Source organism: Lonchura striata, chromosome 5 (assembly GCF_046129695.1).
Source record: "Lonchura striata isolate bLonStr1 chromosome 5, bLonStr1.mat, whole genome shotgun sequence".
NCBI classification, from domain to species: domain Eukaryota; kingdom Metazoa; phylum Chordata; class Aves; order Passeriformes; family Estrildidae; genus Lonchura; species Lonchura striata.
In genome coordinates this window covers 50,496,605-50,568,693 of record NC_134607.1, presented here as the reverse complement: position 1 = coordinate 50,568,693, position 72,089 = coordinate 50,496,605, and the positions used below count along the sequence as shown (strand labels likewise).

At 36.7% G+C, this 72,089-nt stretch overlaps 1 protein-coding gene across 3 annotated transcripts; it reads left to right on the top strand.

Annotated features, from left to right (window-relative positions):
• The first annotated feature begins 31,073 nt into the window (after window positions 1–31,073).
• On the top strand, window positions 31,074–68,243 carry SLC6A15 (solute carrier family 6 member 15). 3 transcript variants are annotated; one of them, XM_021528040.3, is made up of 12 exons: window positions 31,074–31,095; window positions 42,065–42,535; window positions 51,098–51,255; window positions 51,731–51,857; window positions 53,361–53,542; window positions 54,790–54,900; window positions 58,168–58,409; window positions 58,515–58,707; window positions 59,927–60,119; window positions 62,610–62,769; window positions 65,356–65,518; window positions 66,877–68,243. In XM_021528040.3, the coding sequence occupies exons 2-12, from the start codon at window positions 42,247–42,249 to the stop codon at window positions 67,246–67,248; spliced, it is 2,190 nt and encodes a 729-aa protein (XP_021383715.1). In that variant the 5' UTR covers window positions 31,074–31,095; window positions 42,065–42,246; the 3' UTR covers window positions 67,249–68,243. The 3 variants fall into 3 exon arrangements, with proteins under 3 accessions (XP_021383715.1, XP_021383712.1, XP_021383714.1); XM_021528037.3 differs by lacking the exon at window positions 31,074–31,095 and adding an exon at window positions 31,304–31,475; XM_021528039.2 differs by lacking the exon at window positions 31,074–31,095 and adding an exon at window positions 39,200–39,271.
• Window positions 68,244–72,089: the final 3,846 nt, after the last annotated feature.

The window sequence follows — 72,089 nt, the reverse complement described above, 5'->3', positions numbered from 1 at the left end:
AACACAGTTTCAAAGACTACATTTTTTTGTCACAGTTTCAAAGACTATACTTTTTTTGTTACTTGTTCTCCAAGACTGCTAAAGTATCACATATATTCAACCTTCATGTATGACTATACAAGAGAAACACTTTAAAATTGCACAGAGGAGCAAATGAGAGAGATTAAATTGTGGTCTCTCAGAGGAATGTTGAACATCATGTGAATATCCACACTGTGGATGAAGAATTATTAAGATGACCTTAGGAGAGCACTTAAAAAAAAAAAATCTGCTAAAGAATGATAGTTTTCTCTGGACACACTCTCTGAAAATGTTTAACTCATTGTGTTGCAGGGGAAATGATGAAAAAAATTTAGTCCAGCACGACAGAAATACTCAGCTTAAAATACCCAAAAAGGAACAAACAATTTATGTCCAACTTATGAACCCAAATGGCTGAAAGAAGTAATAAGCACCTTTGAATTACAGATGTCCCCTAAAAAGAGAGAGATATTGGAAACACAGATCATAGCATAATTCACCACATATGCTGCAAATGCATTTTTAGTTCATCATATTATTGAAAGATGAAAACATTTTTGACAGTAAATAGCACTATTGAAACATAAAAATTGGAGTCTTTAAAATGACATTGTGTGTTTACTAAAGAATACTGTATACAGAACCACAAAATATGAGAAAGCCATCTGTAAAACAGAAGTTCAATAATTTCTATTGCAAAGTGGTGGACATGCCTGCTTTTACATGACTTCATCATGACCTGCATCATATATTTCAAACTAACAGCACAGAGGAGCACTCTAAGTGTGTCTGGTCTCAGGTTGAGACTTGCTGGCCGAGGCCCTGCTGGCAGTGCACTCATGAGCAGCTCATGAGCACAATGGCAGGATATTCACTTTGCTTCTTGGGAGATTTTCCCAATTTGACTATCGTACAGATGATGAATGAAAGGTCTGGGAATTAGGATGGCATTTCAGTACTGAGAAACTTGCTCTTGTTGTTGCTTATTTGGGGAACATCACCCTCAATTCTCAAGCTGTGTAGTGCATCAAGCCCCACAGCATCCATACCAAAGATATTTAATGAGCTACCAGTCATCTGCCAGGGGGAAGATGTAGCTTGACCTGTAGGTTCTGTGATATCTACAAGCCAGGCCTCTCACTTCCCAAGAAAGTGCTGTAACTTCTTCCCTGCTCAGCTATAAGGTAGTTATAGTAACCATGTCTTTATTTCCTGGCAAAAGTGGCTAGAGGTTCCTACATCAGCAAAGGCTTCTTTAGGGTAAAAAGAGTGTCCAGCTTTGTAAGATTTCTGCCTCCAGTGAACTTCACAGGGTTTGTATTTTCTCATCTAATGTGCGTGAGTTTTTCAGACTACTACTTCAGTAGGAGGCTGGCCACTGAATCTGAAGGAAATAGTACTTCACTGAAGTAACCTACCTGGAAAGGTGCTCAAAGTATATTCTTGACTTTATAATTTTATACCTGCACAACACTTCAGAATACAGTGATGTCTGGAGTGGATATGAGAGCTGTATACTGTAACATTAAAATCTGCACATACTACAGCAAAAAACAAACCAAAAAAACCCCTCACAAACAAGCCATTTTCTGCTGTTTTTAGAACAGCTCCCTCAACAAAATGAATTTTGTGATGGCACATGGATCAATTCTAACATTTTTGTAAAAGTCATCCTCTCCTCCCTCCAAAAAATCAACTAACTTTTCTGCTGCAGCTTGTGTCATAAACACAGCTTGAGACAATAACATTTGTATCATCTTTCTGAGCAGAGGAAAAAAGAAAGAATGTTATAGAATGGAGATTGTTAATGGACTGTCAGTATAATAGAAAACATTTCTGCCCCTGAAAGCTGGGTGCTCTTCTCTGCCAGCTCAAAAAAACAAAAATTATTTTTTACGTTTGTGACAAGACAATCAGGTTTTTTCTGCATTTAATTATTTTAGCATTTGCATCGATATAATTTTTTAAGAGGAAGCAGGATGAAAGAGATTTATCTGTAAGATTTCTTTAAAGTACTCAGAGTTTTTAAGGGTGTAAAAAGTTTATCTTCTTGCTGGCTTGATGTCAAGCAATGGAATAAAATTTATATCATAATGATGAGATAGTTTTAAAATAGTATCTTTTTTTATATGTACAAGTATAGCGGCAACTTTTCAAGAACTGTAGCTGTATTAAGATGCTGAAAATTGTGTTCAATTAGAAATTAATAAAAGAAGAAACATTCAATTATTTTGGCAGGCAAATTTACCTGAACATGTATCTTCATGCAGCAAGAATGTATTGTAATTAATCACAATTATCTTTTGTACATTTAATCCACATGTTAGATCATAGATCTGTGTAAATATTTAGTCAGTTAGCAGAGTGACTGGCTTTCCATTTACTATGGAAAGTGAGTGAGTGACACATGAATATTATAGTTAGGACATTTCATGAAAAAGAGTAACAAAGTCAGAGAAAATGATATAAATACTGCTCCCCAGCAATACTGAATAGGACTACAAATCAGCAATGGAAAATCAAAAAACAAACCAAACATCACACAAGACCATCTTCTCCCCTCCCTAACATTACACCACTTAACTAACAGCCTCTAGCATGCCCTTTCCAAAGTTTAACTAAAAGTGAATAAAATGCCTGTAGGAGTGCAGTGGTATTCTTTCTGAAACAGGTCAACCAAGTAGCCTCATGTGTGTCAAGCCTTCATTACAAATTTTAGTCAATCTGCACAAAAAGTTTCCTGGTGGTTCTAAAAACTTCTCCAACAAATATCTGGATGAAGTCTCATCCAGAATCTCTGTTCAAAGGATCTCTTGATAAAATAATTAGATTTTCTGGATTCTTCAACACAAACTAAACTGAAGTGCTTTTGAATCAATTTCAACTTGTTGAGTAAAGAAAAACCTAGGTGATCCTTAAACATGTAGAGGGCAAACAGAACAGCCTGGCAGTTTTTACAGTTATGTGTATCTACTTGCATACATGCATGCATGAACAGAGCCCTGGAAACACCAAAAGAACTATTAAGACAGGTAACTAAGAGTGAATTCTGGCCTGGTTCTTGCCAGGTCACTGTACTTCATAGCTTGTAAATGACATCCATTTTGGTACAAACATTAAGAAAATAAGAAGTTCAGACATTTCAAAATATTTTATGCATCTTTAAATTGCTTCTTTCTGCAAGGTGCCAAAGGGTTGCAATAGAACTCATTGAGGGGTAATATACAATTCAGCATGAGTCATAAAGACATAATAAAGGAATAAACCCTTTGTGGGTGAATGATGACAACCTGTATTCTGTTCTCATTCAAAATACTCATATGCACTTTTATGTAATATGAAAATTAAAATGATATCTCCACGTGAATATTGAGTAAATTTTGCCTAAATATGAGTGTAATGTAATTAAAATCTTACAGATAAAAATATTGCAGATAGGTATTTAATGGGTCCTAATCAGGCTAATACATTACTAAATCTAAAAAAAGTGTTGTCATGGTGTGTAAACACTTCTGTCTCAGAACAGCAGTCAGTGTGTGATATAAAGATGACACCTTTTGTATGAACTTACATATCTGCAAAGTCCAAGAGAACTGGATTAGGGTGAGGAATAGAGAAGCAATTTTTCTGTCAGGTGAAGATGACCTTTAAAGGATAGTGCTGAAACAGATCCTAGTCATCTTTCTGTTCAGTTTCTGTATAGTGATCATTTAGTTAATTTCATTTCTGGAAAATTTACATTCTCATACAAGTTTAAAGATAAAATTACAGATTTCTTTCCCCCTGAATAGATCAGTTTGATATATTTGTTTTTGCTTTTTTTTTCCCCTCAATATTTTCAATGTAATTGTTTTATGTAATTTTTAATTTATGGTCATATGGGGTTTAGTGAGTGTCATTCCTGGCCGTTTTTTGTCAGCCATAGAAAACAACTTATGCAAATCCTAGCAGTTCTTAATTCTTTTTAGTTTAGTACAGCAGAGGAGCACACTCCTGAAAGCTCTTTTAGGGTCAGGGTTTTTATCACAGGAAGGTGATGGAAACAAGTTACATCTTGCAATGCACTTGTCTGGAAACTAAAAGCAAATCTGAAATTAAACACAACACAACACTTATGATATACTAAATACAATACTTAGATATATTAAAAACATATGAGACCACAGTGTATATTGCATATATAGGTATTTTTTCTGCATATCAGTTACGAATCAGGACTGTTTATATTCCCATAAACAGAAATATTTTCATTGCAAAAATGATAGAAACATCTCTAAATATTTGCAAACAAATAACTATCCCCAAAAATTTACAATTCATTTTAAAGTGCATCTTCTATTTTTTGTTTCAGTATCTGCTTTTAAGCTTTTTTTGGTCCTTTCAGCACACATGGGTCATCTTTTTAAACCTTTCTCTAGCAAAAAAGCTAGAAAATTTCGATGGGATTTTGGACAACACTTAAATTTTCTACAAAATCTAGTATTTTTTATAAAAAATAGGATTAAAATTATAAGTTGTCATATATGATTTACCTTCATCTAATACTACAAGAAAAGAACAAAAGATCAAACTCCATATACACTATTACATACCAACCTTCCCACCATTTCCTATGGTAATAAGTAATTGAAGCACTGTGATGAATCTGGGCCTTAAATAATTTTCTGTGTACAATTTCAAATTGTAATACAGAAAATATAATATTCATTTCAATATTTTAATATAATGAGTTATCATAATTAGAAAAAATGTGAAACCATATTTATATGAATGCAATTATTCCAAATTTTACAGCAAAGGGACTTCCTTTTTAAAGGACTGATGGTTCATGAACTGATAGAAAAGATAAGTCTTTCTTCAGGAAATGGCAACATGCAAATATACATACAGTAAATGAAGATTTCAATTTGTGCATTGCTAATTTTTCTACCGGTGAGAAACATTTTTGTTTCAACAAAAGGAGTTGTTTTTTTTTTTGCTCTATCTGTCTGTCCGTCTTACTATCCATCATCTGTGTGTATCTATGCATATAGGATGGCATTAAAACACTTCAGCCCCTGTTTTGATTGTAAGGAGAGTGATGAATTCAAAGAAGAATCATGTGTGTACAAGCCATTCATTATGGCTGACACGCTGGCTTTCTGCAGAGGAAGGATATAGCAGTATCAACAGATAAATCTCTATAGGCATGGACAATCTGCTTTTTAGTTTGTTCAGTTTAGGAGCAAAGTCACATGCAGTTGATATCATGAGTAGGTTGTCAAGGGATATATACCCTTCTGAATATTATAATTGCAGAAATCCAGTCACTTTCAGAAATAAGGCTATCACAAGTAAAATTCAAAAAGCCCAGCAACATAATACCCTAATCTGAAAGATATTTCCTGATTGAGAAAGAGCTTAAATAGTCTTCAAGGACCCAATTGTACTTGAATATAATTTCAGAGACCATGTGCACCATCTGTGGTGTTCACAGAACACGGCATCCTTTCTTATGAAGGCTGCAGGCTTGAGTAAAGGGGAAAATAACAGGAAAAAAGATGTCTCCATTCAATAGGCAATTCAGTTAATCAGTGTACGAAATCACTGGCATAACATAAGTTAGCACAAAGAAATCACAGTGTGCAGAGAAGCAGAACAGAGTTAGCAGAGACTGAATTATTAGAGAGCCATGTGACTTGTTATGGTCAGAATGAAAGCAAAAATTAGAAAGATTGCAATTAAAACACCAAGGTCTCCAGGTCATGGAAACAATAATTTCCTACAGTTTTCAGTTCCCAAGAATCAAGTTTAATGTTAAGCCTATGCCTGCAGTACTTAGTGGGAGTATTGTTACAGTTCCCTAATTATACTTGAAAGAGTAGGTAACAGAAGAGTAAGTAACATCCCTGCAATAGTAGCCAAAAGTGGCTATCTAGTGAATGGTGAAAGGACACAGGAAATAAATATTTCCACAGGAGAGTGTGGCAGTCCCAGACATCCTCCCAGCTTCTGGTCTTTGTTCCCTGTGTTGGAAGCTTTGGGCTTGACCTGCCTCTCTCTGCTCCTGTCAGGTACCAGACAGGTTCTGGGGCTGAAATTCAACTGCTTCTGAAATCGTAGAACCACAGGATGGTTTGGGTTTGAAGGGACCTTAAAGATTGCCTACTCTCACCCCTTGCTGTGGGGGAAAGACTTCCACTAGACAAGATTGCTCAAAGCCCCATCCAACCTGGCCTTGAATGCTTCCTGTGGTGGGACATTCACAATATCTCTAGGCAACCTGTTCCAGTGCCTCACCATCCTCAGTAAAGAATCTAAACCTAGTTTCTTTCAGTTTAAAGCCATAATGACCACAGCAGATTACAGTCTGACATCTTAAGGTAGAGCACCATCAATTTCAGTTTTCTGTAATATGTCAGATTGTCTTTTGTGGCAATTTAATAGCAGCTGTCTGAGCAATGCCCATGGTTTAGTGTTAAGTGGCAGCATGCCACTAGCTATCCATGTGTCCTAGCAGGGAACTTCTTGGCTTCTTTAGGAGTATTGATATGTTGATATGTGATGCCTGAAAAACCCACAATTCACAATACCTAAGAGCACTGATTTGCTGCATCATTTTTAATGAAATATTTAGTAGTTGATAATGGTTGATAAGTGTGGTAGTTCAGTAATCTCAATTCCCTGTGACAGACATAAGAATTAATATTTTATCAGCTACAAGCTGACAAAAAGCTGAAATATTGCTGCTGGTTACTGCTATTAATTTTGCCTCACACTAAGGTGTTTTTGTAGACTTTAGTATATATTTCTGTGAAAAGGACATTATTTACTGTATATGATTCCAGTAAGGTTTTATAAAATAATTTAATACCAAATAAAAATTCATATTTCTTTGCCTTGAAAATGTGATATATTTAAAACAACCCCTCAGACTTCCTTTTACTTAGACTTTGGATAAACTGCATAGCTAAATATTCTCCTCCTGTTGTCTTTAAAGTATGATGTGCTTTATAGAATTCAATTACTTCTGAAGCAAGTTCCATATAAGCCTATAGCACAAAGACAGCAGAATCATAAATAAAAATGTTGACAAATTCATAACGAATTTCCCATTAAAATATAGTTTCTCTTATTCCTCAAGAAAATACATACAAGAAAAAGCAATATATATACATACCTATATATTTTACCAACAAAATAAAAGACAATTAGTAACACAGTCAAATCTACTAAAACATAGGGAGAAGTTAATAGCTTATGTAAAAGAAATGAGGGACTGGAATTTAATTGTATGCTTGTTTAACTGTATGTTGAATCTCTGCTTAAGATCTTTTAAGATCAGTGAATCATTCCAAACTAGATCTATACTGACTTGGAAATTAGGAGTTGATGTGTGAAATGGTATATGGTAATCTTATTTTCTGTTGAGACCATCATCTGATATATTTAAATAATTATGTTTGGAACAGTATTTAAAAGCAAACTCTGTAAGCCAAGACTGAGAAGAAATTACAGGCAAGTTTATTCTTGTATCATTATTTTCTTCTCTTAGTGTTTCAGCTCACTTCTTTAGTTCCTGATTTTCCTTTCCTTCTATCCCTTCTACATATTTTATTTTTTCTCTTCTCATACCATTCTAACAGATATTTTTTGGTCAGATTTTCTGATATTTATTTACTTTATGATTTTTATCCTGTTTTTCTGGTAATGGGAGCAAAATCTTGAAAAAAAATTAGTCTTGAAGGTTGTAATTATTTATGAACTACACAAATCTTTGTGTCTTCACTCTGGCTATATTCAAAAGTAAAAAACATTAAATGAAGCAAAGAGCATAATTTCTTTATAGGTCTCCTGTGGGTGTAGTTTATGCTATTCAGTATATTATAGGGTAACTTGTGTCTTATATTTCTGTACAATCCTTTCATTACCAAGGTTAGTTAAAGAAATATAAGACATCAAATTATTTTTTCAAAATTTCTTTGTCTCAACAGCTTGAATTTTAATCAGGTTTGGGGCTTCTGGGAAACAAAAAGGAAAAAACCCTCAAACCAACCAAAAGAAAGAAATGCAATCAGAAAAAAAATGCAGACAGCTTCCACCCTTTCAGAATAATTTTGAAAATTGTTAGACATTTTCTTTTCTCTTGTGATGAGAAAGAAGTTATCTTTCATGTTACCTGAGAAGTGATGCTTGAAATGTGTTAAATAGAGAACTGAAGTTGAAAAATTCTGTTTCCAGAAGTTTTTAAATTAGCAACCAACTACAAGATGGCCTGACTGGCAAATCAAAGATTATTGATCAGATCAGAGAAAAGAAAGAAAAGAAAAAGTGAAGACGTTTCAAAATGCAACCAGAAAATTTGTTTCCTATAAAATTCATTATTAGATGGGATTACATTTTTCCTCTTGCCTATGAAAGAACCACAAAAGCAGCGAGTCCTCTGAGATGTAGATAAATTATTGTACCAAAATGATTGTAAATTATTGTGCAATATATTATAACTATCATGATCACAATGTAAGACAGAGGAGCTTAAATTATCTCTACATGACTGGTTGAGGGAAGGGAAGAACTTCAGTGGCAGCACCTGGGCTTGGACAGAGCTCACTTAGCAAACAGCAGTTGCCCCAGATGTGTGTGCCTCTGCCTCTGTCGGAAGTTCTCACATCCATAACCCAGGATGAAGTGTTTGCTCCCTAATTAAGTTTTTGAAAAGTCAGGTGGCCAAATTGAACAGCTGACAGACAATTTTCAGTAGAAATAAATAAATCAATAAGCTGCATGGCAGAAGAAAAAAATCAATGAAGAATCAGTTTGATAAATACAACAGAATCTCTAAACATTGCTTACAATGCTAAACAAGACTCAAATAAATTCTGAACATCCCAGCCTTTACACTGGAATATAAACCTAAAATTAAAGATTTATCTTCAAAGGAAAATTGTCTAGATGTTGTTACCATACAAAAATTCATCTTTTTTATTAGGTGAATAAACAGAAATATAACATAACATAAACATATAAACATTTTTTCTGTTAGCTTCTTTCCTTTGCAAATTTTGCCAAAATTCTATAAGTGGCAAATTAATGTCAATGATAATTATAATGGACATAAGTTGCTGGCTTCCCCTAATGAAAAAATTATGGGAATATATTAAAAGAAAGGTAAAAGGTTTCAAATATATTATGCATTTAGTTATTTTAAGCAAAAGTTGCTTAGATTTATCTTTGCTAGATGGTACCATTTAAAACACTTTTTCTTCCTCTGAAAAGTTAAACAGAAAAGAAAACTCTTCCTTCTTTACACTTTGATTTGGTTTATTTACATCTATTTCATGAATTGAAACTGATTTTAAACCTCTTATGGCTGAATCCTAATCCTGCACAGCTCTTGACTTTGGTGGGATTACACACAGAAAGGCTGAAAGACTGAGAAGTACTTCTTTGGCTTGCCTGTTATTAGAATTACCAGTTTTGTTGACAGTCTAGGGCAGCAAAGAATCACATTGATGCTTACTGCATTTATTTTCCTTTGGAATAATTGTGAAGCCAAAACCTCTTAAGCTTTGTATTCACTTGTATTCCTTTCACTTATGTCCCCCAGAGAGGCATCTTTTTAACAGAATGGTTTACTAAATTAAGCAGTAACAGGGGAAATGGTATCTCTCAGTCTGTTATCAGTCAGAACCAGATGGAAAAATTGTGGCTGTGATGCAGAATGCATTAAAGATTGTTGGGGTTTTTTTGAGCATGTTTTCCCTCAGTTTTGTCCAATTGATTTGATTGTTCCATCTGCTATTTATGTCCTATCCTTCAGACTGCAAGCTTTTAGGGACACAGGCTATCTCATCGGTTATGTTCATGAAGTGTTTAGCACAATGAGACCAAGACTTGTTTTTAAGTGGTAACAAAGTAAAAATTACTGGCAAATACAGATAATCATCAGCAGCAGCAACATCATCATCATCATCATTAATAACAATGCAAAACATTGGCTTGTCTTGAAGAGGCATTATTTATAGTTGACAAGATGAGATGAGGTGGGATGTCTGGAGGGATGTTGCATCTTTCCTGTGGAAACTACTGAGGGAAAACAGCAACAGTAAGAGCTGCTCAGTCCCACTTAGACACTAAAGAGAGTGCAGTGGGCAGCACGGACAGACAGTCTTCAACCGTGCAAGACTGTGCTTCCAGGGACCAGCCAGAGGTGGTGTCACTGAGAAAGTCACTGGCATTCAATAAAAAACACTGAAGGATCAAGAGCAAGGTCTAACCTTCAAGAACACAGATGGCAGAAAGAGAGGAGTGTGAAAGCCCCTAATTTCAATTGTCTCCAATTGAAAGCGGCACACCTACTTTCAAAATGGAATTTCTATTGTCACTTTAGCCAAATAAAACTGATCTCAGAAATTCTTACGTCCTTGTGGAGAAAGTTAAGTACCTCTAGATCTAGCTTTATGAGCCTATTGGAAAATACATAACATTTTTAAAAATATGAATCTGTTATTAAGACTACATGAAATGTATAAATACCAAATTTAAAATGTTATAGGACAAATTTCTTACAGGGAAAACAACATAGAACTAGTCAAATCTTCACTCTGTCATGCACCTTAATTACCATCAAGACTACAGCTTGCACTTACTTGGTTTAAGAAATACAAGCTGGCTCATGTGCACTCTGGCTGTGAATAGTCTAAGAATGAACAGAGAAACCATTGTTTTCCCCTTAGAACATTAGTAATTAGTAGTAATAAAAATATTTTAACAGGACAAGAACCTGCATGATACTGTTATTTAAATAACCCATCTTCTCTTTGCTTGAACACTTTGAAAGACAGTCCTTTTTCTTCAACTCTGTGTAGAAGGTCATATTAATTTGAACAACTTGATGCCACATTGTGCTGCTTATTGCTAATTTTATATGGCTAGGGGAAAAACTGACTTTAGTCTGTGTAGTCAAGATAAACATCTGCGGCCATTTTATAAAATGTCCTGCAATTTGTGCTCATGCTGCTATATCTGTTGAAGAGCATAGTGCTTTACCATGGTCCTTTCCTCACTATGGGTCTCCAAATTTCCATTCCCATTTTATGCACATGCTACCATTGCACAAATTGGAGAGGAAGCTGTGAACTGAAAAGCACTTTGATAAAAGGATAACAGGGCTGCTGAGAAAATGCATGGATTGTGTTGACTGCCCTTTGTAGTAGTGGCTCTGAACAAAGAACGGGAAATATGGGTTAGCCTTCTTCAGATGCTAATGTGGATATTATCCTGGACTTTGCAAGATTTAGTATTTTTGCAGTCCTGAGGTCCAGACGGACCTGATCAGCAGCTTCCTGAAAGAGGTCAAGAAGGTGTTTGGAGCTATGGTGCTGTCCTCCCAGCTGCCCAGGGTCTTCTGACCAAGCAAATAACACGTAGCAGAGTGTATAGTGCCTCATGATTTAGTAAAAGAGAAAGTTAAGGGGCATGGACTACACTGAAGAAATCTGCATTAAAAGGTGCTTATGTATCACATTCCAATACTAAACCCTGACTCAAAATGTGTCTTACTCTAATATTATTGTAATGTTCAGGTCAGAGTAAGTTTTCGCAGTCACATAAGGAAGTCAAATGAGATTGGAGGAGTGAACAAAGAGGATCACCATAACTTTTAAACAAAGTCAGCACCAGCATAATTGCTGATCTTCACAGAGGAAAAAATGTGTAAGTTACAGATGAATATTTATGTGCATTCAATTGTGGAATAGTTTTAACAGTTAAAAAAATAGCCTATAGTCATATATTCAAATCAAAATGGGCCTCTTTAACCTGTCAACAAGATTCTGAAATCTCTGTAGCTGACCAGAAAAAACACTGAAATATTGAAAGCTTCTTCTATTTCTGCGAACTTCCCATTTTTTCCAAGCACTTACCTGGTTCCACAATCTCTACCTTCCCCTCACAAAAGAGGCTGTAGCAAGCTTCTGCACTGAAAGAGAAATTTGGATGGTGGATCTGAAGCTACATTCATGAGCAACACAGCACAGAGGCAGAAAGTTAAGTTCGTGTCATTGTTTCTGACAAAATTTCTGTCTCAGACCTAAGGCTTTTAGCATGAAATGAAAATTACGTTGGAGAAGTGATATTGCCTCTGATTGGATTTTGCTCATTCCTTTCTCTTAATAATTTTTTCCTTTAAGAGCAGAATTCTAAAAATAAGTTGATCTCAAATCAGAATTCTTCTCTGCCTTTCTTGCTGTATTTATTGGGGCACATGATATAAGCCTTAGCTGCACAACAGAAAAACAGATTCTTTGGAATGTGTCAGGCTATTGTGTCAGGCTATTGTCTGAAATCTGTGTCGATTTTGATATTTCTGCACCCCTTCAAATTACTATTTTGTAGTTTGGCCTTTTATTTTTTTTTTTTTGCATGATCAATATCTGTTCATGTTTCTTTAGCAATAGGATGCTAATGGGATATTAAATGTTCAAGAAATTACATGACAAAGCCACCTATAATACCCATAGTAGGAAGTCAATAACATTAGTTTGAGTGTCTGACCATGTAGAGTGAAATACTTCCTTATTTGCATTTTCAGCATAGGAATTAAGAATAGATTATACTTTGAACAATGAAACCTTTAGCTCTGATTCTCATACCTAGATTGAGATAAGTCTCTCTGATTGCTGGAAACTCATATTTGCTCATTGGAACAATAAGATAATATTGTTTTGACTCAAAAAAATAAAACTGCAGAATTTCTTAACATATTTCATGATCAAAATTAGATTACAATTTTGATATTGTCTTTAAAATGCTTGACATGCATATATAGTATAAGTGAGAATGATTTGCCTGTTTAATATACAAGAGAATATGTGCTTTATTACTAATTTTTCATGCTCTGTGATCTTTCAGAACTGCAACTTCATCTACCTTTGACTGATTAGTTCACTTGTTTTAATTACATCTCTCACACAGGATTGGATAATGAGCAGTACTATTGGCTTTGTAATCCTACATTGAAAGGAAAGATTAGAAATTATAGTGCTCATATCAGAGATATAAAAGTAACTTTGAAGAAAAGGTATTTCAGTTTAAAAGGGTGTTTTGCTTGATGTAGAATTTTATTCATCTTATTCAGGTTAACTCCCCCAAACCTATGGCTTATATTAGTTTAAACTACTAAAGCTGCTGAAGCTTTCAGAGCCTATCCTTTAATCATTTTCCAACATCTTCCTAGTTTGAAGAGCTCTTAAATTGAACATGAGTTACATTTTCACACTTAATACTCTTCCAACACCTAATAAGAATAGAATAAGGCCCTATTAACTTGATATTTCACATGTAGCGGAAATTCATAAAATGCTAATTAATTCAAAGGTTTTATTTTTTAGCCTGTATAAAACTTATAATATTTTCATTCTATGATCTGATGATTATAGCTCCAAGACTTCATTTTTTGGTTACCTGCAAGGTAAAGGTTATATTACAAGGAAAATAAAAATACACTGTTCCAGGTTAAGAGCCTCAAAGCAAAACTTAAAGTTGAATGGAGTCTTGTAAAGAAAATATGTCAAGGAAAGCAAAATTAAAACCCGATGTTATTTCTTAATTATCCTCTGAGGTTGTACTTCAATTGTTTCTCTCCACTGCCAAGCAGTATTACTCAGAGTTAGTACTGGTGTGTTGTAAATGAGCTAAGTTGTATATTGAGATTTGTTTTTCATATGTACTATCATCACCTTGGTAGGGAAATCTCTCTGAGCAACAAAAGGGGTGCACGCGCGAGTGTGTGTACAAACACGTGTGCAAACACAGGAGCAGAATACATCAGCAAGCTCCCTGCTGGAGGCAGGCGAGTCACAGCAGCTGCTCCCCTGCCCTTGGCCCGTTTGTCTGCAGTCCAGTGCCACGGGTGGCTGTGGGCAGGCTGGTGGTCACACCGGTGGCCACGGTGTGCGAGTGCCACGTGCAACGGGCAGAGCAGTCATGAGGAATGGTGTGTGCTCCCTCCACATGCTCTGTCTATGCAAAAGGCAAGCATTTAGGTTCTGTGTTAGCCATACTTTGACATTCTATATCTGTCTCCCTGGATGAAGAGCTTTACAATTCATGAAATTCTGTTAAGTAGCAGCAATAATTGATTGTCCTTCAGTGCTTGAAATAGCTTGAAGTAGATGTCTAAACAGCACTTTTCTTGATCCCAAAATTCTGTTACTAATGGAAAACTCTAGTTTTCTAGGAGTACTCTATACCTGTGTGTATGTAGTAACTGTTTAGCTAGTTGGTATTTTTTTGTATTTTAATATGTTTTTAAAAGTGAAATTTAAAAAGTAAAATTTCTATACTGTTAAACCAGTGTCCAAAATTCAGGGTGACATGGTTTGGTTTTATTTCTAGACCTCAGATCTCTCCTTTTCTTTAAATCCCCTAAACTTTCAAAAATTTATTCTAGTAACATTTTGGGCATCATTTCTCAATACAGACTTAGTATCACTTAGCAAGTGATAGCACTTAGAAAGTGCTGTAACTACTTGCTTGGATTTGAACATCAGAGGTTGAACATCAAGCTAGGTCTTCGAAAAACAAATTGTGTAATAAGCAGAGGAAAAGAATAAAAGAGAGAAGGATGAGACAAAAGGAACACACATCCATCTGGTATTGTACTAATAATGGAGAAATAAAATAAACCAGTTTACTCTTGCTGACAAAATGCACAGCACCAGCCAAACATAAACAAAATTTCAGTTATGGAAAAGAGGAGCCAGGGCAATTTCCCTTGACTGGGAGGGAAAAAATGTAGACTAAAAGCTCTTTCCACCAAGCTAAGACATGCAGAGTAACATGTGATGCTGCCCAGAGCTTTGAACATGATGAAATACTCCTAACAAGATGTTAAAGCAGGAAAAAAATCCAACCAACTTAAACACAAAGCACTGGTAAATTTGCCCACTCTTAACTGATCCCTAAAGACATATTGAGCCAGTGGTGGATGAGTAAACAGGTGAGGAAGGTGACTACCTTCTTTGGTACCACAAAGGGAACTTTGTTCTTGCTATCACTGCACAATGGGTGTACCCTGCCAGAGTCCTTGCTCAGGATCTTGAACCTGGCAGCTGAAATTTAAATTATGCACCTCCTTTCTGGTTATTTTATGTCTAAAGGATGATGTATCCACTTTGTTGATGCTTTTCCATTCCCCCAATATTGTCACTCACAGAATAAAACTGAGCTCTGAGAAAGAACTATTTTATTGTAGAGTATATGTGGAATAATCAGGGAGACAAACTGCTTTGACTATCTATGCTTCCAAGGTTTCCCAAAACCTTCTGGATTGCCTTATTCGTCCCACAGAAGACAGGGAGACAAACTGCTTTGACTAGTCTATGCTTCCAAGGTTTCTCAAAACCTTGTGGATTGCTTTATTCATCCTTAGGACAGTCCCTCATTGCCCATTTTTTCAGCATATGCAGTATATTTTTCCATTTCATAGCCCAATGTTCAACTTAAAAATAAGAGAGAAGAAAAAAGATTGAAGGATATAAAAATAAAAGTATATTCAAGCTGACATATAAAATATTTCCTACTCCCATACTCTGAATGCTGAATTAATTTTGAAATTGATTGTTATAATAAAATCAGGTTCAGAAGTTTCTTTAGTCAGGAACCTGGGTCTGTTTTAAGTCATATATGCAACCTGCTTTTAGGTTATTGGACAATTCAGTCATTTAAATAAGGGGTTGAGTAATATTTTCATTCTACTGTTACGACTGTTTTATCTGAGATGTGACAAAAAGTATATATGTGTGAGTTGGAATATTCTCTATACTTTCATGTAAATGAAATATAGAAAACAAACAAACAAAAGACAGGATATACTTTCTCATATATAGAAAGGTAAAAAAATAAAAAGCAGTCTGTGTATATTAGGGAATCTGAGTACATGTCACTAACATGAAAGGAAACAAATTTTAAAGTATATCTATAATTCAAAAGCATACCTCCATTTCAGACTGATAAAAATCATACTTTGAAGTAACTTACCTATGATTTTAGCAATCATAGCCAGAAGCAAACACCTATTGTCAGAAGAACAGGGTTATATCCTAAGAGAAAGGATTATTATCTGTATACCAAAATATGGCAGAGGAATGTACAACTTTCCTAGTTGTTTCAAATGATTTTATTTCAGATTTAATTTGGCACTGATTTTCATCCCCAATATCTTTCAGAATTACTTTCTTCTACTCCTAAGGAAAATAAATAACTGGATAATGAACAATAAATATTACAGTTTCTATTTAGTCTAACAAAATGCAAAAAAGCAAATATTTTTTGCATATTTGCAAGTTAGGTCAACATTTTAAATTTGAGATTTCTGTAGCCAGAAGACAAATTTTATGTCTTACAACTGGGAAGTTGGCAGGATATCGTTCTTTTGATTATACACAACAGACATAATGTCATCCAATGTATAGTCTAGGATCTGGCATTAGCTGCTGAATTATGTCAATCAAATAAAATAAGAAAATATATTAATTAAGTAGATTTTCCGCATGCTGTTTTACCATTACCCTCCTTTGACCCGTTTTTAAGTAATTCCCAGAAGAATTAACTCACATAGATATAGAAAGCAAATAGCATTTCTTCCATGCACTTCTTTATCCTAATATCCTTTTTTAGAGGCAGAGTCTCTCCCCATAGTTATGGATGGAAAGGTGCTAATCAAAGGGAATTCCTACAATCCAGGAGACACAAAGTTCCAGATCTGATGCCATCCTTGGACTAACTCTCTCTACTAATCACACTTTCAGGCCTGGCTGGTCTCCTGTCACCACTGAGTGTCAGCACATAATTCCTGAAGCAAATCCATTCTGTGCTTAGAAACAGCAGCTTGTCAGCCCCAGTCTTCACAAGCAAACAGTGCCGAGCTGTGGGAGTTGGTGGACCTGACAGATGGATATGCATCTGTCTCTGCCTCCCCACTACCCTCTTTCTCTCATTCTCTCTCTCTAATATATGGTTTATCCATAGGTTAGTGTACGTATGTATACCCCCCCCAGATATCCATGTATATATATCTGAAAATGCATATTTACATATATATTTGCATATATAAATACGGGTGAACAGTTTATGTATGCATTCTTACAGAAAGAGAATACATCTCAGCTCCAGTAGAAATATGTATAATTTTATAAGTACTATCTGATAAGAACACCTGTTGGCCAAAAAGAGTTAAATTTTAAAGCTGTTTTCATGTTAGTTCATAATTTGTAGGATGATTGATCTTATTTTTGCCAGACTTGCAATGAAAAAGCAAATGGTACAATGATGAGTAATATAAATACTATCCATCTAAGTACCACAATGTAGAGTCATACTCTTTCTTCTCTGATGGTAAAACAAAATCCTTTTGCTAAATTAAAACAGTACATGTTTACTAGCTCATTCATTTTCCATTAACTTGAATATGATCCATAGGTGTTTTATTTTATACAGAAGCATTTAGTAACAATGCTCTCCTACTATTTTTCCTTTTACCCACTAATCTGTATAAAACTATGGCTAAGCTTTCCCACTAAGCATTCTGCACAAAATAGCTATCCTCCTTTGACTGGTATTAGGTAGTGAGAGCTATCTTTTTTCTTCCTACAACAAAAGCTGTTTCAGTTTGAGTTTCACAGTGGTGTATCCAAATTAATTTACACAATTTTTCCAAAGGACTTAGTAGATTCTATTTGCAGGGATTTTGTGATTTATAATCCTTCTATTTCTCACATCAAAGGAGATGACATAGAAGAGATTTCAGTGTTTTGGCTCAGATATAAGAGAGAAAATTTTACAGAAACCAAACATAAAATCTGCTAAATCACAACAAAGTGAAAACAAGAATATCTATTTGTTTGTCTTTTTTTAAAATAAACTTCCTAAATATGCAAAGCTAAAATGTCTGAAGCCATCTTTCCCTCCTCTGACCCCATTTTAGTTTCTAATGCCAATCCCTCAAGTATGTACTGTACTGTGTTTCAAGCCAAATTCAAACCACATGAACAAGAGAGCTGGCTTAATGAAGTTATGCAACAGATAATTTGCTCTTTTAAATACGAAGTTAAATTGTCAAATATATAAATATTCTACTTATTCAGAAAATAATTAGGCTAAAATATTAAGATTTTTAAATTATCTAAGACTTTTAAAGCTTTGTCTTTAAATTTTTGTTTCTAACAATTCTCTGTTTTCAAAAAATGGGCATGTAATTTCTATTGAATAAAAACTGAACATTTTCCCACTCCTAACTGATCATTAAAGACATGTTATGAGCCAATGGTGAGAAAACAGGTGAGGGAGTGTGAGAACCCCGGGCTTGGTCAGGGGTCTCATGTGGTGGTAAAGTCTCTCCTCCAACCCGTGCTTCCAAAGAAAACCTCCGCAGCCTCTTGTTGTTCGGTCTCAAGGCAGTTTATTGTTGGTTATCTAAAAGATTGTCTTCTCAGGCTGCGGCTGCTTGGTCAGCGGCCCAGGCAGAGGCACACACACACCCTGACATCCTCTCTGTCTGCTGTCTGCTTCTTCTCTCTCCCTGCCCAGGGCTGCTGCTATCTTTTTTATGATATATTACGTATTACATGTTTACAGTTTTTCCCCAATACCTACTACCTATGTTACAAGGTGCTTTTCTACTCTAAACCAATCTGTGAGTGCCAACACCACCAAGAACATGGAGGCAAGGAAGAAGAAGGAGGAACAGGATCAGCCCACTTTCCTCCATCTTAGAACCTCTGACCCCCATGTACAAAGTAAAAACCCCCCTGCACAGGTGCTAAAACCCCCCTGTACAATACTAAAAAATTTCCCCTCTGTTTTGTAACTACTTCTACTATAGTATCTAACCTTTTGTGACTGCTTGTTCCACCTCCAAAGCTGGTAACTCATTCCATGGTTCAAACTCAAAATCACAGCTGTTTCCAGCTGCCTGCCAGGGTCTAAAATGCTTCTGACCAAGGCCTGGAACCTCTAAAAATGTCTGAGAGACATTTTGAGTTCCAAAAAGGGAGGTACCTTCCTTGGTACCACAAAGTGAACCTTCTACTTGCTCTCATGGCACTGCAGAACAGATGTACCCTGCCAGAGTCCTTGTTCAGGAGTCTACTGGGCAGCTTAAAATTAAATTCTGGACCTCCTTTCTGGCCTAAAGGATGATGTATCCACTTTGTTAGTGCATTTCTGTTCCTCCAATATTGTCACAGAAGAGAATAAAACTGGGCTCTGACTAATGACCTTATACTTACCCAAAAGTGGAAACACGTAAACATGTATTTGAAGAACTTGCTACACGAAATCACTTTTCTCAACATAGTCCAGTTTTGACTCTTTCACTACATGCTCAACTGAACTCTTGGTGCTGCTGTTTCTCCAAATCCATGATTTGTGCCAATCCTCCAGCAAACACCAGAGTTCTTATGCATATATGAATCTGGCTGTCAAATACACAACACTCAAGTTGCCGCCATGAAGTATATACCCAAATCATCCTTCCAACTTTTGGCATATCTATGAGCTTATTTATTTAGCACAACACTATGTCCTCTCTTAACTTTCTTCCAGATTTTGACAGATTTATGAAAAGCTTTTAAAAACATAATCCTCTGTTAAACAGCTGGAAAAATACTCAGTTGAATTTAGTAGCATTTATCAGTTCTTTTGGGTAAACATGATTGTAACTCTCTGTGCCCAATATGAATAAGCATTTCCCATAATTAAGAACTAAAGTTTAATTGCTTGTATTCTGTTTAATTTTTTAAGTTAAATAATAATATTACAGGCATATTTTTTCACTGGGATACCTTAGGAAATTTATTATGTATTTTCACTTTTTAAAACAAAAACCATCCTTTTAATTGAGTAAACAATGATATCAGCACTACGAACTAGAAAAGGCTTGTTTTGCAGGGTTTTGTCCTCATTTGTCATGTTTAAATAGGGCCACTGCATTTTAAAGATAAGACACCAGGAAAATCAGCTTTCTAACTGGTGCTTTTATGTAATGCATCCAGTATTAATTGTCTCTTTGTACATATTTGCAAGAGATTCATTACTTTGAACATACTGTTTTTGTGAATAAAACGTGTAAATATGAGGAAGCTTTCTCCCTTTTTCATCGTGTACTTCACCTGAGATATATGATTCACCTGTATATGATTATACAGGCATCAACCTTGACAAACTTTCTCAATCAGTTACCACTTGAAATGTTGGTTACATGCGCTGACTTCCTGAGATCTTTCAGCTTAAAGCAAGTCTGGTGCACAAAGCAGCAGCAGAACTTACAAGCACCGTGTCTGTCTGCCCTGAGGCACTCATTCCTGCCTACTTCTCTTACTCTGGGGAGTTATTTCTTGCTAGTTCATACCTGCAGCAGAGTAAAGCTTTTGTTCATGTCTATTTTAACATTGTCAGGGATTGGGAAACTCTGATTGTTATTTACCATGGAAATTTTGCCATTGACTTTGCTAAGAACAGGATCAATCCCAGCAGTCATAGGCCTGAACGCTGTAAACCAAAGAGTGTCATGTGTACAGAGAATTAAGCGAACAATCTACTCATTAGTTTGTTATTTCAAATCCACAGTAGAACATCCCATACTGCTCTCAGGTGCAGTAGTGTCCAAGCTAAAGCAACAGCCCTGAAAAAATAACTAACTTAAGGTCTCCACAGACACCAAACCTTGGTCTGGCACCCCAGTCCCAACACAGTTCACTGTCACCTCTGAAAATTTCACTTTAGGTTTGCTTTTGAGTCCCAAGCCCTGTATAGCTGAATGTCTCTCATTTTGAAAGTCTAAACTGCATTACTAAAAAGACTCTTCAAGGTCTAGGTCAAAGAAAATTCTCATCATAACAACATAAATTCCTTGATACATCATTTGTCTAGCAGTAAGGGGAAACTAAATTAGAGTATTCTGAAAAAAAAAGCATTCTATAATATAATCAGTGTAAATATTGCTTATGTTGATTTCTCTGTACAGAAAATAGTGCTTATTTTCAGGCAAATAAGAGTTAAAAAATTTCTAGCATTTCTAAATGCATATTCAGAAAAATATAATTTAAGAAAGTTTTATGCCCAAATTGAATCAAATAGTCATTTTCTAATATTCATATACTACTTAGGATGCAAAATAATATCTATAATCCAAATTTAATTTTTCTACAGTGTGTTATTTTTAAACTAGCATTTTTACATAGCCTAGCAGTAAATTGTCATTCAAACACTGTCATTTTCAAACCTTTTTTCATCACAAATTCTAATAATATGGATTTAGTCAACTAGTTAGCTTGAATCTCAAACTCATGTCAAAATATTTCTGTCATAATGAGACCAATTTAACGACTTGGGATCTCATATCTCTACCTTTGTAAAATGCCTGGGCGAGAAATAGAATTTTTTCAGCTTCTGCAAAATTAGGAGTCTAGATTAAACTAAGGTTCTTATTTTCAGATGCTGGACAGGTTGGGCTGGATGACACTCTGTTGGGTAAATCGCATCTGTGAAGTAATTGTGATATATCAATATGTGCTTTTGCATTTAGTAGCAAAACCAACCAACAAACCAAACCCCCCTAAAATCAAACCTAAAAAAAAAAAAAAAACCCAAAAGCAAAACAACTGAATATAATGCGTGAGTTAGTTTGATATTTGAAGGAATTATGAATTTTTCTAGCCAAAACTAAAGGCACCACTGCAAATTTGAACTTCGTCTACATAGACACAGAGGTCAAGTGATTCTGTAACTAACATTTTTGGTTTCAGAGAAGCCAAGAGTAAGAAGTTAGGAAACTTATTACAGAAGTTTGTGGACTTATGCAATAAGTACAGAATGTCCTTAAGTAAAATATGCAAAAATTTAGATAGCTTGCTAGAGTCTTCAAGCAAAATTGGTGGTGTAACTCTTGGTGGCAAAGGCAGCTTTGCTAATGAGAATGATTAAAATTGAGCACATATCAACAATAAATCTTCCATTTCAGGAAGTACAGCTGGAGACAGATAAGGGAAGAAAAAGCCAAATTATTTCCAACCCAGAATACTAAGAAGTACTATACATGATAGCTTCTAATACATGTTTCTAAGACTTTCCTTAGTAATTTTTGACAATGAATAAATTAAGAATAGTAAATATCTCTGAGAAGAAATATATTTAAGATAGTGAGACTACTCATTTGACTTCAATCATATGCGGATTTTTCAATCAAATTGAAAGAAAAAGTAGTTAAAGAGAAATAAAAATTGGTAAGCTCTGTATGGATTTGCTAAGGATAATTCATGCATACTAGCTTAATATTTTTATTTAATAAACTAGTATTTTACTTTAATTATAGGAAATGCCATCGGAAATTTATTAAACATTTGCTATAATATCAGAAGTCATACTTGCACTGTTCCTTGTGCTTTTTTGTAAACATCTAGCATATAGCACTGCTGAAGACACATAATGTCCAGTGCACCTTTGTTCTGGTCCTGTATTTACATGGGCACTGTACTGTGCTACATGAGAGCTACTTGTTGTTCCCACAGATGTAATAGATTACCTCAGGAATAACACTTCTCTACCACAATATTGGAGTAAACTATTGCATGCCTGCTCCTTTTAAGACTCAAGCTAATATCTTTTAATGATGTGCATGACTAATATGCTAGGAGGTTAGTTTTGTATCATCTTCCATTGCTGTAAAAACCCTCAGTTTTTTACCCTACTAAAACAAAGGGAGGGAACACTGAAGTGACCCTCCAAAAATATATAATGATACATAAAATGGAAAGTCAGAAAGCAGTTTAAAAATCTTTTGGCACAAGAAAAAATAATGATGAAAAAATGATGATGAAAAATAATAATAACAGCTGTGACTGTTCAAAGAAGGTATCAAACCATCACAGGAGAGAAGTTCTAGAGAAATTTCAGCAAGATGCAGTGGTGAAACCGAAGTAGTTTTAAGAATGAACATGATAAATATAGGGGCAGGTTTATACAGGCAGGTTAACTAGGATATCACAGAACTAGATTTGCTAGTGCCAATTGTCCCCTCCAGTCTCTTAGTCCTGGGAATGAAACACACATTCTGATCCTCACTCCCTGGCTTTAACTAATGGTCAACAACTAAATTCTAATTCTACTAATATACTATAGGCTTACATATCCTCATTGCTTTATGACTGCAATGCATTAAAATAAAATTATTTCACATGAATTGCTTGTGCCTTTTGACAGAAGGGTCAAGTTGTGTTTGAGTCATAAGGGCTTCAGCTTGAGGCATATGGAAAACATCAGTCCCTTGTACATAGATTTTAAACAAAATTCCATGCCGGAGAAAAAAGTAGTTTCCACCTTTGCCCATCAATAACAAAAAATGACACAGCGTGTGTAAGACATGGGCAAAATCTAACATGGATTTTATATTAATATAGAATAACCCAGTTATTAGGCTGCAAGTAGAGAACAAGAGCTTCTGTGGGCAGTGATGACTCACAGGATTGCACACATTAGTGGAGCTTTACATTTGCCCTTGCCAGTCCTGGGATTAAGAAACATGCTTGGGTTTTCAAAGCTCAGAAGCCTGTCATCACAGGACATATGCTAAAATATACTGGCAAACTGGCTTGCTCTGAAATCTCATGAGACAAGAGACATTTTGTAACTTTTCTTCAAACCACTTTTATTCATGCAATACAAAAATTAACACAGCTCATGCTCTCCTAGATCCATGATATTTAGAATTCATTTTGAGGAAACTAGGATTCTATTCTGGCTCACCTTCTTATGCAATGATAAAAAACCCCAAAGCATAGCAAAACTTTATATTTAAAAAAAACTACCTCGCTCAAAATCAAGGAACAATTCTGAGTATCATGTGCAATTTTAGGCAGGAACTTAACATGAAGGCCATTCTGAACTGAGACCTAAGTATAGTATTTAAAATGTGACACATTGTTCTACAAGCAAAAATAATTTTTAGATGACTATTCTCTAAGCTTTGAAAAAAAGAACAAACTTACTGCCATCATTTACCTTCATTCAGGACATAGCACATCTATGAACAGATCATTATGCTCAGCTGTATGTTGAACTATTACATGATGCCTATGTGTGCGTACATATAATGGTTTATGTTAATGGTTTATATTAATTTAAAATGTGCTAAAGCTGAGTATATGACAATTTGAAAACATTAGATTTCTGTGTAAAAAATTTTATATTTTTGAATGCAGTGTTGCAATACAGATCTATTTCTGATGTAAAGAAAACAACTCAGTAAACTGCTGGCTTCTTAATTTTCAAAGTAAATATTTTAACACAGCTGTAGCAGTGACACCCATGGCTGAGATATTTTTTTTTCTTCTGTCTTCTGGAGCAGAGCACTTGTTGTTTTCCCTGTGTCCTGGAGGCCACATGGAACAACCCTTCTTATGCTGGAGACTGCAAATCTGGATGCAGCAGTCCAGGTGGGATCTCATGAGAACTAATGGGTCAGAGCCACCTCTCTCACCCTACTGGCCACACTGCTTTTGATACAACCTGGAATGCAGTTGGCCTTCTGGGCTGCAAACGCACGTTGCCAATTTATGTCACTCTTCTCATCCACAAACACTCCCAAGTCCTTTCTCTGGGGCTCATCTCGATCCATTCTTAACCTAGCCTGTATTTGTGCTTTGGATTGTCCTGATCCTGGGTGCAAGACCTTGCACCTAGCCTTGTTGAATTTCACAGGTTTTGCATTGGCCCACTTGTCGCACCTGTCCAGGTCCCTCTGGATGGCATCCCTTCCCTCCAGCATGTCCATCACACCACACAGCTTGCTGGCATCTGCAAACTTGCCGAGGGTGCCTTGATCCCATTGTCCATGCCACCAGCAAAGATGTTAAGCAGTGTCAGTCCCAATACCAATCCCTGAGGGGAATCCCACTTGTCACTGGTGTCCCCTTGGACATCAAGTTGTTGACTGCAGCTCTAGGCAGCCAATTCCTTATCCACTGAGTGTTCCATCACCAAATCTGTCTCTCCGGTTTGGAGAGTAGAATTCATGCAGGACAGTGTAAAATACTTTGTACAGTTCCAGAAGGAATACTAGTTACAGGTAGATGATGTCAGGCACAATTTGCCCTAAGTGAAGTCAGGTTGGCCTTTACCAATAATCTCCTTATTTTCCATGGGCCTTAACACAGTTTCAGAGGTACCTTTGAAGGTCTCAAATGCACTGTAAAAACATTTCTATGCCTAAATACACTAAAGTATCTCTCACGGATGTCTTGCAACTGAACATCCTTTTTATTCCTTGCTGCCACAGAGATTATTTTATCATTGATTAAATCTGTAAAAGTCTTTTGGGGATTTCTGAAATAAATGCTCTTATTTTGTCTTAATACTAGTTTCTGTTATTTAAGTGGTATTCTGAACAGTATTAATTGAAATAATAGTTTCTACTTGTTTCATTCTATCATAGAAGTATTGATTTATTTAAAAAATACATCCCTAACAATTTTCTGTAAAATGGATCCTCTCAGATAGAACACATCATGAGATGAAATTATTTTTAACTCATGCAGAGTTTTGAGTTGCTATAATCTTTTTCTTCTAGTCTCAGTGAATTTTGGGGATCAGAAAGAACTCCCCCTGGGTATGATTTTATTGCTATGACTTTATGGTAATCACTGGATCTCAGAGGAGAATAGAACTTCTGAGGTTCTCATAATGTGTTACATAGATGAACAAAACACATGGAAGCATTCCTTAGTAAGCAGTAGGCTCTGTACTACTTTCAAAACCAAAACCAAAATTCCTAAGTTTATGGCTACACTTCCATTTTACATGATACTTTGTGTTGGAACTCAAAATGTCTCTCAGACATTTTTAGAGGTTCCAGGCCTTGGTCAGAAGCATTTTAGACCCTGGCAGGCAGCTGGAAACAGCTGTGATTTTGAGTTTGAGCCATGGAATGAGTTACCAACTTTGGAGGTGGAACAAGCAGTCACAAAAGGTTAGATAGTATAGTAGAAGTAGTTACAAAACAGAGGGGAAATTTTTTAGTATTGTACAGGGGGGTTTTAGCACTTGTACAGGGGGGTTTTGACTTTGTACATGGGGGTCAGAGGTTCTAAGATGGAGGAAAGTGGGCTGATCCTGTTCTTCCTCCTTCTTCTTCCTTGCCTCCATGTTCTTGGTGGTGTTGGCACTCACAGATTGGTTTAGAGTAGAAAAACACTTGGCAACGTAGGTAGTAGGTATTGGGGAATAATTGTAAACATGGAATACGTAATATATCATATAAAAGATAGCAGCAGCCCTGGGCAGGGAGAGAGAAGAAGAAGACACCAGACAGAGAGGATGTCAGGGTGTGTGTGTGCCTCTGCCTGGGCCGCTGACCAAGCAGCCGCAGCCTGAGAAGACAATCTTTCAGATAACCAACAATAAACTGCCTTGAGACTGAACAACAAGAGGCTGCGGAGTCTTTCTTTGGAAGCACGGGTTGGAGGAGAAATTTCACCACCACATGGGACCCCAGAGCAAGCCTGGGGTTCCCACAACTTTGTATCTATCTAAATATTTTTAATGCTATTTCTTTCTTTGAGTAAAATAAGGTACTTTTAAAATTTATTCTGCTAAAGAAATTATGGTCACTATGCCATTCCATTAATTACATCTAAACATTCAAGTTAGTGAAAATTAAACTTCAAACATATATCTCAAACCCTAACTAGCTATACCGTCAACTGACAGTGTTCCTGGAACTATTTTAATCTCTGTACTGGCCCAATGCATGCAATGTACTCAATTTGCACCAGTCTTGGAAGAATAAGGTCCCTTTCTCATTGTCTCCAGCACACAAAAAACATGTGCTGCAGTCAGGAAATCCATGCTTAATATGCTTGCTATGTCCAAAGGGATAATTTGTAACTTGAGCAATAAGGCAAAATCTCCTTCAGAATCTTGACCAGATGCCATCTCCTAGAGAACTAAGAACAGACAGAATGATCCAGCAATAAGAATTTACAGTGACTTGTCAGTGGCTCTGTTCTGTTCAGCTGAAGTTCCTCAACATATTCATTGTCATAAAATAATAATAGGCAATAATAATATAAAGTAATAATAGGCAACTTATATAAAACATCTTTACTCTGTCATTTTAATTAACCCTACTGCTACTGTTAGAAACAAAGCATATTTTTGTTTTCTTGAATAGATTTGCTACAGTTCTTAACCAAAGAAGTTACATTTAATAAAATGAAAAAAAAAAAAAAAGTTGAAAAGGATCATAAGTGATTTAGAATTTCTCGATAATGAAACCTTTTGAAAAATATGGAAAAAATAGGAATGGTTGTTTCTTACACAAACTAGTATAGCTGGTATCACTGAGTTTATAATCCACAATATTCTGGAGTGCAATATTTTAGGGTAAAATTTAGTACTAAGCTAACATTAAGACAAAGAGAAAATATTCACAAAAGTAACAGACTCAAAAGGTGTAAAATGCAATAAAAATTCCACATTTACCCAGCATATAAAAAAATGTCATTTATAGGCACTGAAAATATTAATTATATTTGCATGCAAAAAGCCCAAGTGTCAGATTCTGTACCTGGGATGAGGCAGCCTTGGATGTATGGAGAGACTGGGCCAATCCTTGCAAGGTACTCGATTTGCCCAAGTCTGGGAAGAATCAGGTGCCTTTCTCAGTGTCTCCAGAACACAAAAACAGTGTTGCAGTGAGGAAATCCATGCTGGAATGAGAATCCATCCAGAATGAGATACTGGAAAGCAGCACCACAGAAAACAACCTGGAGGTCCTGGTCGATGACAAGTTGAACATGAGCCAGCAGTGCCCCGGCAGCCAGGAGGGCCAGCCCTGTCCTGGGGGCATCAGGCACAGCATGGCCAGCTGGGCAAGGGAGGGGATTGTCCTGCTCTTCTCTGCACTGGGGTGGCCTCACCTCAAGGGCTGGGGACATTTTGGACACCCCATATAGGAAAGACATGAAGCTCTTTGAGAGACTTCAGGGCAAGGACAGGAGGTTGGTGAAGGGCTTTGAGGGGACACCATCTGAGGAGTGGCTGAGGTCACTTGGTCTGTTCAGCCTGGAGGAGACTGAGGGGAGACCTCACCGCAGTTACAACTTCCTCGTGAGGGGAAGAGGAGGGGCTGGCACTGATCTCTGCTCTGTGGTGACCAGTGACAGGACCTGAGGGAATGGCCTGAAGCTGTGTCATGGAGGTTTAGGCTGGACATTACAAAAAGGTCCTTCACCCAGTGGATGGTTGGGTACTGGAACAGGATCCCCAGGAAAGTGGTCACAGCATGGAGCCTGAAAGAGCTCAGGACTTGTTCAAGCCAGGACTTTCGACTTTGATGATCCTTGTGATTCTCTTCCAATTTACGGTATTTAAAATCTCTACGTGAGAGACAAGATAGCAAAACCTAGCAGAAAGATAAAACTGGCATAACCACTTTTCTTCCAGTCATTTTCTCTCCTTCTGCATTTTTTTCTTTAAAGGTTTGATGGTGTAGAACTTTAGTGCATCAGCATTTGGGCTTTGCTAATAATGATTTTTGTCTTGCTGGCATTTCTTGCTTTCCACTTACATTTTTTTTCTCTATCCTCAAATCTCCTGAGTCACAAGCAGATACATTTGGAGAGTCAGACCACCAAATGAGACTTTTTCTGTGTCTGTGTGTGTACGGCACCCCACCTCAGATCTAAACTCACCATTAAGGGTACACAGAATTTAAAGGGATCCAGAAATGACCTCTTCCTCTTTCAATTAACTATGCAGTCATCTGATTAACATTACTAGTTAATTTACTAAATAAAAGAATTGTTGGAATCCTAGACACTGAGAATTTTAAACTTTCTGTGCTTAAAGGTACAGACCCACAAGAGAACACTGCATTTGACCTAAGGTTGTAGAACAGGCTTTTAAAATTTATTAATAACACTGGGATTACGAGTGTGTAGTTGGTTAGAAGTAGGGTAGGAAATTTAAGAGTTTGGGATTTTAGAATATAGAAATAAGTATAAAGCAAGATAGAAGTTTTAGGGTGCAGGCAGATTGTTCTTTTTTACCTTCTTCCTTCTTCTTCATAGGTTTAGGTGATGTTTTGTGATTAGACAGAAAAGTCTGTATTCCAGACTTCAAAGGGTCAGTTATTAGATTAAAAAGGAAAATAATTTAAGTGTCCTTTCTTAATTGGATAGTTTAGTTTTAAAAGACCTTGTAACAAGAGTTAGTTAATCATTTAGTACCTTATTAATGAAAAAGCTGCTCTATTCACAGTAGTGAGACTATAACATAGGTAAGAAATAAGAAACACCTAAGTTCAAACATAAAATACCATCTCAAGTACCTTCAATCCGAACCTCGAGAAATCGATAAAGTATCACTCGTGAGCTGGCAAATGAAAGCATAAATTCTTCCTCTTATTAGTACTTAGAGTAAAAGAAACTTAATTCACAGTTAGAAACTTAACACAAGCTCATTTTTCCTCAGTTCCAAACAATATTTAGTAAGTACAAAATCTATTGTCTAAAGGGCTGTATAATTGAAATACATTGTGAAAATGATTAGTTAAGTGAACTAGCACCAATAGCAGGAAACACACAATGCTCTGATGAATTACTTTTAATAATGAAACAGAAATGAAAATAAGTTTGTATCACAGGTTTCTCAGTAAAAGCTGAAAGAAACGCAGATCATCAAGGCAGACTATCTTCCATACTCTGGAGGAAAATCTCTCCTCGATTCACGACGTGTAATAAGGCTACGTATATTAAGACTGAAGCTGCTGCAATTGTTCACACAGCAAGCATTAAAATCAGTTCATTCTCCATTCAATGCCTATCCACAGCAAGGCCAACGGGCCTCTCCCACCTGGCTGCCACGCCTTTGAGCTCACTTCCTCATCTTTACTTCAAGTTTTCCTTGCTAGGCAGGATCTGTAATGAATAGGGCTAATGCCTTTATTAATGTTCAGCTCTTTATTAAAAAGATCAGCTGGGCAGGGGGCCTGACACGGAGCTCGCCCCCACTGTTATAGCTTTACCAGGTAGCCACAGGGGAAGGAGGCATGCATAGTCTGTAGCTGAAGTCCAGAGCAGCAGCACGCCCCTCTCCTTTCCTCGTGGTAATACTAGGAAAATCTGCTTTTGTTACTGCTTCCCACAGTCCACTCCAGTCTAGTCTTCCGCAGGTGATGGTGACAGGTCAAACATCGATCCTTCTCCCTCAGCCAGCGCACCTGTCCAGCCCCCTCTCTGTGTTTAGCTCTCCACTTAGGGGTGTCTTTATCCCCCAAAACACGCTCTCATGGTTCCACGGGCTCCCCTATTTGCATCTTAGTCCTAGAATGGCGGGGGGGAAGGGGAGGGGAGGCAGGTAATCTCCAGGTAGTTTAGACAGAGCAATTAGCTAATTAACATTTCAATATCAGTACTTAGCTAGAGCCAGCAGTGTCCCACTATTGCCATGGGAACCAGGAAGGCTCTTTTGTTCATTACAGGATCGATCTGCCTTTTTATTATTTTTTTCCCTAAAATGAAATGCAAGCAGAGAAAAAACTGACCGAATGGCAGTGAACACTTAATGACGGAATCTTTCGGGGAAGCGTTGAAGTCAAACATCGCCGTCCTGCGACTGAAGCAGCTGTAGGAGTCAGGGCTACAAGACCTGTGTCCCATCACCATGGGGGTGGTCGGTGCCTTCCACTCTTCCCACGTCTCTCCTCCACCCCTTCTGCCCCCAAGCTCGCTCCCAGCCGCCTGCCGGCCTCCAGCACACAGGTGATGTACTCGCTGCGGCCGCCCCGCGACGGACCTCTCTTCCTTCCTGGGTCCCAGACCCCTCATTCCCAGTAATCTCCTTCTTTTGGAAAACTTGGGTGTTCTCCGAGGAAGCTCCCATCCGTGTGCCTACTTGCGCCTCCCGGCCGCCCCCCCGCCCGTGTGCCGCTACCCCCGCGGCAGGAAGGCCAGGGCGGGCCGCTCGCAGCCCGCGCGAGCGGCACACGGCACCTGGGCACCGGCACCCGCCTGGGCGCAGAGGCGGCAGGGGATGAAGGTGAGGGCAGAAACGAGGCACCCGCGCTGCCCAAGCGTGACCGCGGGGATTTTGGCACGGCGGCCTACTTCTCCTTTCGCTGACGCGTCTGCCTCCTCCCCGCCCGCCTCCGGCAGAGAGATGCTGCTGCAGGCGGGTGGGTGTGCGCTCCTCCCTGCGTCAGGAGGTGCGGCTCCCCCGGCCCGGCGCTGCCCTCCCCTTTCCTCTCCCCCCGCCGCTCTTATGCCTGTCTTTAAGCGCCGCCGCAGTGAGGGTTGGGCACATGTGGCTGCCACCGCCTGCCCGCCGCTGAGCCCCGCGCCCGCACGGCCCCGCTCGCCATCCTCGCCCGCGGGGGCACCCGGCCCCCCCTGTTCGCAACGGGCGCCCGGCGGGCGGAGGTAAGGCACGGCACGGCATGGCAGGGCACGGTACGGCACGGTACGGCGCGGCGCGGCGCTGAGCGCGGTGCGCGGGCGGCCCGCGCTTTCCCAGCCCTGCCATGCGGCCGCGGGAGCAGCGTGGCCGCCTGGCCGTGTCGCCGGGCGGGAAGGGGCAGGATGAGTGTGGGGATCCTTTCCGCCGGCGGCCGCCTTCCTGTGGCTCGGGGGTCTCCCTAGCCCGAGCGGGACTTTGGCCGTGGTGCCAGCCTCTCGCTGGCGCGGAGAGAGCCGGCCCCTCGGGAAACAATAGCGAGCGCCGATTAGAAGCCGCCCATGTGTTTTAAGTTGGCGGTAGGTTAAAAGGATGTACGGTGCTGTTTTAATCGCCGTAATTATTATTATTATTGCTGTTGGCAAGGGCGAGAAACACATCTTTTTTTCGAGCGAAAGAAATTTCATTCATCTCCCGCGTGTTGCGTAAAAAATCTCAGCCGCATGTGTAGCGCGTGTTCCGGGAGCAGCGGGGCGCGGGCTGTCTCCCCGCCGGGAGCACCCGGTGATGTGCTCGCCGCACGGACGAGCCCGGGCTCGGGGAGAGCAGGGCCAGCCGGCCGCTGAGGAGCCGGGTGCCGCGGGTCCATCCGCACCATGTGCCGCGGGCGGACGCGCCCCAGGGCGCGGGCCGGGCCCGGGCGCTGCATTGTTGCTGCGGAGCGTGGGCGGCGCCCGGCGGGGCTCCCGGTGCCTCGCGGCGCCGCGCCAGCCGCGGCTCTCGCCCCGCGAAGGCGGGGGCACCCCGCGGCCGGGGGCTGCTGCGCCCCGGTGTCAGCCATGTTTGGGTGGGTATGGTAATGAGAACCTTCTCCCAACCTTCGTGCCTCTCGGATTTATTTTCTGTGCAGGATTTTGATGGTTGTAGCCCGCCGTGTACCACGACATGTCCACAGGGTAGATTCATACCTGCAGTGTTCTAGTGATTCTTTTCCTCTTTGATTTGCTTATTAATCCGTTTAATTTTCTGTGCCCCTATTGCCTGGATTTTTTATCATTTTGCTAGTGTTAGAGCGAGCTGGAACTTCTTTGCAAGGCTTTGCTTTTGTGGTGGAAGTAAATGAGATGATCGTAATACGAATGCACAGTCACACTGACCTGGCACGCATGAGAATTGAGGGTATGGGGTGATTGGATTTCATCTATTTAAGTAAATTGCACTGCGTTTTACTTGTTAAAGACCACATTATCATCAACTATTTTATTTTCAGTGTGCTGCTGCTACATAACAAGCTCATTGCTGTAGTGTTGTTTTCTAAGATAAGCCTAATAATTTCTAAATAGTATATTACCATCTGTGTGTCACTGTGGCATATCACAGGATATGGACCCAATTTCCCCCCTACAAAGAAAAGTGCAAATGAAGTAAAGATTTTGTTATCTGATGTCATATAAATATATGCTGGATGTATTGTGCAGGCAGCTTTCTCGCCATTTGATTAAAAACTGATGACAACATAATCAGGTTTTTTTCTGTTTAGCAGTATATTTCCCATTATCAGCATCACATTAGAAAGGAAACTGTGAAAAATACTTAGGAAAGATTGCTTAATTTTGTTTTGGCTAATATACAAGTTTTTTGTTTACCCACACCCCATATTAATATAATCATAGACTCACAGCCTGCATGCGGTGCATATTGGACACTCCCTTTGGGCTCAGCTCTGCACTTCAGACTCAAGAACAAAAAATCCCATTGGTTTTGATCTATGCCTGAAAAACCAAACCATTCATAGCCGTTCAGATGTGTCACCAATACAGAAAGCTGATTATGTGAATCTGCCAAGGCATCTTGAAACTAGTTTTATAGCATAATCTGATTCTTTTTGACTTTTCATGTCTCGTCATTGTTACGGTTGTCTTTTTTCCATATTGCAAAATCCTGCATGCACAAGATTTTTAAAATGCTGAATTAGTGAGGAAAAAAAAAAAATCACAAATTACTCAGAAACACAATCTACTCATTGCAGCTATTCCTTTTTTTCAGATGACATTGTTAAGGAGTAGTTGCTGCTCAAGTGGTATGGAATTACCACTTGTAGTGTTTGTGGTAGAATCTTTCTGGGAAGATTTTATTTTGGAAATTCTCTAGAGTACTGTTCCAGAAGTATACACAATATTAAGGACATTTTTACCCGTTTTCCCAGCTATTTCCCTTATTCTGACCATTTCACTCATCTCCATTATTAATGTTCTTAATTAAAAGACAAAATACCTGTTGATTTTGGAAGAACAGTTTTCAGTCCCAAATGTTAATAGATCGGCATAGCAATGGTAGCAGCTTTTACACATGATTTTAGAGATCTCTGAATTCTCAGTTGCAGAATAACTTTGACGTATCAGCAGGTGGCCACTTGAGCAACTCCATTTGTCCTTGAAAATTGATTCAAAGTAACCTTGCCATTACTCAGGCAATGTGTTGAAATAATTCAGAGGGCAAAAAGTGTCACTGACAAATGACAACCAAATGCTATTCTACTGAAGAGCTTTAAGCACAAATCCTGGTGAGACAGTACAAAGGGGTGTGAAAATGCAGTGGTAAGTGCCAGAATGGTTGCATTAAGCAACAGCAGTAACTGGGCTGAACTTCCCATAAGCCTACACTGAAACAGAGCTCTGCATTCTTATCCTTCACTCCTAAGGCCAGGGATTCCTTGTTTGTATGGGAGAAAGCAAAGAGCAAGTTTGTGTAATGCTGTGAACTACAGTGCCTCAAGTCATGGTGCCAGCAGTCTATTTCCCACTTTGGGGAGAGAGGTTCTTGCTGGTGGCAGATGATAGTTTTGCATTTCAAGTATAAGAAATGTGTAGTGCAATATTAATAATTCAGCTCTCCTTAAGCCATAATGGAGAAGGGACAAATGTAATAGGGCATTTACAGTGTTTGATTTTCTCTAGTGGAATTGGTATTAATAATTTTCTTTCTAAAGACATAGACATTTATTGTAACATAACTTGAAAGCATGATTCATGTAATGTAATCAAATATGATGAGAAGTGTGATTTCCATTAACCCATGTGTTCAGTTTGGCTTTTTGCTTGTATATAAAAAAGAGGAAGATGTAATCACATAAATTCTTCCCAAGAACAACATGATTTACTTATTGATCCATTCTAAAGCACAGAGGTTAGAGAATTAGGGTCTCAAGACAATTGTGTATCAGGTAATATCTAATTTTCAGTAATTGATTTTGCAACTTAAGTAACTTTAATACTTTATTGAAATATTAAATGTACTTTTACAACCTATCACTTCTGAGAAGTGTGATAAAATTGTACAACAAAATCATGGGTCTCTCGTGTCAAATGTGGTAAGCTTAGAATATGGAGATTTTGTTTCAAGTTGCCAGTAGTTGCAGCTTTTAAGTTCGACCAACCAGGGGTAGAGTTTACTTGAAGGAGTGGTAACTACTGAATTTGTTCTTTCAATGAAGTACATATAAGAAAGACTTCTGATTAAGTGATATATTTTCTCCATTTGAATAGGAGGTTACAGTTAGCTCATCCCGTTAGTCTGAAGTATTTCAGCGAGGTTGATTTGTGAGAAGAAAATACTGAAAAACCTGTACAGAAGTGAGAAACTACAGTAAGGCAAATTAATTCTTTAGAGATTATGTACAGTGAAAAGAAAAACTGACATTTAAGAGTTCTAGGTTGTAACATTCTGTCTCTAGATATTCTGTTTGGCCAGGGATTTGGCAGTAGTCATACAAACTGTTAAGATCAAGTCTATTGATAATGAACAATCCCGAGAAAGAAACTTCACTTTTTTTGTTCATTTATTGTATTTGTTCTATAATAGTAGGAAGTATTCTCCTGTAATTAAAATTTAAGGAGACTAATCCGGACCAGAATTTTTTTGTTGTTTGAGTCTGTGCAGGGTTTTGTTGTATGATAAAGCCATGAACAAAATTTTGTACAAATGGAGAACAAATTTCCCAGCAATATGAAACAATATGAAACAGATGCAGTGTCACTTAAGACTGTATAACGACATGTATCTGCAGCAGGTGTCAATTTAGTCTTGCATTTTTAAATAGTGTTGCTATAGTATGAATGGTTCTGTTGTAGACACCAGAATAAAAACTTTTTTCTAATGTGTTTAAGTATCCCATAGCCCACAGAGCTCTTATTTTTTTAGAGTCATGAATGTGTAACAGATTTCTTTACATTCTTCAATGATGTTTTCTGAGACATGCTAATACAAGTATAATTGTATAGAAAATAATTATCTTTAACTGCAATTGAGTTAAGCACCTATTGAATCTATATCTTACTGACAGGCTGTATTAAACCACGTAGGGAAAAATGCTAGATCATGTAGTTCATGCTGAAGAGCAGCATTATGGTTGCTTTAGTTTATAGATAGAGATGAGCTTGACTAGGCAAAAAGGTTATGGTGTGTATTCCTATTTCCGCCAAAGAACACAATGCTGCATTGCAGCAGTAATTCAGTCTGTGCAATGAGTACTGTAACACAGTGTAACTCTTCCTGAAATAATTATCTGTACACAGATTCCCCCAGTGATAACTGTTCTTCACAGTCACAGTACTCCCATGAAATTTGGTTTGCTCCTGCAATCTTCTTCCTCTTTTTCACTCAAATATGACGGCCAGTAGGTATTCTCCTCATCCTGTCTTCACAAATTTCTTTTTTGCAGACTTACAGCCATCCTTTGCTCCTAAAACTTCAGTTTTCATTTCTTATATTGCTTGTTTCCATCATGCTTTTTTTTCCAGCTTGTAGACTCATATTTGAGATGCCTTTTGTAGATTTCCTTTTGATGCAAAAGACTCCTCTTATGCACTTTTGCGTATGATTCTTCTCCTGTGATTTCATACAGACTGAAACATTTGGCATGAATATCAATAAAAATCTTTTATGAATATGTGTCATGGTGAAAATCCCAACTTTTGATTCCATGTCCTCTGCTTAACTGTACTAGTTCCTTCATTGGGAGTCAAAGGGAAGATATGGTGAACAGGACCATAATAAGATGTAGGAATCCCCTGGTTCTCTCTGAGCATGGGGGAGCAATCCTACATGGACAAACATAAAAGACAGGAAGTGCTCCTCTCTTTGGGACTCAAATCCTGTTTATTATAAGGAGCCACCTGGGTTCCAGGTGACGCCTCAGGGGGTAACAGGCTGAGGTGTCTGGTGGTGTCCAGAAGAAAAAAGAGACCAAAGGTGCCCTCCAGGGGGGTTTTGAGCCCAGGGAAAAGGGGTGGGGTGGAACTGGACATCCAATGGGACACAGGTGAGGAGAGGAGGAGGGGGGAGCAGGCCAGGGAGAGTCTGTCACACCTGAGGCTTAGTGGGGGGAAAGGTGCATGGAATAGACCAATGTGACATCAACTCCATAGTGCCACATAAAAACTACTCAGTGCAAATTCCCAATCACCCACTGCAAAACAACAATTCCCAATCACCCACTGCAAAACAACAACTAAATAAGCTATTTAGTGCATCACAACATCAAGACAGGCTTGTGGGAGTGGACTGATACACCACATTTGGCATAATCTACTTTCAAAACTGAGATTATAGTGATGAGAACTGGCTGCAGCTCTTTATTGCATTTTGCCACCCTCAAAGCAGCATGTTGGTATGTAACTGCTTCCTCAGGGAAGAATGCAGTGCTTTGAAGAATAGAGTGTTGATCGCTAATCCCTTCAATGGCAAGCATGGAATGAAAAAAGGTATTGAGGATTATTTGTAAAGCATTAAAAGGAAATGTAAATCATTTTGTCAAATTGTGTTTCCATCAGAACTAAAAATAAGATTATAAAAAAGTACAGTGTGTTAGAAAATAATATTTTTGGCTTTCCTTTTCAGAGGGGAGTGCTTGTTTTAAGAAGAAATGTAAGAATTATTGTGTTGTAATTTATGTTGGAAAAACATGGTTAGAAGTTCATGAATGTTTAGTTATATCAGTCGTTGCAATAGTATTGTGGGATGAAATTGTCTTACAAATGGCTTTTTATAGAGGTTTTTGCTGAATTTCCAAGATCATGGGGCAGCTGTAGTCATTATACTTTGAAATCTGTGAGGGTTTTTTTGTGCCTGCTTTTCCATTAATGTTGTGAAAATCTCCAGCCTTTTAACTTTAATTGTTTATTGCTATTACACAGCTGAGAAAACCAGAAATACAGTGTTCTTCTAGTAGTTACCTATATATTGATTGGCATGCAGTAGAGGTGCATTGGAAGGAGCCTGACATAAGATTCAGTGTAATGGTGAAGAGGAGCAGCAGTGTTGAACAGAACCAGGACAACCCCCTTACTGGGTGTTCATACAAAAGAGATTGTGAGAAAAGGACATGCAGCAATGTTTTTCAATGTGTCCTTTGGTGCTTTGACTAATGAAGTTCCTTTGGGTCTTACTGCAAACGTGTGCAAGTCTGGTCAATGGAGGCATTGCCAGCATTTCTGAATGCAGGCCTGAAGCTGAAGTAAAAGTTCTATAGTGAGCCTGGATCTCCCAGGGAGCTAATTTGGGTCTGAATTCCCTGCAAGGGATTATTATTGCTTAATCTGCTAGTGATGTGGAGGTCTAATCAGGTTACTTTACTTCTGCATGCTGGTGCATTGAGTTGATTCTTTTTCCATGGAAAAAAAACGCAAAATTTCTCCTGTGTTCTGAGAAAGTTGGGGTTTGCAGTTTGCTTTATATCAGAAAAGAGTCACTGTGTTATCTTTCAGTATGTAAAAGAAATAGATTTTAGCCTATCAAGGACAATGCTAGTAAGACAGACTTAAAATCTAGCTCCTATTTTTTAGTAAGTTTTTTTGCAAAAGTTTGTTTATGCCAACTAAGATTATTGATTGCTCTTATTTCAGTGACAGAATAATTTTCTATATGTTCCTTTAACTTGACCATATACTGTTCATCAATTTCCCTTCTGTTAAATTCCATCAAGCAATACAAACACTTGTCAGGTCAGTTTAAGAATAATTTTAAATTTCTTTATAAATGGAATTTATATTTTAAAAAAAAAAGGAAAATCATTCTTATTTGCTCATTTCAGTCATGGAAAAGTCCAGAAAAATACTATGTTCTTCAATAAAGGTAGTAATAAAAATTTCCATTCAGTGTTTTCATCTGACAGGTTACATCATTTGAGTCATGAAAAGGGTGAGATGCTGAGAACTTAATCAATTGATCATATTCTATGATCTAAATTCAAGACAGAAAAAAAAAATACAACCTACAAACAGCTTTAATAAGGCTAAATTATATTTTAGACATTTTACTTCAAGGTACTGGTTATATCATAGTAATGTTTTAAAATACCTGACAAGATTTAGGACTTGAAATCCTAATATAATGACAGTTTCTACTAAGTATAATTCAAAAATCTACATAACAAATCCCCATTTTACGAAGGATTTACAGAATTACCTGTCTCGTCACATAGTTCTGTATTTCTGTACAAGGCAGTGTAGAAGGTAACAAGTACTAGAACTAACTGAAGATGTTTAACAAAATTTGGTGTGATATTTCCTAGTTTAATGCTGATGAACTTCAATACTGGACTACATCCCAGTGATGTGGGAACATAGAATAGCATTTTATATGGTGAAGTGCTCAAGTTCAATATTCTGATGAGGAAGAAGAAAGCTTGTTCAGTGGTTCGTGTTTAGCTAGTCAATGCTGGTGAGTAACTCTACTCTTTCTCCCTATTCAGATTTCACACAGGAGCATTCATACCTAGACCTAACTCAAGCTGAGTAGTTTGGTATCATCGTCTTCTGTGCAGGTTTGTTCTGGATCAGAGGGGCTTCTGTGCATGTCACTGACTGCGTTCTGGGAATGCTGAGCACACACCAGTAGACTCCTTGCACGAACCTGCTGGGTTCACACTTCAAACATTTGTACCTGATGGTAGTACCTCTTGAGAGAGAAATCCTTATTTGCATTAGTACCAGCTCCTTTAAGACAGAAAAGTTGTTAAATCTGACAGTAGGAGAGTGCCTTTGGATTTGTGATGTGTCCAGAAGGACTGTCCTCCATCCTTAGTGCAGTCTGACCAGTGATAATATATTGAGTTAGGAAAGCAGTCTTGTTAAAACCATGCACCAGTCTGCTGAACATGCCTCCCACATTTACTCAAGCCCTGTAAATTGCAGTCTATATAGTGATATTTCTGTGGATAACATACTGTTTAATGGAAGGTTAATGAAAGGGAAATTACGATACTGTGCTAGGAGTAGAAGTTTCAAACCCAATTTATCCTGAAGTGTAGCAGTGCAATGTTTAATGCATGACAGGACAGAGTGATGCAATTTTTGTTGGAATTGACTCATCAGTGAGAGCTCCAGATAAATCATATTACTACTCTGCAAGTTGCTCTATCTAAAATAATCAAAACAGGTATGACCTTTTAAAACATTTCAGTAGATACTTATGGATGGCTTGTGTCTTTTTGACTGAAAATCTCTTTTTGTTATTACAGTTACAGAAGGATTTCAGACTCAGAGACAAATACTGATGTCGTTTCACATATGCAGCTGTTTCATTTTAATGTAATCCCTGAACTTACTACTAATTACTGGAACTGAGAAGCTGCTTTCTAATTTACATCAGTGGAACAAAAGGAAAAAAATGTTTGAAATGTGACAAAAAGTAATGTTTGAAGTACCAGATGCTGTGGCTTATAGTCCCAAAGCTCCATTAGAACTGCTTAAATGCTTCTGCTTAATGTGTTAAGTTTGCATTTTGGTTCTACATAGGTATCTCAGAACTAAGAGCCACTGAATCATGTATGAACTAGCAGAGGGTGTAGTCCTTTGAAGACTGCAGTGCAAAAGACAGAACAGATGAAAAGAGACTCACACAAACATTCAGCCCAGATTTAGCCCAGGATAAAGTATTAGGATTTCTCTCTTGTATGAACAACTTTTTCCCTATTCTACTGTTCTCTGTATAGCTCATACACTTAATTTTTTTTTTTTTTTTAAAGAACTGGTATCAGTCAAAGCAAGCCTGGTGCTAGTCCCACTGCATGTCAGAAGGAAGGTTTATAGGACCCTGAACCATTCAGTGACAGTAGTGAACATGAAGCAGATCACAAGATAAGTATGTTGTAGCAGACTTAAAAAAATTGGGCTGACTGCCAGAGCTAGAATTGCTGAGAGGAGGCAGTAACATAAGGGAAAGTGAGAAGACAGTGACCGGAGTCTAGGGAATCAGTGAAAAGAGATTACAGTAGAGTTCAGTACGCAACTGGAGTGAACTTCAACTTCCAAATCCTTGGAAATTATTGGTAAAAGTAATTGCCCTGTTGGCTAGGAGGCTGGTGATAGCAGCCTGGTGGTGGCAGAGGTTTTATTTCTGGTGCTGTGAAGTCTCATTTTGATAAGTTGTGGGCTGGGTTCCAGTGGCTTAATGTCTTTCTGGCACAGAAGCAGCTGTGAGGTTCTTGACCTCTCAGTAACTGCGTGAACAGTACTTTGCAGTTCTCCACTGCATGGGATTTTGTCAGGACATGATGCAGCCTTCATACTATGGATGAGATGTTGCAGCAAGTTCATAAGCAAAAGCTGTAAGGCCTTATGTTTCCTGAAGTAATTTCTGATTCTCATCAGTTAGCAGTTGCTGATCAGACTTCTTGTGTGTTCTTTGCAGAAGCCCTCTTTAGAGTTTTCATGAAGCTTAACACATAATCTAAATCCTTTTTAAGACTCTTAATTGTGCAGATGGCTTTTCACACACCAGTTTTATCCCATGTGATTAGTGAAGAATTTATTGAAAAACATTCCTCCCCAAAATCTTAGGTTACCTTCTGTATGGCAGTTGCAAGCAAGTCTGTCTTTTTAAATGATTGTGTTTAAGAAAAACATGTATTCAAACACAGGCCTTTTTGTTTCTGTACATACACATTTGAAACAGTAGGCTTCTAAAATGGATTTTGCATGTCAAATATTTCAGATAGTTTCTTAGAAACAGGAAATAATTAAAAATATCTAAAGCATCAAAGCTTATAAGAGATGAGCATCTCTCCTTTCAAACTGTGACTGTGATTGTATATTCCAAGATGAAGAATAACAAGAAAGTAAGTCACCATTGCTTTTGAACTACTAGGTGTATCCTCTCTATCAAAATTTTAATTGCTGCATGACTTTCTGAAATGGTCTGAAAAACTTAAATTTACTTTTACTAAAATATACTTTTAATAAATTGAAGTACAGCGATTCATTCAGGAAGTAAGGGAGTTGGGCTCCTACATTTTAAGTAAAGTGCATAATTTTTTATGCTGGATTAGAATAATCTTGCTTTGGTATCAAAATATGAGCAGTTAGCCTATCAGTCCTTAGGAACGAAACCAAAACAAAACCCTTAACAAGTGAACAAAATGTATTTTATAAAATATTTTAGACCACATAGTGGACTTATTCCTTACAATTTGAAAGTGGTTTAACATCCCTTTCTTCTTACTTTCTCCTCTTGTCAAAATCATTAAGCTATACAAAAATGGGTAAAATCAAGCACATGATTTTAAAATTAAGTTTCTTCTGCATATTAATATACTTTTTAATTTCTTTTTCCACAGATACTTTCAGTAGAACAAGCATTCAGAAATAGAAGTCCTTACTCTTGATTCCCTGGTATCAAGGACCCATCAGGCACCATCTTCATTCTTTTTATCCAGTATTTTTTCCCAAGCAGAAGGAGAGTCTACTTCAGTGTCCATCTGTTTCAGCTGAACGTCTTGCTGTTTGTTTCAAATTACAAATGCCTAAGAACAGCAAGGTCGTGAAAAGAGAGCTAGATGATGAGGTCATTGAGTCAGTTAAGGACCTGCTCTCTAATGAGGACTCTTCAGATGATGCCTTCAAGAAAAGTGAACTTATGGTCGATGATACAGAAGAAAAAGATGTAGATGTTGAAGAAGGCTCAGATGTAGAAGATGAAAGACCTGCTTGGAACAGCAAACTCCAATATATTCTGGCACAAGTTGGATTTTCTGTGGGATTGGGGAATGTGTGGCGATTCCCCTATCTGTGTCAGAAGAATGGTGGAGGTAAGTTTTGTGATAGAGCTGGTTGTACCTAGATGATTATGCTAACCTTTCAGATTTCAAAGGTAGCAGAGAGAGCCACAGTCAAATCTGCTCCAACATGTCAGGTTTTTCTTTTAGTTTTTGCCAGAACCTATGAGGAAAAACCCACATTCCTTTTTTTAGAAAGATGCATTTGTTTAAGTAGCAGATTCTTCTAAGATGCCGTTTCCTCATTTTAGGGTAGAAGGCTCTTGATGCAACCTTAGTTACTGCTCAAACCAGTGGCTACACATAACATATAATTATGGAGGGTTGCATTGTTTAGGACCTGGTTGTTGTGCTTAAGTGTTCTTTATAGTAATTTGACAATAAATCCAAGGCATTAAAACTGTATCTACTTTGAAGACCAAAGCAACATTTGATCTTTTAGTATTTAGTGGTACTAAGTTCACACCTTTACTTTCTATTTGCTTTTAACTCCTGGTCATTTGATCATGATTTACATCTGGCAAGAGCTTCAGAATACTCTGGGAGGGAAAAATAAGGGTTTTAGTTTTTCTTATTTTTTTTAACTGATGATAAATAACTTAAATCATTCTATTAGGGGACTACATCTGTTTTTGTACTGTTAAGACAGTTTACTATTTTCGTAAATAACCTTTCACTTAAAACAATGACATCAAGCTGTTTCTTAGTTGACCATCTGTAGTCTTCAACACAGTTTGAAGTATGAGGCTGGAAACTTTCCTTCCTCTGTGAATGCAGGATTAGTATTTCATCCAGTGCTATACCCAAATATACTACATTAACGCACACTATCATAGCTGATTACTAAGCTGAATTCAAAACAAACCTGCCACTTTTTATCACTTTTAGAAAGTGAATGTGTACAGATGCTGAAGAGTAACATTCTACTCCTGCTGCTTTTTCAAAAGCTGAATGATACAGCTGATGTAATTGAGTATACAAATGAACTTAGAATATGATAAGGTGAAATTATTTATTTGTTTTCTCTCAACTAAAGCATTAAAAATTTAATTTATGCTTTCAAATATTCTATCTTCTAAGGACTACGTTAAAATCTTTTATATCTCGTTACTGGGTATTTTTTACTATCATTTAAGTTCCTTTTTTTCTCTTTTATTGTGGAGAGAAAGTCATTAAATGATTGATTTAAAGTATGTTGTTAAGATGGTAGTCTCAGGGACAATGAACTACAGCATTTTATTTTGTGTAGTTGTGTCCCTTTGAAAGTCTGTGTCTAATGTAGGAATTTTGTGTCTAGTTAGGAATTTTGCAAGCCAGTTGCTTTAATTCTGGTCAGATATGAATTGATAATTTCACATTTCTGAAAGAAAAACTCCAAACCCACTAAAACAGTAAACCAGCCAATCTTCAAGGATAATGACACTTTATTAATCAAATTTGAAGAAGTAACTATGGTGTCACCAGAGATTGTATTTAAGTGTTTTCTCCTGTGCTGTGATTGCAGGAAATTGGATGCATAACATAGTGCGTGGAGATAAAATGTTTTCTGCACATGCTGAGACAAGGGTGTATTTGGCTTTTAACAATGATTTTGCACCATTTTAGCTAATGGCAGCCTTCTTAGCAACAGAGAAAAGGAATTGATCGTTAGAGCTGAGGTTTGCTTGGTTTTCAAGTTAATCATAATGTAAGATGGAGAAGGTGGCACAAAATTTGGAAATATTAAAGTACATTGGTGCCTGTATGTGTGTGCAGATGGACAGATAGTTATCACAAGTGCATAGAAGAATAGGGGGAATGAAAACTTCAAGCACATGGTAAGAAAACCTACACACATTTTATATGAGGTTCTGTTTTCTGCTACACATATTATTTCATATAAGTTTTCTAGGCTAAATTAGAGTGGTTTTATGTAACCCATGTAAATATCAGTGTCAGAACTGTTCTTTAATCTTCTGCTGATAAAGCTTTACTATAAATACCTGTTGAAGTCCCTTGGTGTAAGGTAAACTTTCCTAGTGTATGACTTGGTCTCTACCTACAGTTCAGACATTCATATCCTTCCCTGTGTTTAAGGAACTTATCTCTGGAAAACACCATGTGAGGGGAGGAAATTAGATTAAAAAGTAGTAAACCAATAGATCCAGTTCCAATTTAAACCAAAAAGAAGTAAAAACCATAGTTACTCATTAGTTTCCATCACAACCTTCTTAAAACACTAAAGCCACCAGTAAAAGACAAGACAAATCCTAACTGTGAAGTAATCTTAATTTTTATTTTTTTAAAAACTTCTGTGACAAAAACAGCAAAATAAACATAGATAAGACACAGCAAGGTTAGCCCAAATAGATAATGTTATTTGAGAATTTTGTGGAAAAAAATTGTGTTTCCCACCCTGTTTTCAATAGAGATTTAGTGTGTTTATGCTGTGGCCTGTGGTATAGTGACACTCCTAACATCAGAGCTCTCTACTGCTTCAATGAGATACCTGTGATACCATCTTTGAAAGTAACTTGAGTAGCCCTACACTGCAGTGAGACTTTGGATGTCTGTAGATATCTTTGCAGTCTCTGGCTCTAGTCTGTTTTACCAAACCAACTTCCTTCAGTTTATTTCTTGTTATTATTTAACACTTACTCCCATTACTTTAATTCATAGCAGCTCATAAATATTTAGAGTAATACCTGGTATTTTTTTATAGTTGTCTAAATTGCAGCTAGACTGGGTAGCTTTTGCTGACTTTTCACATATTCCCAGAAAAATATTTGTTGGGAGAGGTGAGAGAAAAGGCTGGTATGCAGCTGGGATGTACTTGGATCCACACTGGTGATGTAGCTGTAATGCCGGATGTATCAAGTGGAAAAAAAAAATCTGGGAGCAAGCTGAGAGCACTTGAGGGTGCTGGTTTTCTTGACTTTGAGAGGGGGGGTGCAAAGGAGTTTTAGGCTCTGTGAAATAGGGGCTGAGGATGTTCAGTAAAGTTTTAAGAACTGACTATATATCTCTCTGCCCTCACCACAGGCCCTTCTTACCCCTGCCCAGACCCCATCTGGCACTTAGGGTGCCTCTTCCACTCTTTGCAGCCTAACAGATAAAAAAGCTGTTTCATCCTTGATTCTCGATAAAGAAAATTTGTGCTGCAGCTGAGTATGCTCAACTTCATTTTTGCATTGTAGGATTTGTTTATTCCTCCTTTACTCCATGAAGGTGAATATGTGTGTTTGTTCAGATAAGCACAGTTCCTGTATAACAATTTCATAACCTATGTTAGCATAACTTAGGTTCGGAGCTACCTTAGCTTGCTGTGGTTGATAGCCTTAAAAATGAACTGCTCAGGTCTACCCAGTCTTGCCAAGATGCTCATAAACAGTGACAAACTAGATTTATAATTTCCTGCTGCTCCTAATTGTCATCTGGAGGACAGCTTGCACACATTTCACTATTTTCAAACAAAGAAAATATTTAAAGTTTATTCTCTTTGGTTGTCATTTCCCTTTAGGATTAGCAGAAGTATAATGATACTGTTACATAATTAGAAGTAACAAGAGCAAATTAAATTAGCTAGTCTGCTAAAATGAATGAGTGTTACTTGAAGAAAAGTGAGGAGTCTACAAGGGACTACATGCCCAAAGATTTTGTATTGCATTTTTGTGAGCATTAACTTGATTTTTCTGATTTTTCTTTTTTTTCCTTAAGATAAGTAGTTTTTAATATCTCTGTGATGTAAAAAAATCAAAAGAACTAAACAATTAGATATAAAAACTGTGAGCAAAATAGGAAAAATTGTAGCAGATGATGCTGTAATTATGTTTTGAAAAGATTGACCTGGGTAGAGCCACATTGTGAGTTTTTACAGTTAATTAGTGTGAGTTTTTACAATTCATCTGAATTTTTTACTGAAATACCAACAGATTGACTTTAAAGTTCTGTGGTCAAATGAAAAAGCATGGCAGTTGTACTTTTTCCTCTGCAGTGCTCTTAGAAGCAAGCAACTAATACAAGAGAAATTGGGAACAAAGCAAATATTCCCTTGTATTCCAACACTCGAGTATGGATTCAGAGGCTTTATTATGTAGCTTTGGATCAGTAATTTCTTTTCAGTGCCTTGAGTTCACTGATGACTACTGTATAATTTTTTGAGTTCACTATTATCAGACTCAACATTTAGTTGTACTTTAGTGTACTGAAAATGTCTTGTTTCTATTTTGCAAGTGTAATTCTTCATTGAAGCTATTTGACTAAGGTGATATTCATCCTTTAAGCACGGTTTTGTAAACAGGCATGCCTGAACATACTGAAACTGAAACTAGTGACAGGAAGAATATCCTGTCAGGATAGACTATAAACCTACAGGTAAAATGTAAAACCATTTATCAGAGTTTTCCTGACAAAAGCAGTTTCCATTTTGTAGTGGTAAATAATTTTACTTACTAAAGCTTAGTATACTGTTAATTTATAGCGTTTTGTTGCTCACTTGTCATTACTTCAAAAATTTTAGCATTTGACATTGAAAATGAGTTTATCTTCATCTGAATGTCAGCTTCTTGCTTGCATTCTGTTAGTAAGTGTCTAGTAAGTGATAAGAGCCAAGATCTCTCTTCAAGACAGTAGTAAACTTTACCTTGATTGAATAAGAATTAAATCAGACACCAGACGCTTAATTAAAATCTAGCACAGCAGCAGCTGAAGCAAATGTGGAAAGTTAATACGTTTTTCAGGTTACAGCAAGAATTGCTAGGAGAAGAAAATTCTTTAGTAGTATCAAGGTGGTAATGGTTATGTTGCCTTGTGTTACTGCTTTTGAAAGTATTTTCCATCTCTTTAATCACTAATGAGTCGTGTAATTTTATTATTTTTTGGAGCATTTTTAAGAGCTTAAATCAAACCCAATGTCATTTTTCCACTTCTGTCAATAATATTGCCAAATGCAGTCCTACCGTAATCTCAAGAAAAGACAGTTTACCAGATATCCCATTCTGGTGCTTGAATAAATAAAAAAATAAGTAAATCAAAACAGTGCACAGTTTTAGCAGTCATGAAATCTTCATGAAATGTCTTATATCTTTGTCATTATTTCTAGAAAAGAAGTATGAGATTTTTTTCCAATTGAGATGAGGTTTTTTTTAAATATGAAAGCCAGTGTTTTAAAACCAAAACAGGCAAAAAAACAAAGTGACTTCACAGTTGAATAATTTTGTAAGTGTAGAAAGGAGACCTGGGGATTGTGAGCTACACAGAATTGTAATAGTCAGAAGGCAGTTTAGCTGATAGGTGTAGCAGATGATTGATTGCAGGATGTTGTTCAAGGCCAGTTTACTATTCAAATTTTAATTAGAATGGTTCTTATCCAATATTGTAACTGCAAGGTCCCATGTTTTCATGCAAGGAGGCATGAGACGAGCTGAGATGTTCCCATAGTGATTCTTTTTTAGGATTAAGTTAGGATGTCATAGAGTTCTTTGAAGTATGTCTAGCTTCAAGGGAAGACTTCAGCAAAATACTTGCCCAGAGATGCTGTGGTTTCATGTTGATTATGGGGCATAGAAGCCCTTTGCAGCTATGATACAGCTGTATGATCCGGCTATGTCCAAGCTCTATCATACTGAAACTCACACATGCACAGTTTTCCATTATGTCCATTTTGGTGACAAGAATAAGATCAGAAGGAAGCTCAGGAGGTTTGAATAATCAGAAGAACCAGCACTTCAGGTGCTTTGCACACACCTAGCAGTATAGAGGTGAACTCTGCTGTCTGGCTACCCACTGAATTACAGAGTTGTCATGTCTAATGTAATGTGGATTTAACACCACATTTATTTAGAGTCTGACTGATAAATCTTGCAATTTACATTGATACTGCACCATGAAACACCCACATCAACCCAGTCTTTAAACATGTGCTTAACTTTGCAGCCTTGTGATTAAGGTTGTGGACTGGGACACTGAAGAGCTGGGTTCAGTTCCTGCTCTAGTACAGTCATCCAGTGGGATACAGGGTAAGTCACTAGGCCCCAATTTTTTTGAGCTGTATAGGTTTGTCTCTGATCAGCTGTGGCACATCTGTCTAATTAAGATCTAAGGTATAATTTACAGTAGCTTTATATGATATAGTACCTCTGTACTGTTGGCTTTCAATGAATTGTATGAGCAGATTTTTTAAAGACAGTAATGCCAAAGCTTCTCACTTGCAGTGTAAATTCTGTATTGCAGAAATTTTGAGTCAACCAGGGATATTTAATGGTTTCTATGTTATATGTTTTTAAGACAGATAGTCCCCCTCATTTTTTAATGTGGTTGTTGCTCTGTTCCTCAGTCTTCCTCACATTAATTTTTTTCTGTCTCTTTTTAATAGCAAGTAAGTCCTTTCTATTCTTTCCATTACATACACATAGAAGATGAACTGCGAGAGACACCAAAGTACTGAATAGGAACGTAGCTGCTACCTCAGTAAAAACAACGCTTCAGTAGACGCTGTCAGACAGTATCATTGCATAACATATTATTGTGGAGCTACTTCATTGATTACATAGTCTATAGACTGAGAGGTACATGAGACTAGTATTCTTTGTCTGGTGCAACTGGTTTTTCATAGAATCGTAGAATGGTTTGGTTTGAAAGGGACCATAAAGATCATCTAGTTCAAACTACCCTTCCACTAGACCAGCTTACTCAAAATCCCATCCAGTTGGCCTTGAACATTTCTGGGGTTGGGGAATTCAAAACCTCCCTGGCCAACCTGTTCTAGTGCCTAATCAACCTTATAGTAAATAATTTTTTCCTAATATCTAAATGTACCCTCCTTCATCTAAAGGCCATTCCCCCTTATCCTGTCATTACAAGCCCTTATTAAAGGTCTCTAGCTCTCTTGTAGGTCCCCTTTAGTACTGCTAGGTTCTGTAAGATCTCTCTAGAGTCTTCTCTTCTCCGGACTGAATAACCCCAGTTATTGTTTTCCCAGGTCTTTTCCCAGACCTTTCCCAGGTCTGTTTTGCAATGTGACCAATGTGGTGCCTCCAGACTCATTCCAGGCGGTCAACATCCTATCTTAGGCTTCCATTTTTCTCAGATTTTATTTCTTCTTTTTTTCCCTAGTTTTGAACTCAAGACTGCAGTTAATGATTATTATCTTTATAAGATCTTTGTAATGGAAGGGGATGTCCAATTAGTGTATACTTCATGAGGAGCAAAATAGCAAGTGGACCTAAACAGGAATGAATGCTACCAGAACATGAGACCTCCTGCAGAGCCTAGGAAAGTTAGGTTTCTAACATAAGCTGTATTACATGAGATAAATTGCCCACTAAGGATATGAAAATGCCAGTGCATTTTGATAGATTGCTAAAAAAGCCCTAGAAAGTTGACCCTTCATGAGGGAACTTAGGTCTTAGCTGGAGCTGAGGATAAATGCCAAATTGGTTTCTGAACTTTGCTCAGCTTCTCTTTCATCACAGGATGAAGACGTTGATGATACAAGTTAGCAGCTCTGAATCTAAGCTTCTGAGGTCTTTAGATCTTTGCTTTGTAGCTTGTTTCAACACGCTGCAGTCTGCATCTCTCAAAGGTTTTTCCTTAGCTTTATAATAGTTTCAAAGAGAAGTTCGAAGGCCTTTGAGTAGTTGTCCAGCACAGTGGTCTGTATTGCAGTGTAAGAGCCACACAAAGTCAGGTGCCACATTGCTTATGCTGATGCCTGCATGTTTTGTTAGCTCTGGTACTACATACTCCACAACACCGCGGAGGAAGTTAGGCTTGAACTTGTCAGTGCACTTAGAGTATGGATATATTTGCTTGCAATCAGACTTCCTGATATGAATGGAGATGCATCCTTAAGTTAGAATTGTGTATGATCAATTTCTGGGAATAAGGCCTTAAAAAAGAGGAATTGCTTTTAATATATATGTTTATGTAAAGGTGTTACAGTTGCATTTCCAAATATGACTTGAAGAAGAGAGAGTTGGTGAGTACTGCAAGATACAGATCTACAATACTCTATTTTGCTTCTGCCTCATGTTCCTGTTTTCTGTCTGGAGCCCTGTGGCAACAGGCTGATACAGTTTCCTTGCTTAGCTGGGTAGCATCATTATTATATACAGTATGAAATCCCCTTTTTGAGCATCTGAGAAATGGAGAAATCAAGAGCTATCTTCTAAAACTTCTTATGATTGAAGCTCACTCAGAATGTTGTGTACAGAGTGTTTTCTATATTTCTTTTATATTCAATCTTGCTGCCCTGTTACAAGTCAAGCTGTAAGGTTTTCTAAGTAAGGTTGTTTAGCTCCCGATGATTCTGTATTCCTAAAAAGTTTGATTGAATGTCCAATATTTTAAACAACTCATTTCAGTAATATCTCACTTGCAGAAAGGCTATTCTGAAACATGTTACAGTGCTTTATAGATTAGGTGTCTTTGGGTTTTTGATATTTTACAAGACTTACGACCAAGGTTCAGATATAATTATTCTTGCATGTGATCAAAAAAGCTTTGCAATGAAGGACACTAATTCAAATTTGAAGCTATTAGAAATTTTCACATTTGTTCTGTCAAGTTCTGACTCTTCTTCCATTTACTCTGATTTATTCTTTGTTCCCCTCATAGGTGCCTATCTTGTGCCATACTTAATCTTGCTACTGATAATAGGGATTCCACTCTTTTTTTTGGAGCTTGCTGTCGGGCAGAGGATCCGTCGAGGGAGTATTGGTGTGTGGAATTATATCAGCCCCAAACTTGGAGGAATTGGATTTGCAAGTTGCATAGTAAGTTTTTTTAACACTGTATTTCTTTCAGATGTTAGGATTTAGATTTTGCTGCAGGGAAAGGCCATTGATTTATATCTGGGCATAAGGGTCAGTTTGCAGTGTTTTCAAAGATCTTAGAACTTGAATTGATCCATTAAAACTGTTGGCATATATGTGTCTGTTAATTCAATCAACTTGTATTTTGTGATTATTTTGAAATTAGGAACTGTGGAACAGAGTACTCTTCTGGAGGAAAAATGCCTGTAAAAGTATAGCTGTAACATAAATAAATGTGGAGAAAAGTGAAAATTTAGAAAATGTCAGGTACTTCAATAGGACAACTTGTTCCATTCTTCTGATTTAGTTGAATTAAACCAAATTTAGTTAATTAGGTTCATTGACTGATGTACAGAAATATGCAGAAGTTCAGCAAGCATTTTTCTATTTATTTCATAAATGTAACTTTTTGTTTGTCTTTTTTCCTATTTACTAGGTATGCTTCTTTGTGGCACTGTACTACAATGTCATTATTGGATGGAGCCTGTTTTACTTTTCCCAGTCTTTTCAGCATCCATTACCATGGGACCAATGTCCTTTAGTTAAAAATGCATCTCATACCTGTAAGTCTGTGTTAACATAAGGTTCTTAAAAATCATATGAAATATATAAAATTTGAGATTTTCAAACAAAAAGGAGAAAAACTACAATTTAAGGAGATATTTGTGTGCAAAAGTGTTCTATTTGTGTGTTCTTAAGTGTCCTATAAGAGCACTGTTTTCTGTGTAAATTAATAGAAGTGAGATAATCAGTCCTTTGAGTTTTGCTGTAATGAGATGATTTCTTATGGACATATTCTATAACAGCATGAAAATTCCTTATCCCTTGGATTTGGTTATCTTATAACAGTACATATTTTGTATTATCATTGCTATTGAAATATGAATTATTTCTTTGTTTCCTTTTTTTCAGATCCTAAATTTTCTTTAATTATCTTTTGTGGGTTTATTTACTGCTTGAATAAAGAACAACCAGGGATGTTTGAGAAGTTGTACCTTTTTGTAGTGTCTTTTCCAGAGTTGCTTGCTTCAGTTATATGGAAACAGTACTTGTGAATGTTGACACACAGTCAAACTGAATGTATTCCAGAAACTACTGTCCATTAATTGAGCAGCAGTGGTTGTTTATGTACTCAGCATGTCAGCCTAACTTGAGCAGAGGGCATCTGAACTAAGCTTAAAAAATAAAGCAATTATATTTGATAATGTCTTACCTTTTTTACTAGGTTATTTCAGTGAAGATCTGTTATCTGTGTTAGGTTACTTAAAAAGAGTGTATTTTCCCCCTTTTTTCCCTTAATTATCTTGACTCAAGACCTGCTTACATGTATGATTGAGTATCAGGTATAAATAATTTATAAAGAACTTAAGTAAATATTTTCTCTGAAGAAATTTTTCTATTTATGTGTTACGTGTCTAGATACATGCAGTTTCTTAAACTGTTTGATAACATGACTATAACAGAATTACAGTATGATCCAAAGAATCACTTCTGGAATATACATAGCAACTTCCATTAAGTATATCTCTGTAGGAACCACGTATTTCCTTTTCTCATCACTTTGGTATCATTATTTTATTATTTTATTGTTTATAATGGTAGTTAAGTCCCTGTTTATTTGAGTATCCTATCAAAGCAGACACAACGATTTGTTTTCAGTATGTCTTCAAATTTGTGTTCATTGCAGAGACATAGTTTTCATAGTATGTAATTCATAGTATCATGTGCAGATAATGTAATTTTATGTGTGATAAATGGAATATATGTCTTCATCTAAGCCTGCCTACTGTTTAGTTCTGAAGTGAGAAATAAATTCTGCCTTGTAGTATGTTTAACTATAATGTAGAGGAATACATAATTCCAAAAGGGTGTTTTAAAAGATATACCCAGAAGCTTTCACTGATAGCAGTCACTTTTTCTTTTAGGCTGTCTTAAGACTGTTCTGTGAGTTTAGTTTTTTAATAAATGATGATGGCACACAATTAGAAATATTGAGAAGTGGTAGAACACTGTTACGAAATACCTCTTCTGAACCCATTCTGTACTTGCTAACATCTCTTTGACAGTTGTGGAGCCAGAGTGTGAAAAAAGTTCTGCAACCACTTATTACTGGTACAGAGAAGCACTGAATATTTCCAGCTCTCTGTCAGAGAGTGGAGGTTTAAATTGGAAGATGACTGTCTGCTTGCTGGCTGCCTGGGTCATGGTATGCTTAGCCATGATCAAAGGCATTCAGTCTTCAGGAAAAGTGAGTATACTGTTCAACTGCCTTACATTGTTTTATTTTGAAGCGTTTCAGGATATTTCTGTTCACCAAACTCTCTGTTTACTCTTATGAAATCTGTAGGAGCAGGTTAAGTGCTTTGACTCACCCATGCATTTTTACAATCTCAAGTAGAGGAATATTAGTAGTTAAGCATTAAAATTCTATCAATTTTATTGGAAATGGTAGTAATTTAGTGGGAATTGAGATCTGAAGAAGAATCATTTTGCTTCTCATCAGTGTAATTGTTGCACGTAACTGTACCTCAGCTTTATTGTGCAGCGTAAGTCGCTGCGTTTTGAGTGTGTAAGGAAATAAGTTTCCATGTGTACTCACCGTATGACTGCAGTGCATTCACATATGCATGCTTCTGGCATTAACACAGCTGTTTTCTAGGATTCTGGATTGTTTCTTTTGACTAATGACTTACCATTCCTTTGCATCTGAGTACTGTTACCTTGTCTTCTTTCCTGTGCATGCAGTCACCTGCATTTGCTGGTGAAAGACATGCTAGATTTGTTGATCTCAGTGGGATTTTCTGAGGAAAAATAATTTGTTCCAGTAGCAAAATTCTTTGCTATTAAAAAGTTTGGCACTGACATGACAATTTCTGTGACCTTCTTGGGCCATTTAAGTTAAAGAAATAAGTAGCAAGTTTAACTAGAGAATCATTTTACTAAACTTTACAGAATAAATTTTCTTTTCAGTGATAGGCAATGAAAGATCAGACTTGATTACTATTTTTTGTTGTTTTGACTGTAAGCATGTGATTGAATTCATTGGTTAGGGGCTTTCTACTGATTCTTGTCCCCTTTCCTTCTGAAGACAAAATTAGTTTCTGTTCATGCTGCATACCTTTGCCATACCCAGTCAAAGTGCATTTGCAAAGAGAAGCATTTCTGGAACAGTTTACTTCTGTCTTTGTTTTCATCTCATGGAATTAATTCTGAATTTCCTTGAAAGTCCAGAGGCTCTTTATTGGTTAGTGATAAATACATCAGGCAGTTGTATTGCTTTTGTACAGTACAGAATTTAATTTCTTTTACAGTCATGTGATTTTGCTTTCTTCTGGAGAGACAAGGGGAAGGGGAAGTTTTCTGCATATTTCTTAGAGCATATGATTATCAACTCAGTCATAGATCCAAAGGATACTGTGTAGTGAATGAACATATTGAAAAGAAAGTCTGTGTTAAATGTCATGTTACATTTTTTCTTGCCTTCTTGTATTTCAGATCATGTATTTTAGTTCCCTTTTTCCATATGTGGTACTTTTATGCTTTCTGATCAGAGGACTGCTCCTTAATGGGTCAGTGGATGGAATTCGTCACATGTTCACCCCTAAGGTATGTACTTAATTTCTGTTTGTGGGGTATTAAACTTTCAGTGGCAATTTGACCATTTATGAATGCTCTCATTTAAGCTTATTGTTTTCATAGAACATTTGGCTGTATTTCTGCTTGCCTAAATTGCAGAATTTTTGTTTATCTCAGTGGCACAATACCAAGCCCTAAAGTCCAAAGGCGCTAGGTGTTCCAAGGGTCTGTAGAGTTTCCTCTCTTAGGTGAGGGTTCCTAGAGTTGTACACATCTACAAAGCTAAACAACTGAGAGTGCAATTTGGAGGATTCAGGAAGTTTAGAGAGCTCTAAATACTGAAAAGAGAAGATTGCCATTTTCTAATATTGAAATGTCTAGTTCTGGGTTGTCAGTGCCTTACTTTGTGAACTATCACGATAAGCATAATTAAATTGTCCCTGTTGGAAAGAGCATTTTTTTCCCTCCTTTTTAGAAAATTTAAGCTGCTTACATAGTAGCCCAAAGTATTTAGTAGTGAAGTAGTGTAAGTACTCGCCACTCAGCTTTCCGTATGAATTTTCTTATGACATGACAAGATAGCAGCAGTTCTAAGCATTTTTTTTTTTACTGCCAATATTTTTGTCCAGAACATGCCTTACACAGCTTTAGATTTTCTAAATATGGGGGTGATGTTATGAATTACTATTTAGCTTGAAGATCTAAATTGTGCCCACACCTATCTCAAATGCTTGCAGCTACATCTGTACTATAAGAACAGCATTTTTGAATAGTCAGAGCCACAGAGCCATACTCAGGAATGAATAAATCTGGGCTTGCATATTGTATTGTGAAATCGGCTTCCCAACAAGTCCCCTTCACAATACAGTTCAGAAGAACAGGACTATTATTTCAAAAAAGAAAGCTAAATAATAAGATAATCAAAATCAATGCACAGAGTGGCTAATGCCAGATGACAGGGTGTTGTCAGTTGTTTTGATTCCAGGTGTTTTGAGTCTGGAGAACTGTCATCCTATAAAAATGACCTTTGTCATCTCTCATATTTATGCAGTCATGCTTCACTTCACTCACTGTCAACACAAAAAAAATATAAAAACTCCCCTTGTACCCCAACACCTCTTCAGTATTTACTGCTTCTTTTTAGAGTTATACTCTAAAAAAGTTTCAGCTGGTGCTTACTTTACAGTTACATTATACTTAATTATACAAATGTTTCAACTGATCATTTAAATTATATCAGAAGAAAAAGGGTTCTTAATTTCTTATGACAGTTTCCAGTTTTGTATCAAAATTTAAGTTGTGGTTTAAATTTGAAGATAGGAGGCCTATATGCCATATGTATTATAGGTGAATATAAACCTTACAAAATATTTCCATTATTTTTTTTTGTACTTGAGCACTAATTTGGACTGTGGGTTCATGTGAAGAAATTCAGACTCCTGCACCTGTTGTTTCATTCACTCCACTGTGTTAACACTTTATTTGGACATCCAGGCTCCAAAAAGTAATGCTAAACCAATCTAGCATAAAAATTATCCAGGTAGATAGATGTGGTAGGGGAGGTAGAAGCATCTTTTTGGCCCGATTAGCTGAACAAATGACCACATTTTGAGCACAGACAATTGCAGCAAATTCCCATAGTTATGCCAGCACGGGAGAGGACTGGCACACATTGGTGCAGGTGTGAGAGTTCAAGACTAATGTAGAAGGGGAGAATTCCTCTGTTTGGCATGGCTGTTAAAGCAGAAATTCTAAATAAGAAACTTCATAGACAACCTAAAAAAAGGTATGTGAAAAGCCCACTTAACTACTGCAGTTAAACTGTGCGATTATATGAAACTGAAGTACAGAGACTCCAGAATTTCACATACAATACCTAATAGCAAATCAGTCTAGAGTTAATTTTGAAAGTCTGGGCTACGTATATCCAAAGCCATGCTACTTTTAATGGTACCAGAGGATATGTTATAGGAAGTGAGAAGTGTTTTGGTGTTTAAACCAGTTACGGATTTGTTACAGTTAAGAATGTTCCTTGCGCTCCCTCTGGTGGGGAAAGCTCTGGCATGACAGTGGCAGAGTTAGAGCTATGTGCAGTAGCCACTTGTGCATTGTAATCATAATCTAAATTTTAAGTCAGGAATATCTTTATTGTCATAAACACCTTCTCCCAATTTTATTGTATTTCATCTATATATAAGTGAATAAAGAAGCTTTCTGCTGCCTATCTGTAATAAAATATCTCCATGGGAAAGAAATATTTTATTCAAACAGACATTTTATTCAAAATGTTTGTTCAAAATGTTCTAACAACAGCAGATGTATTTCTCTTCAGAGTTTAATAATGCTCTATGTATCTATGTAATAATAATGCTCTATAATGTATCTATGCTGATGCTTTTGAGTTTTCTTTTTATGAATAAACCTAGGCCTTAAAGAAAACAAAAGTCACTTGCATTATGGAGGCCCTGAATCAGCTTGAGCAAATATGATGTTTAAATTTGACATGTACTTCTTTAATTCTTTTTTGTGGTTCAGTATCTAGAAGAATTTGAGATAGATGATGACTCATAACTTTTTTGGTTTTGTAACAAAGTTTTTTTTGTTTTTTGGAGCAATGCAGTTGATCTGAGTGAACAATACTGTTAATTTTGATAAAAGACTTAGTTGCCCCTGAAATATATGACCCATTTAATGTAAGGTTAAGTTCAAAGCATCTGACTTAAGAGATCTGACTCATGCACTATACAGCTTGTGGTAGTGAGCATTCATTTCACGTATTTTGTTTTGCTTTACATACTTGCATGTAGTAGAATTCCATATAAGCATGTGTATCTCATGTTCGCCTTCTTTTTGTACATTTGAAAATTAACAACAAAGCAACTTTAATCATACTCATTGCATTTATTAAGAGGGTTGATCAATTTAAAATACATCTTAAGTCTAACAGAAGTCAGTACATATACTGTAAATAAAAGACAGTACTGTAAAAAAAAAGTTCTCATTCTCTCTTATTTCTCCATATAACTAGCTGCTATTTCAGTTACATAGCTCCAGTAGTTGTTGGGAACATATGTAGCATGTTTCTCCTCGATGTTTAGATAATATAAAATAAATAGAAATTCTGGCCCATAAGTTTGCCAACTTCAGGGGTCACATTCGGCTTTCATTTTACCATATTGAAAATACAATTGTAGGGGAGTATTAGCATTTTTATGATGTAGTGTTTATTCTGTTGTTTTTTTCATGTAATAGAAATGCATTTTATAGCTGACATATATTATATCTAATTTCAAACAGCTTGAAATAATGCTGGATCCCAAGGTCTGGAGAGAAGCTGCTACTCAGGTGTTCTTTGCCTTAGGGCTTGGATTTGGTGGAGTCATTGCCTTTTCAAGCTACAACAAGAGAGACAACAACTGCCATTTTGATGCTGTACTGGTGTCCTTCATCAATTTTTTCACCTCTGTGCTGGCAACTTTGGTGGTGTTTGCAGTTCTGGGATTCAAAGCAAATATCATAAATGAAAAATGTGTTATCCAGTATGAATATCCATTTATTTTTTTTTTAATTATTTTTATGGTTTATTTAATTTATGAACTAACAGACCACTCAGTTTGTTCTCTCTGTTCTATTGTGTTTTACAGAAATTCAGAGAAGATTTTAAAACTTTTGAAAATGGGCAATCTCAGCCAAGATATGATCCCACATCATATCAATTTCTCAAGCATTACAGCAGAAGATTACAATTTAGTTTATGACATTATACAGAAAGTCAAAGAAAACGAGTTTGATTCTCTTGGTTTGAAGTCTTGTAAAATTGAAGATGAACTTGACAAGGTGAGATTAAGTCTTGAATACAGAGGTTAGGAAGAAAATGAATATTTCTAAGCCTGAAGTAAGCTGTGATGTGTACCTATACAGAGTATCAGTACAGTGTTACCTGTGAGTTGTGTACCTATAAAGATCTGAATGAAAGCATGGTTGCATTACAGCTCACTTGAGGACTTTTGGGTCTTGTGTCTTAATATAGTCTTCACTGACTGATAATATATTTTGGTCGTTATGTAATTCTTCTCAGGAGGTGATAAGTTTTTTAAGCTCTGTTTTTCAGAAGAATTGAGCATGAGGGTTTTTCCAAAGACTAAACAGAGGTGTTACCTATTCAGTGTCTCAGACTGATGTTCTAGTCTCTAGAATATCTTGTCTCAAGATATTCTAGTGCTATGATACAATTACTAGATACAAATACTACTTCACTAAAAGTGAAAAATTATTACCCCCTTGTTAGGTAGCTGTTTAATGACTATCATCCTATTTTGAAATCTTACTATAAGCCAAATCTGTAACAGGAATTTCAGTTTTCTAGCTTTAGAGAGGCAATTGCAGACTGGAACACTGACTTCTATATAGTTGCACCAGCATCTGTAGATAAATTACAAAATTGATAACTTAGACATGTAAATTTTCTATACTATGGCCACTGTTTAAATTTGAAGCAGAAGTATAAAAGTTAAACCCTTTATATATGCTTACTGGAGAAAACAGAATGTATTTTGTAGTAGTCCTATATAGTAGCTGTTATGCAAAATTATCAGTGAAAGAGAAAAAGAAGTTCTGATTGCACTCGTTATGAAGAATTTTCCTCTCATGTCCAATCGGCCATGGGACTAATCTCTCAGTGGAAGTGGTGGTTTCCATGTCGTGGGACACTTTTAAGATTCAGCTGGACAGGGTACTGGGCCATCTTGTTTAGACTGCTTTTGCCAAGAAATTTGGGACCAGATGATCCTACAAACACCTTCAAACCTTGTAGTTTGATTCTGTGAAAGAAATATGTTAATTCTAATCAACTTACAAATTCTCATGCTTCAGTAAATAGTATTAATTGGAAGAATTATGTATTAGATAGCAATTTCCCACTCTGCCTTCAAGAGGCAGTCAGTGACACTGTATGAACACAAAGTCAGACTTGTCAGGCTTGCACACTACCAAAAAACAAACAAACAAAAAAAGAAAAACATGAATAATGATATAATTTTTTTTCCCTCGCTGACAGGCAGTTCAAGGAACTGGTTTAGCTTTTATTGCATTTACAGAAGCAATGACCCACTTCCCTGCTTCTCCCTTCTGGTCAGTCATGTTCTTTCTCATGTTAGTAAATTTGGGACTTGGAAGTATGTTTGGAACCATTGAAGGCATTATCACACCCGTTGTTGATACCTTCAAGGTCAGGAAAGAAATTCTTACTGGTGAGTTATACACACTTTCTTTTCTCCATAGAGCAGTAAGCTACATTTTTTGACACTTGAATTTTTTTTTTTTTTTTTTTTTTTTTACATGAAGGTTTACAGAGCATTTTACAGAGCAGTAAATCACTGTATTTCAGACTCTACTTCCATGCACAGGCAATTAATATCTGCCAGTAGAATATTTTCCTGAATGTCACAGTAGCATAAACACCCTAAAACTTAAATTTTAATTCAGTTTCTGTTACAAGTGTCTGTATGGTCAGTCCTGTTGGGCTCTTTCAGAATACTTTCCATTCCAGCCTGTGTCACACGTTGGGGAAACAAAGAAAAGAGTGAAAACACATTGCAAATTACTACAAATTATTCCTGAGTAAGCCAGATGAAATCTTAATTAATAATGAAACTTTTATTATGCTAAAATCAGTACTGTAACTCTCTAGAGAAACATATTTTTCCCTGTTAAATGTTTATGAAATCTTAAACAAGATGTCTAGTTGTTTCATTTGGGATTTTTTTTTATTACTTAAATGCCCTAAATTATTTGAGGTGTGGCATGTTCATGTAGCTTTGACTTGTAGGGATTTATTTTCTTTGTGTAAAGCACGAGCAAAGGTGTGAAGGTTAGGTTTCTGAAAACCTTCAAGATTGCTGCAAGAGACTTGGTATGTTACACACAAATTCAGCTTTCCTGTCAATGCCTGTAAAAGGTAGGATAGAAAAGCAAATTTAAAAAAAAGGTGCTTTAATGTTATCTAACTCTATGAAGAAAAGAATAAACTCTGTGAGAGAAATAATATTACATTTTATAAGAGTTAACCCCTAATGCAGCAGAGCAACTGCTTTTTTCTATTTGCTTTCCTTACTTTACTGAGTTAATAGTGTTTGATAGATAAAGAATTCAAATTCTTAAAAAAGAGAAATTAGTTGATTTTTCAAAAGTGCTGTTATTGAAGCATTTTGGTCTGTTTGTTTTTTTAATTAAATCTTAACTTCTTGCTGAGTAACCAGTGCAGCAATTAGAAATTAGCTGTTCTTCCTAAATATTTGTGCAAGTACCATGATTTATAGTCATTACACTGGAGTAACGGAGCATTTTACAGTAATTCTTTGTTACTCTGCTTGACAAAAAAAAAAAAAAATTAAGATAAAGAAATATTCAAGAACTGCCTTTCTCTTGTAACTTTATTAAAGTGGTGTGCATGCATGATTTTAGCTAAACTCAGTTTTACTCAAAAGATTACAACTTGATAAGGTGTTTTGTTAATTAACTGAAACAAATGAAATATCTGGATTATTTTTCATGCATTACTGGTATTTAAGAAGGATTATGGCTACAATAGATTTTTTGCTTACAAGACAGAAATTCTTGTAAGCACAAAATCTTCAGAAATTTCTTTCAGAAATTCTGAAATTTTACAAAATTGTTAGCACATTTGCTGTGAGCTCTTTGGGTTCAGGGAAACCAGCTCAAATACTTAAATTTATTTTGCATTTAACAATGTCATGCCTCATGCTGAGTGGTGGAAAGTCTATAAAGACATTATAGTAATAGTTCCTACAAGGTTCAAGAAAGACTTCTACCACAGTATTTGAAACAGTGTCATTGTCTTGCTTTCAGTGATATAATCAATAATAATTTATTATCTTGGATTTATGAGATGGGTGTATTCTGTAAAGCTATTTTATATTTTGACCCAGATAAATTTAACATAATTTTGGACTACCTAGGTGCATCCTTAGCCTAAGTTCCCTGTGAAGAAAAAAAAGAGCACTTAAACTGTAAGAATCTGTCTTACTGATGCTCAGCCTGCAACTGATTCCACATTTTATTGAAATTTGATTTACTTAAGCATTAAGTCCTCTTACTGACAAATCTAATTGGAGAAAATTATATTGAGATTCATTATGCAGGATCAACCTTTCAAGAAATACATTTTGGATTGTCCCTAAAGAAGTGACAGAAATGTTGCTTAATGTACAAATACATTTAGACAGATCCTAGTAGAACTTTATGCCTTGAATGATCTTTTAGAATCAGTCTACTCAGCCTTTGTGTTTTTTAGAATCATAGAAACTTCTTTGTATTATTTTTCCCCATATTTTCATATTTTTTCTTTTCACAAGTTTGAAAAGAACTTTTAAGTTCTTTTCATTTCTGAATTCCAAAAAGTAAGCTGGTGACCAATTAACATGATGGATGATGTTTTGCCTACTGATGTTTTGCATTTACATTATGTTTAGTGAGAAATAGTCACTTGATTAATCTCTGCTGCTTAATCAGGACTGCTGTGATATGGTGATTCTAGTAATTGTAATTTCATAACTTCTCTGTTTTGTAAGAAAGAGGTAGGATTACTAGTATTCTTAAAATTGAGACCCCCTAAACAAGAAAATGTTATCAACTTTACTTTTATGAAGTAATGCATTAGTTTCTCTTTGTCCATGGAACTTTGTTTTAGTTATAGCTTGCATTTCTGTCTTTTATTCCAGTCATCTGCTGCTTGGTAGCATTTTTTATTGGCCTGATCTTTGTGCAGCGCTCTGGAAATTATTTTGTGACGATGTTTGATGACTACTCAGCTACTCTGCCCCTGCTTATTGTGGTCATTTTGGAGAATATTGCGGTCATTCGAATTTATGGAATAGAAAAGTAAGTGAAGGAAATACATCTTCCTGTCCATATCAACACTATTCTTTACAATAATTATTACTATTTTAATTCAATTGTATGAAGCATTTGCATTATACACAGAAATACAAGTAATTAGAAAGCATGCCAATCTGGTCCAGAATATAGTCTGTTGTTAAGAATAAATTTGGAGCAAGATACACTACATCAGAACAGTGTACTGAAACCCAAAGAATGATTGCAAGAGGTCAAGAAACAGGAGAATGCAGTAAAAGAGACAAAATTAAAGATTTAGAAAGGAGGCTAGATAGAAAAATATAGGGAATTTATATCAACAAAGACATCAAGAAAAAGATTTCAGAACTAACCATGGTCTAAGCAACAGATGAGGATGAGCACTTCAATTCAGTATTCCAGGCAGCCTGAGAAAGAAACAAAGCAAACTCTAATGGCAGTAGAAAGAAAAACATTTCAGTTTATGAACTAAATTTAGTTTGGGGTGTTAGAGCAATTAATTTTTTTTACATCAGTTGTGAGAGAGGAGATGATAGCAAAAACAGGGTCAAAGCTTACTTGGAAGCAGCACAGCTGACTACGAAGTAAAGTGACATATTGGGGATGGGTGAAGAGGAATGACCATAAATTCCCCCCTTTTTTTTTTTCCTTTTTTTTGGTTGAATTCATTTTATATCCAAAATCAGCAGAATGTGTTCAGTAATTGAGATCAGTATATGCCATGCTTAAGGAATAGAAGAGTTTGTATCAAAAATAACTTGCGCCATGCACAGCTTAAACAGTACATGTTGTACTAACATGTTGTAGTAATTAAAATGTCTGCAATTCCTTTGCATGAAGAAAAAGTGTGACATAGAATGAGTAGGATTTCACTTGTCTGATCTGAGTAATCAGCCAATCATTTGTCACGATGAAACAAAACTATAAGAAAATTTAGTTTTATGGTTTCCAGACATTGATTCTGGTCTATGCAAGTAGTACTTGGTCTACTTGCTTGTTGAAGGGAGAATTCCAACTTGGAGCACATTTATAATCCTGTAATTGATAATTTAGATTAAAAAAATACCATGTAGATAATCTTATACGTGCAACCAAAAGATAAAACAGATGAGCCGGTTATAAGGTTGGCAATGTCCAAGCTCCACTGTGAATGCAAGTAGACTTGCCAAAAGTCAGCAGCTAACCTGTGAAGAAGTTGATGTTTAGGCATAGCTACAATATGGTAATTCTTTGCTTATGACTCACAGTGCAGGCAGGCAATTAATGTTTTCAGAAGGGGTTCTGATAGGATACAGTGGAAAGTTAACAGCCAAGTTTCTCATTTATAATGACCACCTGAATATTCCCTCTGGAGTATTCCTCGTATTTCTTCTGATGTATGTTTCTGCAGAATATCCTTCAGGAACCAAGGAATTCAGTTTGCAAAAACTGTCAGTATCAACAGCCTCAGGTTTCCAGGCTTTGGTAGTACCAAGGATTCCCTGTAGATAAAGTTCTGTATAAATGTCTAATTATTAGACATTAATTCTTTGATCACATTGTAAAAAACCATAGCATAGCATCCAAAGGGAGGTATAGAAAAGAGACAATGAGTGAATTTCTGTAGCTAAGAAGGAAAATCTCCCACAGTGGAATCAGTGCTATAAGGAGCACGAGCTAAAGGAGACTTTTAGAAGAGGATGAGTAAGAAGACTACTTTAAAGTAAGGATAACAGATTCATGTTCAACTGGAAGAAGCACTGGAGATCTCAGAAAGAGAAGGCTACCTATAGAGGGCATGATCCATTTTAAAATTCAGCTTCCTTTTAATGATGTGTTTTAATTCAGTATAAACAAACAATAGAATGCCTCAAGCTGTGCAGGTAAAATATTTTTCTGAGAGTTTGCATGACAGAAGCTTCAAATATGTAACTGCTTGGAAAACATCCTTCTAATAAGAGTTTTTTTGAGATATACATTTCAAAAGGGAGTGGGACCACAAGGGAGTTAAAACAATCATTGCTTGTGCACACTCCACAGGAATTATTTATAAAATAATTCTCTGTTTCTACTGCCTCTGGAACCATGTAGTCCATCATGAGTACAAAAATAGGAGTTTTGTTCATGTCTTAACTTAAAATTTTGAGGAGAAAGGAGGCAGTTTTATAGCTTGGCAAAGTCTTATTTCAGCAGTTTATATGATGCAAACCATAGCTTATGCCTAAAGTTGGTTTTTTTAGACTGCAGCACATGTGTGGGTTCCAAATTAATATTGCACAATCTGTAAGATGTGCTGGTAAACAACCCAGTAGAAAATAAAAGAAAATGTAAAAAAGAATCTTATAAAAGAAAAGCAAGTTTAAATATCTTCCAGCACAATCCAGCAAGCAGTTTACTAATTCACTGCACTGTGCAGGTATTCCTTTTGTTCATCTGGTCTGAACTACTAGTATAAGCTCTATTTTTCAGCCCATCAAGTAATTTAAATTACAGTTATTTCTATATACACATTTTTTCCAGTGTGCTGATTCCCTCAGGTTGGACGCTATGTATCTATTATAGTGCTCAAAATCTCAGTGTCTACACTAACAATAACATTTAATCCCTTCACAGATTTATGGAGGACCTGAAGGATATGCTGGGGTTTTCTCCAAGCCAGTATTATTACTACATGTGGAAGTATGTTTCACCATTTGTATTGTTATGTTTGCTGGTAGCTAGCATTGTCCAAATGGGATTGAGTCCTCCTGGTTACAATGCTTGGATTGAAGATATGGTATGTATATAGTGTGTATGTGTATATGTAGGGTTTGTATGTATATATGCTGCCATCATCATAGAGAAACACATGAGCAGACAAAAAAATTACAATCAGAAATTCAAAATCAGTATAAATAATGACATGGTTGCTTTTATCTCAAGTAGCTGATGTAATACCAACAGTTTTTTAATTTTAAGGAGTTCTGCTTTAAAATATAACTGATTGACATAAGCCTGTATGCTCTGGGTGACTTCTAATTTGTAACATATGATAAAGAAACTCTTAATGGTGGAAAAGGTTGTATACATTTATTAAATCTTATTTTACTGCAGAAAACAGATGATAACAGCATAAATAATTTCGGATACCACATCAGGTTTTTTGTGTCACAGTTTTTTCCCTTTGGGAACACATATCACAATGTAGGTAGCAGCTGTATTAAAACCTGTCTCTGATAATAACTTATCAGGGTAAGTGGCAAGACAGTTCTGAGCTTTGAATTAAAAAAGAAATTCAGTCAAGGGAACTCTGAAGACTTCAGCTAGTTGTAGGCTCATGAGCCCTCAGCTATTTCTACAGGCTTTTTATGCAAAATAGAGAGAGAGAAAATGTCAAGAGACATTAATGTAACAAAACTTTCCTAAATTAGCCGTGGAGGGGAGTCGCAGCAAAGACGGGTAAAGGATAAACACAGGAGGATGGCTTTACTATTGGTAGATAGTATGCCTGCCTCTATCCAGGCAACTACATGATTCTCAGAAAAATGCTCTTGCTACATTTGATTCTTGTCCTCAAAAATTACAGAGATAAATACCTTAGAATACCAAATATGCCATTCCTTTCCACGTACAAAATTTCCTTTCCATGTACAGGCAAGCGGAGCCTGTTGGCCATGGATGCAGTAGAGGTGTGGGGTATAGCAGTGCCCCAGCATTGCAGTTTACCTGATGTTTATGAAAAGTGCAGTATCTGAGATGGTTCTTGTCTAGACCAGCTATTAGCTTGCAGAACAAGGGCTGATTTTCCAGGCACAGTTACAAATAACCACTGCACACTTGTCTGTTATGGACATCCTTTAAAGCATCAGAAAGCTACAGAGAAATGTAGCAGAAAGCCTAAAGTGAAAATCTTCATTTGTATGCTGCTGAAGTTCTCTCAGAAACTGTTCCAACAGTGTTTTAGTCCTTCTCACTGGCTGAAAGATAGCAATCCTACATCTCCATGACTCTTCAAATTTGAGATCTGTAGTGATGCCCACACTGAGTGCCGTGGAGTATGTGCTTGAAAACTGCAGACCTCAATGAGGACTGCAGGTTTTTGTTTTTTTTTTCTGGTAAAAGATGTATTAATCGTTTTTCTATTGTATTTCTCAGGCTATGGAAGAGTTCCACAGCTATCCAACATGGGGAATGATTGTCTGTATATCTTTGATGGTGTTGGCCATACTGCCAGTTCCAATAGTCTTTATAGTACGCCGCTGCAACCTTATTGATGACAGTTCTGGTAGTTTGGCATCTGTATCCTACAAAAGAGGTCGGATAATAAAGGAACCTGTTAATCTGGAGGGAGATAATACAAGTCTGATTCATGGGAAGAGTCCAAGTGAAGTGCCGTCTCCAAATTTTGGCAAAAACATATATCGAAAACAGACTGGATCACCAACTCTGGACACGGCTCCCAATGGACGTTATGGTATTGGCTACCTGATGGCAGATATGCCTGACATGCCAGAGTCTGATTTGTAACCACAGAAAAAAAGTGCTGTTTGTTTCTTCTCTCACTGATCACGGCCCTGCTGTGAGAAGTGCTCAGTGTCACTTACTAGGGTGCAATCTCAGGTGCTCCATAGTGACAGTCTTTAAAATGTCATGACTGTATGTACTGGTTGAGAAAATTCACGTTGGATTAATTCTCTGAGTTTTTATTTGCACTGAAGGAAACATTCAAATGCAATGGCAGCCTACATCTGCCAGCATAGCCAAGAATTTGATTTTTTAATTAACTTCGAAATTAAAAGTTTGTATTTTTGAAGCCCAGGTCTCACTCAAATGATAAAATATTTCTGAGGTTATATCATTGAAAATCAGTTTTTTTCTGATGAATTTCAGGTTGAATCCCAAGTATTAATGGTGAGCTCTGTAGTAGTTCACCAAACCTGTGTTTGTGTAAACACCTGTATATACCTTATGTAGATATGCTGTACTTATTTTATTAGCACTGATAATTACTTAGGCTATTAGCTGAATAAAAAACAAACCTGCGAACTATTTTCTTATGTAATAGCTGTATAGAGCAATAGTATTAGAAAATCAAGGAGTAGACTTATAGAAAGGTGATCAAAGATTCCCTGTTCACTGGGGACTGCGTAAACTGTGGCTGTATATTTTGTGTAAAATATTTGCTTTTTCAGTGTGAAAACAATGTTAGAGTGAGTCACTCCAAGAATCTTAAGGATTGTGCAGATTCTGCATTTTTTTCTATGCTGTGTGCCTAAAAAAGACCTTGATATTTATTGTGGTTACAAGATTACATATATATTATATTTATATAATATACTTGTAATGTAAATATGTATATTATTCTGTATGTAATCATTTCAAAAGTTTTAGCAAGATGGCTTTTTTAATTAGTCTCCTTCAGTTTTGCTTCTGTTTTGTGCAGATAATTTTTTTCAGTCGGTAATTGTTAAGAACTGTATGGCATTACATTTTAACCTACAAATAAAGAGATTGATAAGGTATTTCTCTGTGATATCCTAATGCAGCCTATTTTTTCCTCATCTGGACTACTTGAAAGAATGACATTTACTAGATAACTAGAGATGCTAAAACAACCTGAAAACAAAAAATCAGTCAAAATAAACTTTTTGACAGGGCTGTTTACTGTGAATACAGGAGGTGATACAGCACAAATTCTGTGGTTTTTTTACCTCTAATAAACAAAGACCTTACATTGTCCCAGCATCAAAGAATTAGATTAATTTATTTGAGGTAAATGCAAGTCTCTGAAACTCTGTGTCTCAAGATGACAGTTTTGAGTATGTCAATATGGAAAAGCTATGATAAATAAATGGAAAGAAACAACTTGATAAAATTCCTTATGGATAACTCTTTTGTCACGGGAGAATAATCTCAGATAATTTTCCACTCACTTCTAACCTGAGAGCTTTTGAAATAATTTCCAATCATTGGAAAGTTGAACAAGTACCATTAGTTGACAAAAAGCTATATTTTATTATCAGGCTTATTTTACATGTGATAGAAATTGTGCACCTAAAAAAGCATTTTAAAAAGTCCTCTAAAATGCACATATTGGAACATATAGGGTAGAGTTGGCATAATTTAAGCAGCTTCTTCTTTTGGAAATATTAGCATGTGTGTAATGGCTCACCATTAGAGACAACAGAAGCATATACAAAGTATTCCTGTTGTGGCAGAGCAACAGCAAATTTCCACCATCATACCACATCAGGCTTCTGACAGGTCTGTTCAGGGTAGTTGCTATGCATCTCTCACAGAGTGCATAATTCTGTTCTTACAGAATGTGTACTGACACATGCTTTTACTTTTTATAAACCATAGTTGTCAATGTCATGGTCAAATGTTTGCTGTTAAAGAAGAGCTCTTAAAATTAACGTGAGCAAGATCTTAAGATTAAAGTGCAATAGCTATTTCTGTTTAATGCATGACAATGGGGACTAATGCTGCTTTGGCTGACTGCTGAAGATTATTCTGCTGGGAATATATGTCTGCCCTTTTGCTCTTTACTTCAACTCTTTTAATGAGTATTAAGATTTCCCACTCATTTAAACCACTAGTTCTCAATTGATTGCTTCCTATTAACTCCAGTTAGCACATCACCTCAGGTTCATGAAATGTTTCAGGCTTGAGAAAGCCCAGAATGTATGTCTTGTCTGCTATCAGATGTTCAGTTCACAATTCGATAATAACTATGATTGAACATGTTCAAGTGCAGAAGTTCTTTAGCTGGTCTCTTAAAAAGGCACAATCTGTCCAACCTAAAGAAGCAGTACTGGTCAAATAAAAATTTCCAGATGTGAAGATTTAAAAAATTAAAATAATTACTATAAAGTGTGACATCTAGGTTCTTACAATATTAATGAAGGAACTAGTGAAGCAAAGAAGGAAATTGTATGTACATTTGCTGGTAAAGCTAAGGGAATTTACACTGCTTTGGTACTTCAGATTTGGGAGCAAAGTAGTAAAAGAAGAGGGCAGAAGAGAGAGATTTCATATTTACCTACTTAAAAGCCAGAATGTGTTACACGTCAGTTATAGCTACAATTAATTTGGGGGGTGAGTGGGCTGGTTTAAGGAAGAGATCTTTGCAAAGGTCAGTCATGCTTAAAATTAAAGAAAATCCTAATTGAGTCTTACACAATTCTGTTCTTAGGAAATGGCCTAAGAACAAGATCATCCATGTGTAAAGTGAAAATAGATTTCCAATATAATTATTGCAGAAGGCGTAAGGTCCCACTAACCGATATTATTTTTGGGATCGGATTTTGCTGCAGAAATTCAAAAGAATCAGTCACCATCAATATGGCACAAATTAAGGCCACATAATTACCTCCATACTTGTCACTGGAAGTTCCCAAATTCACTGAAGTGCAGGATAGACACAGAGTCTTGATGCCTGGTCTTAGTCTTTTTTGATGGATCAAAATTTTATTGATACTTTACAGAGTATCATGCAGTGAAGAAAAGAATGAAAATAGGGAGAAAAAATATGTAGGCATGAAAGAGGGGGGAAAAAACTGTTGAACAATCGTAACCTGTTCTCAGGAAGCAGCAGATACAGTTGATGAATCCTTATTCTGTCACAAGGGGAACAATGGTCTTGTCACACTCAGGAGGAATCGGTTATGATTGTGATAGCAGTAGCAGAGAAAAAAAAGGATGTGTTTACAAAAGAATTTAGATACTCTGAAAATACTTGCCTGTATTAACCAGCATGGAACACTCCAGTGCCCTATTCAGGTGACATCCAGAGTATTTAAAAACTTTATACTTCTACCACATTTTTGAGCAGTTAGCAGAAAGACGGTTATGCAATTTTTTAAAAAATGCAGGGCATTAGTATCAAGATCTAATTGCCTAGTTAGATTCTGTGGTTTGAGGAAAAAGGAGGAAGTTAAAATACTAGCTGTAATTTACGTGCCTTGCCACTCGATGGTGCTCGTATATCACGTCTGTTGGTGAAATGAATGCTCAAGAGTTGAAAACGGCAGAATAATGTATTTTTATTCTCTATCAAGACAAGACTGTTGAATGATCATGATGTTGCTAAAGCTCAGAACTTTAATAATATGTTCCTTCAGCAGCTCTCATAATTATTTGGTTGTTTTTTTTTTTTTTTTTTCAAAACCCCCAGATTTTTAATGCTATCAAAAGCAAAACCAAGCTGTCAGTATGCCATTGCCAAATAGTACACTTTTGGGTCTTGAAAGCAGGCAGTAGGTTCTTGAATCAGTATTTTTAAACAGTGCTTTCTAACATGCCTTTTTTTATTATTATTTTTAAGTATCTCATTCCTTCCTGTTTTTATTTCTTAAATTAGCAAAGTAATTAGTAGACAAATTAGTGGAATAAGAGGATTTCTGACTCTGTAATTACTACTAACACTGAGAATTATTATTATAAAAAAATTCTGTGCTTCGCACCACCATCATCAGTAAATGATTAAAGTTGACGGTGGATGAAAGGTGTTGGGGAGGTAGCAAGGAACACTGAGAAGAGGCAGCAGCTGAAGGAGTGACTGGCCTGCAACATTGCTTTTGAGGAAAGCAGCTACTGAGATATCTGGTACTGTTTTCAGAGTAGTACAGCTGGTAAACATGCCTTGGGCATCTGGTTAACCCTTTTGGTAAGGAAGGTAGAAAGTATTTCTCACTAGCTCTGACAAAATCACCGTGTCTTCCATTTATGCTGCCATACATATACTGTATTCATCATTACTGACAACTGAGTGAAAAAGACTTACCAAGACATCCTTGTCTGAAATCAGCAGCAGTACATGCCTTTAGTAATTTTTATCCAGCAAAGTACACAGAATGACACTGAGAGCTCCAATGGCATAGTCTTTAAATTAGGGTGTTAAAGAATACATTCAGTGAAAAACCAGATGTAGACATTCTCCCTTTTTATTCAGTCTCATGTCATTTTCTGGTGATGCCCTCTGAATCTTTCATGTCCAACCCAAACTCAACAGGTGAAAAAAAAAGTTTTCCAACACCAGAAATTCAAAGACATGAGATATTCTCTTAACTGAAAGAAATTGAAAGAAGAATGGTGTGAAAAGCCTTCAAAGCAAGTCTAGTAGATTTTCAGATTTTTGATTCAAGCAAAAAGGAAACACAAAGAGTCAGGTTTGCAATCCTGCAAATAAAGAATTAAGAAACATGTCAAAAGATTGATGAAAGTGGGTGGAACTGAAATAGAACACATTAAAAGAGGAAGGAAAAAGATACTGAGGAAATATGACTCATTCAATAAATGACAAAGTGTAACTTGAACAGGTAGTAGTTGATCAAAAAGATAAAGGGGTAAAGAGGGGGAAAGAAAGG

What these genes read in the sequence shown, in the direction of transcription:
- SLC6A15 (XM_021528040.3), top strand. Translation starts at nt 42,247, where the DNA reads ATGCCTAAGAACAGCAAGGTCGTGAAAAGAGAGCTAGATGATGAGGTC. An exon ending in TAAAAATGCATCTCATACCT is followed by an intron (nt 51,858 to 53,360) that starts GTAAGTCTGTGT and finishes TCTCTTTGACAG; the next exon opens with TTGTGGAGCCAGAGTGTGAA. An exon ending in GTCACATGTTCACCCCTAAG is followed by an intron (nt 54,901 to 58,167) that starts GTATGTACTTAA and finishes AATTTCAAACAG; the next exon opens with CTTGAAATAATGCTGGATCC.